The 72,089-nt window shown below is 36.6% G+C and overlaps 1 protein-coding gene across 2 annotated transcripts; it reads right to left on the bottom strand.

Moving 5' to 3' along the window:
* Positions 1-46,925: 46,925 nt before the first annotated feature.
* LOC135587747 (serine/threonine/tyrosine-protein kinase HT1-like) lies at positions 46,926-50,315 on the bottom strand. 2 transcript variants are annotated; one of them, XM_065079483.1, is made up of 3 exons: positions 49,129-50,315; positions 47,747-48,202; positions 46,926-47,439 (listed from the first exon to the last, which is right to left on the bottom strand). In XM_065079483.1, exons 1-3 carry the CDS (start codon positions 49,450-49,452, stop codon positions 47,203-47,205), a joined length of 1,017 nt encoding a protein of 338 aa, XP_064935555.1. In that variant the 5' UTR covers positions 49,453-50,315; the 3' UTR covers positions 46,926-47,202. The 2 variants fall into 2 exon arrangements, with proteins under 2 accessions (XP_064935555.1, XP_064935554.1); XM_065079482.1 differs by having other exon boundaries at positions 46,928-47,439; positions 49,087-50,315.
* Between the last annotated feature and the right edge of the window lie 21,774 nt (positions 50,316-72,089).

Here is a 72,089-nt window from a genome sequence, read left to right on the forward strand (position 1 = left end):
AAAAGTTTTTTGAACCTTGAACTTATGAACAAAATTTTACGATCTCTTTTTAAAACTTGGGATCCTAAAGTAACAGTCATTCAAGAGGCCAAAGATTTGAATAGTTTTTCGATCAAAGAACTTATTGGGTCTTTGATGACCTATGAAATGACTAATGTGACACATGACAAACTTAAGAATAACCTTCCAAAGAATAGGAAGGATTTTGCACTTAGAACAAAAAAAGACCACTCAAGCGAAAGCTCAAAGTGATAGTGAACTTGAACCTCTCAAAATAAAGATTAAAAAGTTTTTAAAACAAGAATAAAAAATTAAAACTAAACTTAAAGAGAATGCAACTATTTGCTATAAACACAAGAAGAAGAAAGCACTTTGGGACAAAATGAATACCTCTGAAGAAGAGGAGCAAACCGATGAAGACGAAATGACAAACTTCACTTTGGCGACTCTCGATAATGAGGTAAAATACTCGAACGAAACCTTCTTAGTTTATTTTGAAATTACTTGATGCATTTCATATGTTATTTTTAAATTAGTATATAAAATATAAAATATAAATAAATAAATAAAAGGGGATCATGCTTTTCTTTTCTAGCTAATTTTGTAAATGATAATGACAATTGCATGTTTTATGAAAATACAATAAAATGTTAATCTAATGCTTGTAGACCTAGTAAGATTAATCTTATGTATGTGTTTAAGAAGCATGAATGTGTATCATAATGATTTTTATTGATCTTAATGATTTCTATGATTTTTCTTGCTCTTTCGATTTTAAACTATGATATATGGTTTTCGTACGAAAAACTTGAGAATCCTAATATGAAATCAATCACACAAAATGAAACACATAAAAAGAAAATTGTATTATCATTGGAATCAAAATGATAAACCAAATCGTTTGTTTAAAGAAGCCTTTTGTTTAATGTGTTATATATTTGGTCATGATGAGAAAATTTATTTTTTGGTTTAAATGATGATATATGCTTCGATTTGGTATAAATGAAAAAGGCATGCTTCTATGAAACAAACAACTTAAAATGAAACAACTAAAAAGGAATGCATTTTGAAAATAAATGTTTGTATCATATTTGATGATTTTATATTTTTTAAACTATGCATGATGAGTTGAAGTAATAATGGTTTGAATGCATGAATCGACAATTTTTTTTTGTCACACGAATCATGACTCCTTCACTTGATACTCTAAATTTTTTTATGATTCATGAAAAATTGAGACATTATGCATGAATCAAGTTCTCGTGTGAATCTATCTATGTTGCCTTTATTGAATTTTCTGAAAAGTGATTTTGATGATCATTTTGATTATTTAAAAGGAGATTTGTCAAAATAATTCATGGAATTTTGGATTCATGACTTAATCTATCATTTGTTTATGAGATGGTTGAAATTTTTGTACCTTTGAATTCTTCCCTACTCCTTTCACTTTTTGAAATTATACATGTTATATGTTGAAGATTTAAAACCATGTTTTGATATCATGCATACCCAAGAAATGTTGATTTGAGAAATTGAATGAGTTAAAAATGAATGATGATTTTTCTCTTGATTATAACTTGTGATATTTCTTATATGAATCATCATCTTGATTTCTCGATATTTGATACTATCATAATGTGGAATATTTATGATTTTGAATGATGCATGTAATACTTATGATTTTATTATGATGATATGATGTATTGCATATGATGTGAATCATGATTAAAATTGTTTTGACTTGAATTAAATTTGAATTCAAGGTTTATCTCAATTGTGGCATATTGCAATAAGAATGACACTTTATCTTTGTTATAATTTAAAAATTGATATAAAGGAAAATAAATTACACCATTGTTTTATTATTTCCCTCTTTTTGCCAAGGACAAAGGGGGAGAAAGATTTGCTAGTGTGCACATCTTAAAAGAGAAAGATATGCTAGCTTGCACAATTCAAGAAGATGCAAAAATATGCTAGCTTGCTCATCTCAAAAGAAAATCAAAGATTGCTAACTTGTATATTTCAAGAAGCAAAAGTAATTTTTTTGAACATCTCAAATATTGCTAGCTTATATTTTTTTAATGATGTAAAAATTTGCTAGCTTGTATGATGTAGAACTTGCTATCTTGAACATCACTAAGAATTGCTAACTTGCAATCTCAAGAGAAGCAAAAGTGCTATCTTGCCTATCTCAAGAAGCAAAACATGTTAACTTGCACATCTAGCAAAATTTACAAACTTCCAAAACATAAAATTATTGCTTGCTTGTATGTTGTAAAATGATGTAAAATTTTGCTATCTTGTGCTTTGCAAAGGAAGCAAAAAATCCCACTTCGCAAAAGAGAAGAAAGAAAATTACTAGTTTGCATGCTGATAAAACTTGAGATTATATTTATAATGCAATGATTTGAAATTATATTTCAAAAATTAGCTAGATGCACTTCTCCTTTTTGTTGATGACAAACGGGGAGAAGTTATATTGATGATCATGCATGGAATGATGTATTGGATATTTTGATTATGCATGATTTTATGATACATGCAATAATGTGATAAATTAGTTATTTCAATACTCATGTTGCATGCAATGTTAAAATACTATGATTTCAAAGTTTCTATCAATATGACATATTGATAGGGCGAGTTAAGATTAACTCTATCATCAATTGGTTGTCATCATCAAAAAGGGGGAGATTGTTAAATCTTAGATTTTGATGATGAAACCAATTGATAGTGTTTGTGATCTAATGTGCGTTTAAGTGACGTAGGGCTAACATCAATAAGAAAATACGGATTGATTAAAGTAGGAGGAATTGGATATTGGGCTAGAGCAAACATGTTAGAAGGTTGGACGTTGGGCCGGAGGAACGGTCGACGTATTAGCATAAGGCTTCGAGCTGTGAATTCGGGTATATGGTCGAGAAGATCAGACATTATACCAAGAAGATAAGATGTTGTGAGAAGATAACATGCCAATTGGGCAATACACTGAAGGAGAGGACAATGCGCCGAAAGATTGGATGAAGCACCGGAAGAACCAATGATATGCCGGACAACATAGGATTCGCTTGCAATCAATTATGTCTAGATTGAGTTAGTTTAGAGTCTAATTGAGTCAATTTAAAATGTAATTAGACCAACTCAATTAGGGCCAACTAGGCCCAAAATAGGGCTGTTTTGGCCAAGAGAAAGGCCCATTCAGTGACTCAAGTTTGGGATGTGTTGGGCTAAGTGAAATGCTCAAAAAGTAACCAAACAGGTGAAACCGTCATAACATAGTCTCCGAGAGACTATTAGGTGGTGGTATTGTCAGACTAGGCGGTGGTACCGCCTAGTGTCAGGGTGTAAAGCAGTGGTACTGCCAGACTAGGCGGTGGTACCGCCTAGTGTCAGGGTGTCAAGCAGTGGTACCACCAGACTAGGCGGTGGTACCACCTATTGTTAGTGTTGTAGGCGATGGTACGACCTAGCATAGGCGGTGGTACCGCCCATACCCGGGAGGCCTGGGATGAGATATTTTTAGGCTCCAAGTTTGAATCAATTTGAGGCCTATAAATACCCCTCTCATCCCATGTTAATATACACAAGAATTCAGAGTGAAAAAAAAAGATAACACTATTGTAATCTTGTGTGAACTCCTCTCAAAGATCTAAGTGTTAGTATAGTTTGAGAGAGGAGTAAGTGGGGGTGTAAAGGTTCTCTTCTAAGCCTGCAAAAAGAGAATAGAGTTGTAAGAAGGAGGTTGATCTTCACATATTAAAGGAAGATCGTTAGTGGATGCCGGTGGCCTTGACGGAAGAGGATTTGATGGAGTGAATATAGGTCACGACGACCGAACCGCTATAACTCGGTTTGCATTTACTTCTTATAATTTACATTTACTATAAACTGCCCTTCTTATTACTTGTTATACTCTTCTGAACTCTTTCAATTTAAGCATCTTTACGAAACAGGATTTATCATATGAAGAAATTTCAAACCGACGTGACTTTACCTTTGCACTAATTCACCCCCCCCTCTTAGTGCCGACTCGTTCCTAACAAGAATTGCTAGAGTACACATCACTAAAAGAGGCAAACTTGCTAGCTTGCTTATCTCAAAAGAGAAGCAAGAAGTGCTATCTTGCAAATATCAAGAGAAGCAATGTTTGCTAAGTTACACATTTCAAGAAGATGCAAAAATAGTCTATCTTGCACATCTTAAAAGATGTAAAATTTTGCTAACTTTTATATGTATAAAATTGCTAGCTTGCATACTCTAAAATGATATAAATTTACTAGCTTGTATGTTATAAAATATTATAAAATTCACTAGCTTGCATGATGTAGAACTTGCTATCTTGAACATCACCAAGAAGTGCTATCTTGCCTATCTCAAGAAGTGAAACATGCTAACTTGCATATCTAGCAAAATTTACAAACTTGTAAAACTTAAAATTTTTGCTAACTTGCATGTAAAATTATGTAAAATTTTGCTAGCTTGCGCTTTGCCAAGGAAGCAAAAAATTATACTTCTCAAAAGAGAAGAAAGAAAATTACTTGCTTGCATGATGATAAAACTTGAGATTATATTTATAATGCAATGATTTGAAACTTGCTAAATGCACTTCTCCTTTTTGTTGATGACAAAGGGGGAGAAGTTATGATAATGATCATACATGGATGATGTATTAAATGATTTGATTATGTATGATTTTATGATGACGTGTTGTAAATACTCTTGATTAAATTTTCTTTAACTTGAATTCAACTTGAATTCAAGGTTCTATCAATGTGACACATTGATAGGGGGAGTTAAGGTCAACTCTGTAATCAATTAGTTGTCATCATAAAAAAGGAGAGATTATTGAATCTCATATTTTAATGATGGAACTAATTGATAGTGTTTATGATTTGATTTGCATTTTGAGTGACGTAGGAAGCTTCGATCAGGAAGAGACAATTAAAGCAAGAAGAATCATGTTGGGTTAGAGAGAAACATATCAGAATATTGTACGTCGAGCCGAAGGATCAGTCGATATATCGGTAGAAGGCTTTGGGCCATGAGTTCGGGCATCAGATTAAGAAGAGCAAGAAATCAGAGATGTAGAGGTCAACTGGTCAATTGGGCAATAGGCCGTAAGAGAGGATGATGCGCCGAAGAATCGGACGAAGCGTCGATGAACCAATGACATACTAGACAACATGATTCAAGCTTTGTAATAATTATCTAGATTGAAGTAGGTTTTATTTGTGTAGGATTAACTACGATAGTAATCAAGGTATAAAGCAAAATGAAGTCCCAGAGTCAAGAACGAGATTTCGTTGGGAGTTCGAGAGTTCGTCAGAAGTCCGAACGTTCGTTGGAAGTTCTGCCAGAATTGATCGAGAAGTCCAGGAGCTTGCCGAAGTAGCTCATCAGAACTCGCCAAGAAGATCGTCGTGAAGTCCAAGAGCTTGCCGGGAGTCCGCTAGAATATTGCTGAGAGATCGTCGAAAGTTCACCGGAAGATCGCTATAAGCTCGCCAAAAGAAATCAGAATTATTTACCTTAGTGTATGCCTTAGAATTTATAGTTAGCACATAATTGGGATTGGAATTGGAGCAACCCAATTAGGGGCCAGTTAGGCCCATATATGGGCTGTGTTGGGCCAAGTGAAAGGCCCAAATAGTGACCCAACAGGTGGAACTGTTGTGGCACAATCTCTGAGATTGTGTCAGGCGGTGGTATCGCCTAAACACAGTCTCCGAGAGATTGTCAGGCGATGGTACCACCCAGTGATAGGGTGTCAGGCTGTGGTACCACCCAGTGTTAGAAAGCACTAGCGGTGATACCACCAAGACCTAGGAAACCTGAGATAAGACCTTTTTAGGCTCTAAGTTTAAATCAAGTTGAGGCCTATAAATACCCCTCTCATCCCTGGTTAACATACAAAAGCATAAAGAGTTTAAAAGTGAGAAAATGTTGTAGTAATCACTTGAGAAATCCCCTCCTCTAAGTTCTAAGTTTAGAATTCTATTTAAAGAGGAGTGTGTACTTGTAAAGGTTGTCTCCTAAACCTATTAAAATAAGAAGAGAGGTGTAAAAGGGTAGTTGGTCTTTGCCCGTTGAAGGAAGACCATTAATGGATGCCGATGGCCTTGACGGAAGAGGAATCGGGAGTGGATGTAGGTCACGACAACCGAACTACTATAAACTTGATTTGCATTTCTTTTGAGCAATTTACTTTAATTGCAAACTTCCTTACTTGTTATACTCTTTCGTACACTTTCAATTTAAGCATCTTTATGAAACGGGTTTTTTATCGTATGAAGAATTTTGGACCAATGACTTTTATCCACTGCACTAATTCACACCCCCCCCCCTCTTAGTGCCGGCTCGTTCCTAGCAAAAGGAACCTTAAATGACTCAATGCAAAATGATAAGTTAGGTAGATCTATTTATGAGGAACCCAAGGTTAAATGAGTACCTAAAAGAAAATCACCTTTCTTGTAAACATCTCTACAATCGAAAGCTCAAAGCAAAAATAAAATTTTAATAAAATATACTCAAGGCTTATGACCGCATATCCAACACATTTCACAAAGCTCATTAGTCGAAAAAAATTAATTTTAATTGAGGATGCTTTATGAAATCATACTTAATGATATTATGTTAAGCATGAGGATTTGAAATAATGATGGTTTAAAATCTTATGGAATTATGTGTTATACTTTTGATCTTGATTATTATTGTGATAAATATTGTCCTTAGGTTTTAAATCATGATGCATGGTTTGTGTATGGAATGCTAGAGCATACTAAGTATAAAAATGAATTAAGCTAAAGAACTTTAGTTATTTTTAATCTTATAGGAAACTATCTCTTTCATTTGATTTCTCAAAAAGTTATTTTAATGGTGACTTTGGATTTGTCTTCATATGAGATGATATGTCGATGTTTATGACTTGAGATGTATTGTACATGGAATAATTTTCTTGATTCTCAAGAATATTTATCCAAAGAAATCTTGATTCTTTCACCTAATATTGTTTGAATTTATTTTTAAGTTTTTCATTAATCATTTTCCCCATGATTCTGCCCCTTATTGACTAAGGAAAGGATTTATCCAAATAAACCATGATATATCACCAAGACTTCTTCTTGATGCCTATGACTTGAATTGTATTATAAATTCTCTTATATTTATGATTTGTATATCTCTTGATATAATTGAATCATCAATGTATAAGGATAGAAAATTGGTAGCCTGCATATCTCAAAAGTGATGTGAAGCTTATACCTTCAATAAAGTGATGACTTGAATGCTAAATACAAGATTGGTACCATCCGCCTAAACGTTAGCTTGAACATTATTGCATACTGACTTGAATATTAAATATTAGCACTATTGGAATGTTAAATATGGGTGTTGGGAAGTTAAAAGTCAAATGTTGAAGCTTGAATGGTTGAAAGATAAAATTGCAGCTTGAAAAAAAATCGAAGGCAATGCACCAGCGGTAGCACCACTAGAGCACACTACCCATAGGTAGTAGCACCACCCAACTAGCGGTACCACCACCCAAAATCATGCCCTATAAAAGGGCTTTTAGGGTCGGTGGTAGAATTGCCCCCAAACCTTCCTCCACCTCTCTTCCACACCTCTAAACCCTTCTCTACTTCTCATTCTCCTTGCTCTTCCTCTAAAAACCCAAGAAAACCTTTCTCTTCTACAAATCTAAGGATCAATCTCAACTCTCCAAGAGATCATTATAAGGATAATCCTCAAAACCTTTCTCTCAATTCATTGATAGATCTTGCTTTTTATATATAGTTCTCTCATTGATAATATATATTGTCTTATGACATCTAGAAGATCCTCAAGGGACAAAGGAAAGAGAGGATTAGATGAAACCTATGATTCCATACTCTTTGATCCCCCTCAACATGCCCTTAAATTTTCAACCTTTGAGTCTAGAAGTGTACATAAGGGAAAATATATAGATCTAGAAGAATTGAGTAATTTAGAACCAACTCAATGGTTTGCCAACTTAGATGTCCTTCCAATTCTTCAAATAAGTGAACCCATTTATCCTAGACTTGTTCATTTGTTTTACAACAACTTGCATGTGGATGAAAATGATAGGGTGTCTACTTATTTTTTAGGGCATCATATACCTATATGGATAGTGTAATTTATAATTTTATAGGAATTCCTAGAAAAAAAAGAGGTTGCTACTTTAGAGGATAATGGGATATTGAATCAATTAGGGTTATATATTCTAAGGCAATAGATATTATCTTTGGTAACTAAATTTGTCTATTATTCTAAAAAGTTATGAACATTTGCTACCCTTCAGTACAAAATTGCTTCATCACACCATGATAAGTATTCTACTTCTAAAACAATACAATCATGATGAAGTTAGTCAAATGGAATTAGGAACAATGTATTAGATTATGATAGGACATAATAACTGTTTTAGATATATGATATGATAAAACATGATTAAACTCTCAACAAAAGATATAATGCTTCTATATGATGGTTTGATTACTATACTAATGCATGCACATGACATAGTCATTCCACCAAGCGAATAAACCTTAAAACTGGATCGATTTAATGTCATCAATAGAAACCTATTAAGGAGATTAAGATGTATAATAAGAAACAGTGTTTTGACTAGTTACCTAGGAGGACTGATCCTCCCCAACTTGAACTAGAATCAAAAACACCTATATATAGGGAAAGTCAATCACCTCCTACTAGTCCCTTTGAGGCAACACCTCCAACAGAGCCAACACCCTCCTCATCTACTAATTCTATAATGACTCGATTGGATCGAATTGAACTATGTAAAGATCAAATCTTAACTGAGATGCAATAAATTCATCGATAACTTGATACTCTATTTAGGCATTTTAGTTTCCCATCACCTAAATAGCTTGTATATTTCTCCTTTCTTTTTGTTAATGAAGGTGAAAACTCATCAGTATCCTGATATGCTGTACTCTTACACTCTATAATGTACTCTTTGATGTTATGTGCTTTTTAATATGCACTTCTTGATGATATTATGCAACACTCTAAGAATTAGGCATGCTAAACCTTCCAAATACATGAATTCCTTTATAAGTTTTTCAGATTTCTTAGTTTTTTGTAACTTGAGTTTTCTCCTTAAATCGAGATCGTTTCCATCATTTATTCTTCTTGCAATTCACCAAAGAAGAGATTTTATTTAGGGATTTTTGATCCTTCATGAAAGAAGAGATTTTATTAGACTTTTGGTATTTTTGATCTTTTATACAATAATCAATTCCATTGAATCTTTCTTCTTTCTATTTATAAGAAAAAGGATTTGATTCATGGATTTTTAGTATGCACATCTTGATCTTTCATGAGGAATCCTTTCTCTTTGCGATAGTCCAAGCTTGATTCAATGAAACTTATTTATCATGGATTTGATTTGGTTCAAATCCTTTCATGAATTTAGGTCTTGATTTTTTTTTATGAAGAATGAATTCCTCCCTAACTCTTATTCCTCTTCTCCTTATTCTTATGACAAAAGAAAGAAAGAAACTTGCACAAAAAATGCTTGCACATCCAAAGCTAAATTACTAGCTTGCCCATTTCAAGAAGCAAAAGTAGTTATCATGCAAAGTTTTTGCTTGACTTCTCATATCACAAAGTTGCTAGCTTGCATAAATTGGTATAAAATTTACTTGAATAGTTTAAAATATCTGCATAAATTATTGAATGATTCTCCTTTTTGTTGACGACAAAGGGGGAGAAATGATAAATGTTTGGTATCATGAAATAATGAATGGTATCATGATCAAAATGTTGATGCATGAAGTGATAAATGCTTAAAATTTTAATGCTTTAGTATCATGTATGTTATGTAACCGTTATTATTAAATATATAATTTAATAATAATATAATTATTCTCATTATGATTCATAATTCATTATCATGAATTTCTTCATTTATTATGATTTAAATGATTTCAGTTTTATTCTTTATACATGAAACCGTTATTATTAAATTAAATATTTAATATCATTAAAGTTCTTCATTATGGTCCAAACGTTACAAATTTGAATTAATTCTTGAACGTTATAAATTGGTGATAATGAATGTTCTTGATGGGAGAACATCTATATATATGAGGATTTTGGTCCCTGGGCTCAATTATCTCTTTGAAGCGAAAGGCTTTCCTACACCATCTAAAGCGAGAGTTCTGAGCCGAGAAGTACTAAAGTTCAAGAAGAAACCTCTGCAAAAATTCTTGGCGACAATGGTTGGAGGTACGCTATTTTGTTTCCGCATCAATTTTTATTGTGTTTCTATTATAATGATTTAGAAACAAAAGTTGGTTTCAGTAATTTCTTACATTTGGTATTAGAGTCTTTTGACCTCTGCCTTGATACGAAAGAGTTTTCATTTTTTATGTCATGAAAATGATTTGATTTTGGTTTCTTCTTGGAAACTTCTTGATATATTTTATTGAAAATCATGAGGAAATATCATTTTCAACATTTTAGTTAGTAAAATGCTCATATTATGTATGCATATTTAGTTATATAAAATTATGCTTATGAGCAAATTTTTTATGTTTAAAATGTCTAGTGATCCATATAATATTAATTAATTAAGAATTAGCCACAGCATCCTTAATTAATTAAAATTATATATAAAGTTAAAATAAGGATCACATAAGTAATTAGACATCATATTGTGACTAATTATATTTCATATAATAATTGTTATCCCACAGGATCTTTTATTATATTTAATATAATTAATCAGGATAAAATATCAAATTACTTTCATAATTTACCCACAGGTAATTTTTATCATAAAGACCATATGAATCTATTTGAATTAAGAATTTAGCCCACAGGTAATTTTTATGTCATGAGATTCATATTTTTGGCATGTTTCACATTGGTAAAATATGTAATTTAGTCTATTAAGCTTTAAATTTTGACATAAGCATGTTTGATTTTATACAGTTTTTCAAACTGTTAATTTCTCTGATATTCGATGTGATATTCTTGAACTTAATGGTGATAACTATAAGATATGGAAGGAGAGGGTTCTCCTCCGTTTAGGGTGGATGGATATCGATTATGCTATCAGGAAAGACGAACCACCTATAGTCACTAATACCAGCACTCCAACTGAGATCACGTTATATGAGCGATGGGAGCGATCCAATCGGCTCAGCGTGATGTTTATCAAAACTAAGATGACTGCTGGCATACGTGGTTCTGTTGACCAACATGAAAATATCTGAGACTTGCTAAAAGCTATTGATGAACAATTCGTCACTTCGAATAAGGCACTAGCAAGTACTCTTATTATGAAATTTTCATCCCTTAGACTCACCAACATAAAGGGTGTGCGTAAGCACATAATGCAAATGTGAGATATTGCGGCTCAACTTAAGAAACTTGAGATTAATATGTCAGAATCCTTCCTGGTGCACTATATTCTGAACACCCTTCCACCTCAATATAGCCCTTTTAAAATTTCATACAATACACATAAGGACAAATGGTCAATCAATGAATTAATGACCATGTGTGTTCAAGAAGAAGAGAGGCTAGTGATGGAATTGGGTGAGAATGCATTAGTAGTAACCACTCGAGGGAAAAACAAAACTGACAAACATTAAGCCAATTAGAAAGCTCATCAGCAGGGAAAAGGTAAAATACCACCCCAAGCTGATATCAAGAAAGAAGCAAGGTGTTTCTTTTGTGAAAGAAAGGGATACATGAAGAAGGAATGCACGAAATTCCAATAGTGGCTTGAAAAGAAAGGTAAACTAATCTCATATGTATGTTATGAATCTAATATGGTCAACGTTAATATTAACACCTAGTGGATTGACTCTGGATCAACAATCCATATTGCAAACTCTTTACAGGGTATGCAAAACCTAAGGAAGCCAGTGGGAAATGAGCAAAGCATCTTATCAAGAAATAAGATGGGCTCACATATGGAAGCAATTGGAACATGCATTTTAACTTTAAATAGTGGTTTTATTTTAAAATTGGAAAAGACCTTTTATGTACCAAGTTTCTCACGAAACTTAATTTCTGTTTCTAGACTCATACCATTTGGGTATTCCTTTAATTTTAAAGATACATCATTTCATTTATTACATAAATCTGATTGTGTTGGGAATGGTATTTTGTCTGATGGTCTTTACCGTATTTTATTACAAAATAATAATACTTAAAGTTCAATGCATGTTCATGCTGGCATTAAGAGGTATAATATTAATGATGACTCCTCTATATTATGGCATTAGAGATTAGGACATATCTCCATAGAGAGAATTAAGAGATTAGTTAAAGATGGGGTACTTAGTACTCTTGATTTTACTAATTTTAAGACTTGTGTGGACTGTATAAAGGGAAAGCAGACCAATAAGTCCAAAAATGGTGCTAATAAGAGTTCAGACTTATTAGAGATAATTCATACTGATATATGTTGTCCAGACATGGACATACATGGTCAGAAATACTTCATCTCTTTTATAGATGATTACTCACGATATATGTATATATATTTGCTTCATAACAAAAATGAAGCATTGGATGCCTTCAAAGTCTTTAAGGCTGAAGTTGAGAACCAACGTGGTAAGCAAATTAAAATTGTGAGATCATATAGGGGTGGAGAATATTATGGTAGATATACTAAAAATGGACAAGCACCTGGTCCTTTTGCTAAGTTTCTTCAAGAACATGGGATTATTGCCCAATACACTATGCCTGGTTCTCCAGACCAGAATGGTGTTGTAGAAAGAAGAAACTGAATATTATTAGACATGGTGCGGAGTATGCTTAGCAACTCCAGTCTTCCTAAGTTCTTGTAGACTGAAGCACTAAAGACGGCTGTGTATATATTAAACCGAGTTCCAACCAAGGCTATCCAAAAGACACTATTTGAATTATGGAAAGGTTGGAAACCGAGTTTGCGACATATGCGCATTTGGAGATGTCCGTCTGATGTCAGGATATATAATCCACAAGAGAAGAAACTGGACCCGAGGACTGTTAGTGGGTATTTCATTGGATATGCCGAAAAGTCCAAAGGTTACATGTTCTATTGTCCATCTCACACAACTAGAATTGTGGAATCAAGAAACACTAAATTTCTTGAGGATCATGTGATTAGTGGGAGCGATCATTTCAGGAACATAGTTTCCGCAAATGATCATATAAAATCTCAACCTTCCACATCAAATGATAGATTGGTTATAGTTCATAGAACTCCTCAAGTACAAACTAGTACTGAACAACCAATCATTGAAATTCCACAAGTTGTTGATAGTATTCTAATAGATCAAGCAGTTCAGGAATTACAATAAGCTCCTGAACAACTAATTGAACCACAAGTTCCTCAAGGAACCATTGGTACAACATTAAGAAGATCTACTAGAAATAAAAGATCAGCAATTCCTAATGATTATGTTATATATCTACAAGAATCTGATTATAATATTGGAGCCAAAAATGATCCTGAAACATTTTCACAAGCCATGAGTTGCAAAGAGTCAAATTTGTGGCACGATGCCATGAAAGAAGAGATGAATTCCATGATGAGCAATGGAGTTTGGGATCTTGTAGAGTTGCCTAATGAAGCAAAGGCTATTGGTTGCAAATGGGTCTTTAAAACTAAGAAAGATTCGTTAGGCAACATTGAGAGATACAAGGCAAGACTTGTTGCAAAGGGATTTACTCAAAAAGAGGGAATTGATTATACGGAGACGTTTTCTCCTGTATCTAAGAAAGATTCTCTATGTATAATTTTGGCATTAGTTGCTCATTTTGACCTTGAATTGCAACAAATGGATGTGAAAATGACATTTCTAAATGGAGATCTAGAAGGAAGAGGTTTATATGAAATAACCTGAAGGTTTCTCCTCTAGTGTTGGTGAACACTTGGTTTACAAACTTAGGAAGTCTATATACGGCTTAAAACAAGCCTCCCGCCAATGGTATTTTAAATTTCATGAAGTGATTTCTTCATTCGGATTTGTTGAAAATCCCATGGATCAATGCATATACCAGAAGGTTAGTGGGAGTAAAATATGTTTCCTTGTTTTATATGTAGATGATATTTTGCTTGTAACCAACGATAAGGGTTTGCTGTATGAGGTGAAACAATTCCTTTCTAAAAATTTTGACATGAAGGATATGGGTGAAGCATCTTATGTCATTGGCATTAAGATCCATAGAGATAGACCTTGAGGCATTTTAGGTCTATCACAAGAAACCTATATTGATAAACTTTTAGAAAGATTTCGGATGAAAGATTGTTCACCAAGTGTTGCTCCCATTGTGAAAGGTGATAGGTTCAATTTGAACCAATGCCCAAAGAACAACTTTGAAAGGGAATCAATGAAAAACATCCCATATGCTTCTGTCGTAGGAAGCCTTATGTATGCTCAGGTCTGTACAAGACCTGATATTGTATTTATTGTGGGGATGCTAGGTCGATATCAGAGTAATCTAGGTATGGACCACTAGAGAGCTGCAAAGAAAGTGATGAGGTATCTATAAGGAACCAAAGATTACATGCTTATATATAGACATACAGACAATCTAGATGTGATTAGCTACTCAGATTCAGACTTCGCCGATTGTGTTGATTCTCGTAAATCAATATCAGAATATATTTTTATGATGGCCGATGGAGCTATTTCTTGAAGAAGCGCTAAGCAGACCTTGATTGCTACTTCTACCATGGAAGTTGAGTTTGTCTCCTGTTTTGAGGCTACTTCACATGGTGTATGGATTAAGAGTTTCATTTCTGGGCTTAGAATCATAGATTCTATTTCTAAGCCATTAAGAATTTTTTGTGACAATTCAGCTGCTGTCTTTATGGCTAAAAACAATAAAAGTGGAAGTCGAAGTAAACACATCGACATTAAGTATCTAGCCATAAGAGGACGTGTAAAGGAAAAGAAAGTGGTCATTGAGCATATTAGCACTGAATTGATGATTGATGATCCTTTGACTAAAGGCATGTCACCTCTGAAATTCAAGGATCATGTAGAGAAAATGGGACTTGGTTCCACTTTGTAATGATATTGAAACTCTTATATATTATACAATTTTCTCATTAATGTGCACATTATTTTGAGAAAATATATTGTTACTGGACCAAGAATAAATATAAGATTTATTCATTAAGTAATATTGCCATATTAAGATTAAGAAACTAAATACATCGTGATACATGGATGATAATACTCGCTCATAGAAGACTTATCGCTATGATTCGTGTATTTATTTCTTAAGAAAGTTGTTCAAGAAAAAATAATTCAAATTATTAAGATAAACGTATGGACCAAGTGGGAGAATATAACCGTTATTATTAAATATCTAATTTAATAATAATATAACTGTTCTCATTATGATTCATAATTCATTATCATGAATTTCTTCATTTATTATGATTTAAATGATTTCAATTTTTTATTCTTTATACATGAAACCGTTATTATTAAATTAAATATTTAATATCATTAAAGTTCTTCATTATGGTCCAAACGTTACAAATTTGAATTAATTCTTGAACGTTATAAATTGGTGATAATGAATGTTCTTGATGGGAGAACATCTATATATATGAGGATTTTGGTCCTTGGGCTCAATTATCTCTTTGAAGCGAAAGGCTTTTCTATACCATCTAAAGCGAGAGTTCTGAGCCGAGAAGTACCAAAGTTCAAGAAGAAACCTCTGCAGAAATTCTTGGCGACAATGGCTGGAGGTACGCTATTTTGTTTCTGCATCAGTTTTTATTGTGTTTCTATTATAATGATTTAGAAACACAAGTTGGTTTCAGTGATTTCTTACATGTTATTCCCAAAATGATTTTGATTTATTTTTTATATCATGCATGAAGTGATGATGAAATGTAATGTTATGAAATTGTGCATGTTATAATAATGCATAACATATAAAATTTTGATATGGTATATTACATTTGATTATTATGATCCAAAGTGTTTAACTTGAATTCAAAGGTTATGATTCCTTTTGAATTCAAGTTTGCCTTATCTCAATATGACATATAGATAGGGGGATTATTGAATCTCGAATTTTGATGATGAAATCAATTGATAAATTAATAATCTAATCTATGTATTGAGATAAGTGATACAACACTAACTATGTGAAAAAAGGCAAGGTAGAATCGGATGTTCGACCGAAGTCAAAGATCAGACATCAGATTGGAAGAATCAAAGTATACACTGAGAATGGATGTTGTAGGAGTCAACATGCCGGAGGATTGAGCGATACACCAAATATCTAAACGATGTGTCAGAAGTTTACTGGAAGCTCATTAGGAGTTCACCGGAAGTGCGTCAAAAGTTTCGTCGGGAGTTCTGATGAACAATTGACATGTCGGACAACTAGATTGTTTGATTATAATTATTTTAGCCTTAATTAATGTAGTTAGGTCTTAATTTGAGTTAGGTTTGGAAGAAATCTTACTAACACAATTAGGGGCCAATTGGTCCCAAAATAGGGCTAAGTTGGGTTGGATGGATGACCCACTCAGCCACTTGGAGCCATGCCAGGCGATGGCACCGCTTAGGGTGGGCGGTGGAACCACTTGAGGCTCAGCCTCCTAAGTGGTCTGGACGGTGGTACTACCGACAGTTAATACTATCAGGAGGTGGTATCACCTTGTCAGACCGTGGTACCGCTAGAGCCCAATTGAAGTGTTAAGGTGTAAAAGTATTAGGACTCTAGCTAAGAGAGTCCTAATTGAGTTTAAGAGCATTCATGTAAACCTACCTAGCTGACCCCACCCGTATTAAAAAGTGAAGAGGTCAACTAAGGTTAGGATTAGTTTGGAGGTTGCTTCTTAGATAAGCATTAGGAGTTAGTTAGAAGTAGGAGTCTTGAGTAGGAGTCCTATTGGGAGTTGATTAGAAGTAGGAGTCTTGAGTAGTAGTCCTATTAGGAGTTGAGGTTTAGAAGCCCTATAAATATTCATGTATTCATCATCTTTTTTGAAGGAATAAATGAATTTTTTTAGCATCATTTGAGTAGCAACATGGAGGAAAGAACCCCTATAGAGTTCCAAGGAGGCCGATCCCCTAAAGAGATCAACCCCAAGCTTAGAATCTATAAGGGTTCTATCAAAAAGTGTTGTAAAAGTGATAAGTGTCAATCTCCTCCCTTTCTAAGTCTTGTGATCATTCAAGTGAGGTGTGAGGCTTGTAAGGGTTGTCTTCTAAACTCGTAAAAAGGAGAAAGCATTGTAAGAGGGTGGTTGGTCTTCGCCCATTAAAGGAAGACCATTAGTGGACGCCGGTGACTTCGATGGAGGACGAATCAGAAGTGAACGTAGGTCACAACGACTGAGCCACTATAAATTCGACATGTTCTTCTTTATTGCTTACTTTTATTACTTAGCTGCACTCTGCATTGTACATTTACTTCAAGTCGACATTTTCTCGATATGCTTTCTTCGTTATGTTTTTATTAACTTGGAAAGATTTGGAATCGCAACCATCATTTTTATCGCTGCACTAATTCACACCCCCCCCCTCTTAGTGTCATATTGATCTTAACATTAGATGGATGAGGGACTATAGATACACGATAATCGAGGATAGATAAGTCCAATGGATTGGATTTTCTTGTATCGTCTAGGGACTTCAACATAGTGGTACAGTACGTTTATAGTTGATGAGTCAAGTAGATTATTATGGAGATAATAATTCACTGAGCCAAAAGGAGTTCTGATAGGTATTACTAGTCATAGGTGCCCTACAAGCCAATTACGTAAGTGATGACACATATGACATAATACAGATTCTTTTTGCTTATTATATTTTGGCATTTTATCACTTTATATTGCTTGTTTCATATATCATATATATTGTGATGTCCATGGATCTGTTCAATGTGAATCAAATAGTGATGAGATCACGATAATGAGATCGATTCACCTTTAAACACAGACCTTAAATAATCTTGGTCATAGGTTACTCGAAAGGGACATTGAGATAATCGGACAGATTGGTGTGCTGTATACCCATCCATATAATGGGACAGTTAGTCTCATAGCTGCTCATGTGGGGACACTAGGGCTACAGTGCATATGCTCATTAGAGAATGAGTTCACTGATTGATCCGCTCATGAAATGCTGGATGGTTAATGATACTTTATTATCAGATAGTGATTCCGTTGTCTCAGTAGTATATCTGGTCCTTAGACTTAAGACACTAAGGATATTCTGTATGAGTATTCCACTCTTTAATAACAGACTTATAAGCCTAGAAGTTCCAAATCTAGCACAGTTAGTCATCAGGAGTGGCAGCCAATCTTACGAGAATTATTGAATGTCGATAGATGATCATCCATTCTCGATGTCATGAGAGGAATATCCCATGTGTTTTTGCTCAGACAAATCCATAGCCAAGGTCATTCGGATTGAGAGAGAAAGAGTTCTCCGGGAGAATGCAATTAGAGTAAGACTTGAGTAGAAATCGTATCGGTTTGACAGCATAATGCCCAGTATACAGTCTTTGGGATTTTAGATGGATGAGAGACTCTAGATACATGGTAACTGAGGACAGATAGGTTCAAAAGATTAGATTATTGAATCTCAGATTTTGATGATGAAATTAATTATAAATTATTCGATCTAATCTATATGTTGAGAAAAGTGTATAGGATTAACTATGATAGCAATAAGACATAAAGTAGGTGTTGTGCTAGAGTCAAGATCGAGATCTCGTTGGAAGTTCAAGAGTTCGTCGAAAGTTTGAATGTTCATTGAAAGTTTGAATGTTCATTGAAAGTTTTGCCAAAACCAACCAAGAAGTCTAGGAGCTTGCCAAAGAAGCTCGTCGAAACTCGCCAAGAAGATTGTCGTAAAGTCCGAGAGCTTGTTGGGAGCCCGCCGGAACATTGCCAAGAGTTCGTCGGAAGATCACCGAAAGCTCGCCGGAAGAGCAATTGATGTACCAGAACAAGAGTGCTTTGATTATGTCTTAGTTATTGTAGTTAGATAGTAGATTAAGTTAGAATTAGGAGGTAATCCCACTAACTTAATTAGAGGCCAACTGGGCCCTTAACAGGGCAGAATTGGGCCTGATTGAATAACCCATTTAGCCCCTGAAAACATGGCTGGCGGTGGCACCGCTTGGTGACCCAGTCCCCCAAGCGGTCTGGGTGGTGGTACCGCCCAGACTGGGTGGTGGTACCATCGGTAGTTAATACTACCAGTGGTGGTACCACCCTTATCAAGCGATGGTACCACTAGAGCTTGGTCTCCGAGCTCTATCAAGTAGTGGTACCACCCAGTAATGGCGGTGGTACTACCAGTACCCCAAAAATTTGGGATAAGACATTTTTTGGCTCCATTTTTGAAGCCATTGGGGCCTATAAATACCCCACTCTTTTCTACATGAAAGGGTAACAAAATGCTATTATATATGTGAAAAACTCTAAGTGTTTAGGGTGTGAAAAGTGTTGTAAAAGTGAGAAGAGTTCTCCACCTCCCTCTCTTAGACTTGTAACCATCCAAGAAAGAGGAGTGAGACTTGTAAGGGTTGTCTTCTAAACCCGACAATAGGAGAAAGAGTTATAAAAGGTTCTTCACCTATTGAAAGAAGGCCTTTAGTGGACACCGGTGACCTCGACGGATGAGAAATTGGAAGTAGATGTAGGTCTCATTGACCGAACCACCCTAAATTATGGTTTGCTTTTCTTTTTATGTAATTTATTTTACTGCAAATCTCCTTGAGCTTCTCCTTATATTCTTACGAAAGTTTTAAGTTCAGAGTCTTTCCAAAACGATTTAAATCGAGACGAACTTTATACAAAAATTAAGAAAGTTTTTTGCTACACTAATTCACGCCCCCCCCTTTTAGTGCACTCTTTATCCTAACAATTGGTATTAGATCATGATTCACTCTCATTTGGTATGAAACCCAAGAGAGATGACATTTGTTGGCAATCAAGAGGGTCATTCAATCACACGTCCGCCTATATTCAATGGAACGGATTACACATATTGGAAGACTAGAATGAGGATCTTCCTAATTTCAATGGATTTCAAATTATGGAATATTATAGAAAATGGGTTTCAAAAGTCTTCTATTCAAATGAACGATTGGAATGAGTTGGAGAAGAAGACTTTCACTTTAAACGCCAAAGCTATGAATTTCTTGTTTTGTACTTTAGATAAAAATAAACTCAATCAAGTATCTATTTGTGAAATGACTTTTGATATATGGCACACACTCGAAGTGGCTCATGAAGACACTAGTAGAATGAAGGAGTCAAAAATTAATCTTTTAGTGCATACTTATGAGTTGTTTCGGATAAAACCGAGTGAGACCATTGGAGACATGTACACCCGATTTACAGATGTCATCAATGGTCTAAAAGGACTTGGTAAAGGTTTCTTAGATTTTGAACTTATTAATAAAATTTTAAGATCCCTTCCAAAGAGTTAGGACCCTAAAATCACGGCCATTCAAGAGGCTAAAGATTTAAATAACTTTCCGCTTGAAGAACTAATTGAGTCACTAATGACCTATGAGATGACTTGTAATGCTCATGAAAAGCTTAAAAATAACCTTCTAAAGAACAGAAAAGATATGATACTAAGAACTCAAGAAGACCACTTGAAAGAAGATTCAAGTGATGAGGATTTTGATGAAGACTTGACACTCTTGACAAAAAAGTTCAAAAAATTCATAAAAAAAAAAAAATTTAAAAATATACTAAAAATAAAATTGAACCCAAGAAAGAACAAGTGATGTGCTATGAATACAAGAAGTCAGGATACTTCAAGAGTGAATGTTCCCAAGCAAAGAGAAAGCAACCAAAGAAGAAGAAGGCTCTTAAAGCAACATGGGATGACTCAAGTGCATCCTAAGAAGAGGAGCCAACCAACACCGAGCAAGTTGCTTACTAGGCACTAATGACTATTGGAGATGAGATAACAAGTTCATTAGATGTAAATTTATCATTTGATAAGCTTTTAAATGCTTTTCATGAATTATTTGATGAATGTAGAACCTTGAGTAAAAAGTATAACTATTTGAAAAAGGAATATGCTTCTCTTGTTAGCAATTTTGATAGACTAAAAATTGAGCATGATGACAGTTTAGCTCCCTACATAAAATGCCATGAAGTAAAAACACTTAGAAAGGATAAATTGCTACTCAAAGAAACCTTAGAAATGTTTGAGGTTAGTAGCAAGTCCTTAAATATGATCCTTGCCAACAAGGGTCACATTTATAGAAAAGGCGAATCATATTTGTGAGTAGCTCTTACCAAAATCCAACCACCTTTGTTAAAGGCCCTACTTTGCATGTTTCATCCCGAAATAAATGTAACTTTTATTATAAATTTGAGCATGTAGCTTATCATTGTCCATTAAAAAAAATGTAGTCTACATAAACTAATTTGGGTTCCTAAAGGAACTGTAAAGAACTTCATGCAAAATGATAAGTTAAGCCGATTGATTTTTAAGGCACTCAAGGTTAAATGGGTACTTAAAAATCATATTTTTTTATAGAAACGATTATCATCACAAGCTAGGAGCAAGAGATGGTACCTTGATAGTGATGCTCAATGCATATGACCAGAGATCCATCTCAATTCTTTAAGCTCACTAGCCTAGACGAAAGATATATTACCTTCAGAGACAACAATAAGGGTAAAATTATTGACAAAGGAACCATAGGTAACACATCCAACTTTTTTTATTGAACATGTGTTGTTAATTGATGGCTTAAAGCATAACCTCTTGAGCATTAGTCAAATGTATGATAAAGGATACATCATTAGATTTGAATCCAATGCTTGCATTATTAAAAAATCACACAAAAATACATCTATGATTGCCCTAAAATAAAATAATATATACACTATCGACATTGATGATGAAATGTGTTTTTTGGTTTTGAATGATGATGCTTGGCTTTGGCGTAGGAGATTAGGTCATGCCAGTATGAAACTAATATCTTAAATCTCATCCAAAGAACTTGTAAGAGAGATTCCTCACATTAAGTTCGTTAAAGACAATGTGTGTGATGCATGTCAACTAGGAAAAAAAATAAAATATAGTTTTAAACTAAAGAACCCAATAAGCACCTCTAGGCCATTGCAATTGATCCATATGGACTTGTTCGGATCAATTCTTATATCAAGCCTAGGAGATAGCAAATATGCATTTGTCATCGTGGATGATTATAGTAGATACACATGGACTTACTTTTAAGTACATAAAAATAATTGCTTTAGGTATTTTTCAAAGTTTTGTAAACTTGTTCAAAATGAAAAGGGTTTTATAATTACATCAACTTGAAGCGATCATGGTGGCAAATTTCAAAACCATGATTTCCAAGAATTTTGTGAATCCCATGGATACAACCACAATTTCTTTACTCCAAGAAATCCTTAACAAAATAGAGTAGTAGAAAGAAAGAATAGAAACTTACAAGAAATGACAAGAACCATATTAAACGAATATAACCTACCCAAATATTTTTGGACCGAAGTCATAAATATGGCATGCTATGTCATGAATAGGGTTCTAGTAAGACCATTACTCTCCAAAACTCCTTATGAGTTGTGGAACAATAAAAAACCCAATGTTTCATATTTTAAAGTTTTTGGATGTAAATGCTTTATCTTGAATGAAAAAGATGCCTTAGGTAAATTTGATGCAAAATTCGATGAAGGAATTTTTCTTGGCTATTCTTCTATCTCTAAGTCCTTTCGTATTTTTAACAAAAAAACTTTGGTTATAGAAGAGTCCATTCATGTTGTTTTTAATGAAGTTTCCGAAGTTAAGAAAAATGATCTTGATGATGATATTAATTTTGATGCTTTGAATTTAAATGAAACCCTTTCTCCATCTAGCAACTTGGATGCATCTTCTTCCGAAACATCCTTACCCAAAGAATGGAAGTATGTAGATGCTCATCCTAAGGAGCTAATTATAGGAAACACATCAAAAGGGATTCAAACTCGTTCTTCTCTTACGAATTTTTGTGCCAATGTCACTTTTCTCTCCCAAATTGAACCTAAATGTATTGATGAGGCCTTGAAAAATGATTCATGAGTTATCGCAATACAAGAAGAGTTGAACCAATTTGAGAGAAATAAGGTATGGAAACTTGTTCCAAGGCCAAATGACCATTTAGTTATTGGTACAAAATAAGTCTTTAGAAACAAGCAAGATGAATTTGGTATCGTGGTTAGAAACAAGGCTAGATTAGTGGCCAAGGGTTTCAACCAAGAAGAAGGTATCAATTACGAAGAAATCTTTGCTCTTGTGGCACGATTAGAAGCCATAAGGATGCTCATTGCCTATGCTAGCAGTAATAATTTTAAGTTATTTCAAATGAATATTAAAAGTACTTTTCTTAATAGTTTTATTTCTGAGGAAGTTTATGTTGAACAACCTTCTAGATTTGAGAATAATAATTTCCCTATTTAAATTGACTAAATCTCTCTATGGATTGAAACAAGCCCCAAGAGCTTGGTATGAGAGACTTAGCTCCTTTCTTATACTAAATAATTTTTCTAAAGGCAAGGTTAATACCACATTATTTATTAAAAATTTAAAAAATAATTTTCTTATTGTTCAAATTTATGTTGATGATATCATTTTTGGGTTTACTAATGAATCTTTATATGAATCATTTACAAAATGTATGAGTCTAGAATTTGAAATGAGTTTGAGGGGGGAACTAACCTTCTTTTTAGGCTTACAAATCAAATAACTTAGTAATGATACTTTTCTTAGTCAAATAAAATATATATTAAACTTGCTAAAACGGTTTAATATGGATAGCTCAACGGCTATTAATACTCTTATGAGTACCTCCACTAAGTTAGACATTAACGAAAGTGGAGAAAGCTTTGATCAAAAAGCTTATAAAGGTATGATAGGTAGTTTACTATACATCACCGCAACAAGACTGGATATCATGTTTAGCATAGGACTTTGTGCTAGGTTTCAATCCAATCCTAAGCTATCTCATCTTAAAACAATTAAAAGAATCTTTAGATATCTTAAAGGAACCACTAATGTAGGATTATGGTATCCAAAATCTGAAAATCTTGAGTTAATTGCTTATGTTGATGTCAATTTTGGTGGATGTAGATTAGATAGAAAAAGCACATCTGGAACATGTCAATTATTGGGTCATACACTTGTCTCTTGGTCTTCCAAGAAATAAAACTCGGTTGCACTATCTACAACCGAAGTCGAATACATAGCTGCGAGTACATATTATGCACAAGTTGTGTGGATGAAAAACACTTTAGAGGATTATAAGATTCACCTTAAGAACATTATCATAAAATGTGATAACACAAGTATAATATGTTTAACAAAAAATCTCATTCAACACTCTAGAACTAAACATATTGATATTATGCATCATTTTATACAAGATCATGTTAATAATCATGATGTAATTTTAGAATTCATTGATACAAAATATCAATTGACCGATATCTTTACAAAACCCTTAAATGAAGAACAATTTTATTTAATTAGAAGAGAAATATGCATGTTAAAATGTCCGAATGCATGAGTTGTTAACAAATGCATCTTTCATGGATTTCACTATTATGAATTCTTATTGAGAAACAGATTGTATTCATGGACCTCTTTTTTATCCTTTCTCATGAACTCTACCTTACTCCTCTCATGAAAGAAGGAAGAATTTTTATGAATTTTTAGTATGAGATGATAACTTGTAAGAGTAAGGATTTGATTTAACATGAATATCTTGATCCTTTTCATAAATTCCTTCTCTTTGTTGAATTGTTCTCCTTTTTGTTAATGACAAAGGGGGAGAAATATGGCAAATTGATGACAACTTGATATATTAAACAATGTGTAAAATGTATTGTATTGTAAATACTTGATAAATGTCCTTCATTATGTTAAGATATCATAAGTTCAACTTACAATTTACAATTGATATATTGCCATGGATTGATGAATTGTTATATTTTATCAAGAATTGTCATCTTGTTAAAATTCATATTCGAAATTCATAAATAATGATTGATTATCATTGGACTTGAAAATGAATATCATGTCTTGACATCATTTTCACAAATACGAAGCATCGTATTTTGAATTGGTAAATCATGATAAGTATCATGATATGCTTGTTGATAAGTTTAAATGAACTTAACTTATCAGTTTGATACTTGAATTCAAAGGCCTTGAATTCAAGAATGTATTTTCTCAAGTATGACATATAGATAGGGGAGTTAAGGTTAACTCCGTCATCAATTGATTATCATCATCAAAAAGGGGAAGATAGTTGAATCTCGGATTTTGATGATGAAATCAATTGTAAATTGTTTGATCTAATCTATATGTTGAGAAAAGTGTGCATGATTAACTACGATAGCGGTAAGACATAAAGCAGGTGTTGTGTCGGAGTCAAGATCGAGAACTCGTTGGAAGTTCAAGAGTTCGTCAAAAGTTCGGACGTTCATCGGAAGTTCTATCGAAACCAATTGAGAAGTCTAGGAGCTTGCCAAAGAAGCTCATCGAAACTCGCCAAGAAGATCATCATAAAGTTCGGGAGCTTGCCGGGAGTCCGCTAGAACATTGCCGAGAGTTCGTCGGAAGATCGCTGGAAGAGCAATTGATGTACCAAAATAAGAGTGCTTTAATTATGTCTTAGTTATTATAGTTAGATAGTAGATTGAGTTAGAATTAGGAGGTAATCCTACTAACTTAATTAGGGATCAATTGGGCCCTTAATAGGGCTAAATTGGGCTGGATTGAATAGCCCATTCAGCCCCTGAAAATATGGTCGACGGTGGCATCGCTTGGTGACCCAGTCCCCTAGGTGGTCTGGGCGGTGGTACCGCCCAGACTAGGAGATGGTACCACCGACAGTTAATGTTGCCAGCGGTGGTACCACCCTTGTCAGGCTGTGGTACTGCCAGAGCTCGATCTCTGAGCTCTGTCAAGCGATGGTACTGCCCAGTGTCAGGTGTCAGGCGATGGTACCACCAGTACCCAAAAATCGATGATGAGATACTTTTTGGCTTTATTGTTAAAGCCGTTGGGGCCTATAAATACCTTACCCTTTTCTGCATGAAAGGGTAACAAAGTGCTATTATATATGTGAAAAACTCTAAGTGTTTGGAGTGTGAAAAGTGTTGTAAAAGTGAGAAGAGTTCTCCTCCTCCCTCTCTTAGCCTTGTAACTATCCAAGAAATAGGAGTAAGACTTGTAAGGGTTATCTCTTAAACCCGACAAAAGGAGAAAGAGCTGTAAAAGGTGGTTGGCCTTCGCTTATTAAAGGAAGGCCTTTAGTGGACACCGGTGACCTCGACGGAGGAGGAATCCGAAGTGGATGTAGGTCTCATTGACTGAACCACTCTAAATTCTGATTTGTTTTCCTTTCTATGCAATTTACTTTACTACAAATCTCCTTGAGCTTCTCCTTACATTCTTACGAAAGTTTTAAGTTCAACATCTTTCTGAAACGATTTGAATTCAGATGAACTTTATATAAAAATCGAAAAAGTTTTTCACTGCACTAATTCACCCCCCCCCTCTTAGTGTGCTCTTGATCTTAACATGGATTTCCCTGTATCGTTTGGGGACTACGACATAGTGGCCTAGTATATCTGTAGGTGATAAGTCAAGTGAATTATTATGGAGATAATAATTCACTGAGCCAAAAGGAGTTCTGATAGGTATGACTCATGACCAACTCGATATTGGGCCTAGAGGGTCACACACATATGGTGGGCATTGTAACAAGTAGAGGTTCGGATATGAGATATCCGTCGAAGTCCCTATCTTCTTAGAAATCCAATAATCCCCTGAATTATTGGATCCTATGGATAAGATCCAATAACAACCACTAAGAGATTATTGGATAGCGATTCACTAATCTAAGAGGCTTGGGTAGTTGGATGGAGATCCAATACCCAATAGGGTAGGATCCATTAGGGTTAAGTTGACAAGGAGCCTCTATAAATAGGAGAGAACCAAACACACATAAGCCAGAGGTTTTTTAGTTGTCATCTCCTATTCTCCTCTCTCCTTTTCCTCTTTAGATAGCATGCATGGAGTTTTGGGTAGCGATTTGAGGAGCATCGTCATAGTCTTACTATGTGGATCACTACTAGAGAGGAGGACGCTTGACCTCCTTCATCCTCTCCTATAGATCTGTAGGGTTTCAGGGATATATGATCTCCATAGGTAAAATATAATCTTTCATATATGCAGTTTTCGGTTTTGTAGATTTTGCGCACCAATCTTCGCACGACGACGAACACCTTTTTGGAAAATCTGAAAATTTTATTTTCTATTCTTCTGTAGCGTATGTGATATCAGCCCTAGATTTTCCCATAGGTATGACTCACAACCAGCTCGATATTGGGCCTAGAGGGTCACACACATATGGTAGGTGTTACGACAAATAGAGGTTCAGATATGAGATATCCGTCGGAGCCCCTATCTTATCGGATATCCAATAAGCCCCTAAATTATTATATCCTATGGATGAGATCCAATAAGGGCTAATAAAAGATTATTAGATAGAGATCCACTAATCTAAGAGGTTTGGGTAGTTGGATGAAGATCCAATATCTAATAGGGCAGGATCCATTATGGTTAAGTTGATAGGGGGTCTCTATAAATTGGAGAGAACTAAACACCCATAGGCTAGGGGCTTCTTGGTTGCCACCTCCTATTCTCCTTAATCTTTCTCCTTAGATAGCAGGTGTGGAGATTTAAATAGTGATTCGAGGAGCGTCATCGCAACCTTATTGTGTGTATCATCACTAATGAGGAGGATGTTGACCTCCTTCATCCTATCATATAGATCTATAGGGATTTAAGGATATACGATCTCCCTAAATAACATAACTATCTCACGCATTGTTTTCAGTTTCATAAATTTTGCGCACCAATCTTCGCACGATGATGAACACCTTTTTGAGAAATTTGGGGTTTTTATTTTTTATTCTTCCATTGCGCATGTGATGTTGCCCCTATATTTCCTTATAATATCTATAAGAATCAAATTATGATATAGGAAGAAAAGTGACACTTGATCATTTTCATAAGTTACGAAAAATAATGATTCTAAAAAATGGTATGATATAATAAAAGAAAATTAAAATTAATGGACCAAAATAGTATCTCGAAACTCATTGAATTGCCCGATAACTATAAAATAGTTGCTTACAAATTGGTTTTTAAAATAAAAGATGACTCAAAGGATGACATCGAATAATATAAAACTAAATTTATGACCAAAGGTGTTTCTCATAAAGAATGCATAAACTATAATGAGATTTCTTTTTTAGTTTATAAAAAAGACTCATTAACGATCATCATGATATTAGTATCTTATTATGATCCTAAATTATATCATATAAATGTGAAAAATAATATTTTTAAATAAAGATTTATATAAAAAAATCTACATATACAACATGAAGGATTTGTAGATAAGAGAAAGGAAAGCTGGGTTTACAAACTTAGAAAATCCATTTATGATCTTAAATGAACTTCTAAACAATGATATATAAAATTTTATAATACAATTACTTCCTTCTTATTTAAGAAATTGCTATTAATCAATGTATATATTTGAAGGTCAATGAGAATAAGTTTATTATATTAGTCTTACATATAAATGATATTTTATTTATCAGTAATGATCTTGGTTTATTGCATGAAACTAGAATGTTTCTTATAAAAAATTTGAAGATAGTTGATATGAACAAAGTAACTTATATTATTGGCATTGAGATATTTAGGAATATATCTCAAGGACTACGAGGATTATTTTTGAAAATATATATTGATTGAGTATTGAAGAGATTTAATATATAATTTTACTCGTCTAATAATAAACTTATTACTAGAAGTGAGAGATTTAGTCAAAGCTACTATCCTAAGAATAACTTAGAAAGGAATTAAATAAATGATATTCCTTATGCATGTGCAATTTGAAGTCGTTCAAACAGAATTTAAATATCAATTTTACAGTTAAAATATTGGGTAGATACTAGAGCAACTTAATAATTGAACATTGAAAATTTGTAAAGAAAATGATGAGATATTTAAAGGGGATGAAAGAATATATGCTTACGTATAAGAGATTATATCAGCTTAAAGTGATAGGATATTCAGATAATGATTTTGTAAATTATCTCCACAGAATGAAGTCCACTTTAGGATTCATGTTCATATTAGTTGGAGGGACAATTTCTTGAAAAAGTATAAAGTAATTATTTATTATATTATCAATAATGGAAACTAAATTTGTGACATGCTTTGAGGCTACAATTAAGCTTTATTGTTGTAGAATTTTATCTCAAAACTTGATGTGAGTAACTTAATTATTAAGCTACTGAAGATATTTTGTGATAACATCATAGTAATTTTCTTTCTTAAAAATAATAAATACTCTAGTGGTTTCAGGCATATCATGATAAAGTACTTGCTGGTTAGGAAAAAGGTCTAGAAACAATAAGTGTTAATTGAGAATCTCAACATAATTTTAATGATTGCTAATTCATTTAATAAAGCTTTACAACTTAAAGTGTTTAAAAAATATATTCTTAGAATAGGGTTTACGAGTACCCATAAAAGATATGATGATATATATTTAAGTAGATATTGTTGAATCTTAAATTTTGATGATGAAACCAATTGATAATGTTATGATCTAATTTGTGTTTTGAGTGACGTAGGACTAACTTCGATCAAGTGAGGCAAATTGATTAAAGCATGAAGAATAAGAAGTTGGACTGAAGTTGAACATATCAGAAGATTAGATGTTAGATTAGAGGAATGGTCGACGTGTCGGTAGAAGGCTTCATGCCGTGAGTTCGGGCATCAGGCTGACGGATCATATATTACACCAAGGAGATCGGAAGTTGCAGGTGTTAACATGCCGACTGGGCAATACGCCGAAGGAAAGGACGATACATTGAAGTATCGGAGAAAGCGCCGAAAGAACCAATGATATGCCGGATAATAGATGATTCATGATTTGTAATAATTTATCTAAATCAAGTTAGTTTAGGTCGTAATTGAGTTGGTTTCAGGTGTAACCATTCCAACTCAATTAGAGGCCCATTGGGCTTGAGTTGGGACTAGTTTGGGCTAAGTGGAAGGCCCATTCAGATACCCAAGGTTAGGTGAAACCACCTATGAGCTGGAAAAGTCAAAAGCACACTTTTTCATGTTATCAGGTGATGGTATCGCCAGATTAGGCGGTGGTGCTATCTAGTGTCAGTATATCAGGCGGTGGTACTCCAAACTAGGCGGTGGTATCGCTCAGTGTCAGACTGGCAAGCGGTGGTACCGCCTAGTGCAGGCGTATGTATCGCCCGTACCTTGAAAACTTGGGGATTTGAATTTTGGCTCCAAGTTTTGAAGTCATTTGGGGTCTATAAATACTCCACAAATTCCTGCTTGGAATACACATGAAAAGAGAGCAAAAACTATGTGATTCCAAGGTTGTAAAACTCTTTTAAGTATTAAGTCCCTCCAAGAGCTTAGTGATAGTCCTAAGGGAGGTATGTGATGGAACACTTATAAAAGAAGGATATAAATGTTCTCTCTTGAACCTGTGAAAAGAAGAAAGAGTGTAAAGGTAGTTGATCTTCACCCATTGAAAAGAAGATCAATAGTGGAAGCCAGTGGCCTCAAGTGAAAAGGAATCGAGAGTGGACGTAGGTCACGACGATTAAACCATTATAAATCAGTTTGTATTTCTATTTTGCTATTTATCTTTATTGTAAATTACTTTACTTCCTCATTACTTTAGTTGAACACTCTTATGAACGTTTTCAAAGTTAAATACTCCTTAATACGATTTTATCGTACAAAGATTTCTAACTCGACGTAATTTTTACGTGCACACTAATTCACCCCTCCCTCTTACCCTCTTAGTGCCGATTTCAGTCCTAACAATTGATATCAGAGCTACAATTTTTTCATTTGGTTTAACACCAAAGAGAAATGACTTTTTTCAGCTTTCAAGATGGCCATTCTATCATTCGTCCTCCTATGTTCAATAGGACAGACTATACGTATTGAAAAACTCGAATGAGAGTTTTTTTGCTTTCTTTATATTTCAATTTATGGAATATCATTGAAAAGATATTTCAAAAGTCTTCTCTTCTAATGAATGAATGAAATGATTTGGAGAAGAAGACTTTCTCTTCGAATGCCAAAGCTATGAATGCATTGCTTTATGACTTGGATAAAAATGAATTCAATCAAGTTTCTATTTGTGAAACGACTTATGAGATTTGGCACACTATTGAAATCACACACGAAGTTACTAGTAGAGTTAAATATTCAAAAATTAATCTTTTGATATATGATTTTGAATTGTTTCGAATGAAGCTAAGCAAAACTCTCATTGACATGTACACTCATTTTACAGATGCCATCAATAGTTTAAAAGTTCTTGGCAAATGCTTTTCAAATTTTGAACTTGTTAATAAAGTTTTACGATCTCTTTCTAAAAATTGAGATTTAAAAGTAATTACAATACAAGAGGCAAAAGACTTAAACAAGTTTTTACTTGAATAACTTATCGGGTCTTTGATGACCTACGAAATGACTTATGTGACATATGACGAACTTGAGAATAACTTTCCAAAGAATAGAAAGGATTTGACATTTCAAATAATAGAAGACCACTTGAGTGATAACTCAAGTGATGATAATAATGACATAGAACTCCTCACTATAAAATTTAAAAAGTTCATGAAACAAGAATCAAAAAATAAAAACAAACTTAAAAAGAATACAACTACTTGCTATGAACACAAAAAGCTGGGGTACTCCAAATATAAGTATATAAAACTGAAGAAGAAGTTGCCAAAGAAGAAGGAAGCACTCAAGGATGAATCTAGTGCATCCAAAGACTAGGAGCAAACCAACAAAGGTGAGGTGGCCTTTCACAACGAGGTATATAACTCACCCGAAATGTATTTACCTTATCATGAAATTACTTAGTGCTTTCATGCTTTGTGAATTAGTTTTAAAAATATATATATCATGACAATTACATGTTTTATGATAAAGGAATAAAGATGTTAAAATTAAATGTGATGCTTGTACACCAAATAAGCTTAATTATATATATGTTTTAAGAAGCAATAATGTGTGTCTTGATGATTTTTATATTACTTTTCAATTTTAAATATGATACATGGTTTTAAAATAAAAACTTGGGCATGCTTATATGAAATCAATTGCATGAATTGAAACAACTAAAAAAGAAGAATTTTTTTTTTGAAAACTTCTAAATCTCTATCTTATTGAGTTTTCGTCATAGAGATCCTTAATGATGAATCTATTTTTGTTATTTATGAATCTATTAAAAGTAATTTTGATGATTTATTGATTTAAATTTGAATGAATTTAATCTAAATATTTCATTTGATATTTGAGTTTTTTTTATGAATCAAGATCTTTGTTCTCCTATGATTCTATTTGCTATGTATCAAAGAGAAGCTTTATTGAAATCATGATCTTAATTTTTCAAAATTGTAACTTGAAATTTTTTTAAAAAAAATTGAGATATTTGATCTCTTAAGAATTCTTTTCATTATTTACTAAAAAGGAGATTTGTTAAAGTGAATCATGTCTTTTGGTATTCACGAATTGATCTTTCTTGATCTTTTATATTAATATCTTTCATGACTCCTTTGTATCTATGTGTGTATATCTCTTGTTAAGATTAGAACATTGATATAAAAGAAAAATTTTGTATCATTATATTCTTTCCTTCTTTTTTACAATGACAAAGGGAGAGAAAGTATTGCTAGCTTGCACATTTTAAGGAGAAAAATTTACTATGAAGCAAAATTGCTAGCTTGCACTTCTTAAAAGAGAAGAAAGAATTTGCTATCTTGGACATCACCAAGAATTACTAGCTTACAATATCAAGAGAAGCAAAAGTGCTATCTTACCTATCTCAAGAAGCAAAACTTGCAAACTTGCATATCTAAAAAAAGAAGCTAAATTTGTAAATTTATACAACTAAAAATTATTGCTTGTATGTTATAAAACTTGCATATCTTAAAAACTTTCTAGATGCACTTCTCCTTTTATTGATGATAAAGGGGGAGAAATAATAATGATGATTTGAATCATGTGTGGTATGATATTTTTTATATTTTAAAATATTACATAATTTTCTGAATTTAAAGGTTATATCAATATGATATATTAATAGGGGGAGTTAAGGTTAACTCCGTCATCAATTGATTGGTATCATAAAAAAGGAGATTATTGAATCTCAGATTTTGATGATTAAACCAATTGATAATGTTATGAACTAATCTGCACTTTTAGTGACATAGAACTAGCTTCGATCAAGAAAGACATATTGATTAAAGCAGGAAGAATAAGAAGTTGGGCCAGAATTAAACATGTTAGTGTTAGGATCGGAGCGACACTAAGAAGGGGGGGGGGGGAGGGGTGAATTAGTGCAGCAGATTAAAACTTATAAATTTAAAAATGATTTCGTAAATGCATAGAGATTTCAATTCGTCAATGACTTGGAGAAAGTAGCTCGAGCAAAGTGAGAAGATGAAAACCGAAAGCTTGCTACTATGTAAATAACGGTTTCAGAAAAGTAAATACTCACACATTCAAGGAACACACCAATTTAAAGTGGTTCGGTCAAAATGACCTACATCCACTTGCGAAGCCTTCTTCAATGAGGCTCCCAACTTCCACTAGCAAATCACTTTGAAGGAGAAGAACAAATACCCCTCTTACAACCTTTTACAAGTGGTTCACACTCTTACAAATTTTCAAAGAGAAAGAGGGAGGTGAACACTCAAGCTATTGAAAATAAAACTTGCTAAAGACTTTGCTAAGGCTTTTATCTCAATCTCTTGCTTCTCAAAAGTTGTATTCTCTGCTGAGAATTGAGGGGTATTTATAGACCCCAAGAGGATTCAAATTTGGGCTCCAAATTTGAATTGCTTTTGGGTTTCCTGGTGCTGGCGGTGCCATCGCCTATCAGTGACGGTGCCACCGCCTATTAGTGTCTGACACTGACAGTGTATTGGCGGTGCCACCGTTAGACCTCTCGGGTTCTAGGCGGTGCCACCGCCTAGTCCAGCAGTTTGTTGGCGGTGCCATTGCCGGAACTCTCGGGTTCTAGGCGGTGCCACCGCCTAGTCCAGCAGTTTGCTGGCGGTGCCACTACCGGAACTCTTGGGTTCTGGGCGGTGCCACCGCCTAGACTATTTCAGCTCACTGGTTGGGCTCCAAATTTGGCTCAAACTAGTCCGAACTTCGGCCCAATTGGCCCCTAACCGGGTTATAGGATTAACCCTTAATTCTAACCCTAATTATATACAAACTAAGAAATTAAGCTATAGTCCTATGAAAGTTTTTAACCAGCAACGTCGAGTTTCCTTCCGGCAAGCTTTTCGGTGAACTTCCGGTGGACTTCCGATACACCCTCGGATTTCTTCCAATGGACTTCCAGCAGGCTCCCGATCTTGTGGCGAGTTCAGTAAGTCTTTGGCGAGTAGTCGAACCTCCGATAATCTCTCCGGCAGACTTCCGAAAACTTTAGCAAGTCCCCGATTTCTTCTCGGTTGGTTCCGGTAATACTTCCGACGAATCTTCGGACTCTCGATGGACTCTCGAACACCCATCGAACTTGACTTTGGTAGACTTGCTTTATGTCTTCAAGCTATCATAGTTAATCCTGTACACTTAACTCAATAATATGGATTAGATCAATTAACCCATCAATTGATTTCATCATCAAAATCCAAGATTCAACAATCTCCCCCTTTTTTATGATGACGGAGTTAAACATAACTCCCCCTATCTAAATGGCATATAATAAGAAGATAAAAACACTTGAATTCAATTTCTTTGAATTCAAGCCTAAACCAATAAGTTCTATTCGTTGAACTTATCATTATTCTCAATAAGCATGAGCAAATACGAAACTTTGTATTTCTCATAATTTCAAGCTATGAAAATTATTTTCAAGTCGAATGATAAAAGACAATTATGATTTTGACAAGTGATATGAACCATCAACAAAAATCTCATGATATAAATATAAGGCATGATTTCATATGATCATGAGATGAAATGACAACCAATCTACAAACCTTTCATATTACGATGTTCTCAAAAAGTTTTACGATGCATATAAGACATTTTTGCGATGCATATAAGACATTTGCATTACACAACATATTAGCTTTTGAAATTCATATAAGTCATGCTATCACATTTGTGATGCATATAAGACATTTGCATTACACAAGCTTTTGCAATTCATATAAGTCATGCTATCGTATTGACACAAGTTATTAATCTTTTGCTCATTCTTCTCCCCCTTTATCACCAATAAAAAGGAGATGAGATTTTAAGCGTATAATTTGTGATCATAAAATCATTAGAAAAGGAGTTCAACAAAAAGATCGATCATTCAACATTCATAAGATTATACAAAATTCATCTTATAACAAGTTCAGCATTCGTCCAAAATTCATATTATTTGAAAGAAAATCAGCATTCATCCAAAATTCATCTAAAAAAGAATCAGCATGGCTTTCATACAAAAAGAATAAAGATGGCAAAGCTTTAACTTGGCATTAAGAGTAAGTATACAAGGATCACATGTCAAGGTAACAGAATAAGAAGGCATATCGATTAATCCTTAGGAGGAAATCCATAGTTCTTATACATGACATATATCTTTTGATTCATTTGTCGTAGTTCCCTTAACATTTCAACTTGTTGAGATTGAATTTGCTCTTGCTGTGATTTGAGTTGCTCTTGTTGTGATTTGATTTGATGCAATTCTGCCATAATGAGATCTTCAAAGGATGAAACAGGAGCAGATTTTGAAGGTTCTGTACCAAAGGGACTAGGAGGAGGAGATTCATTTCCCCTAAAAATTGGTGTTTTAGGGAGTTCGACTAGTGAGGAAACTGTATTAGTCCTTCTAGGTTGCCTAACCCAAATATCATTGCTAAAGGTGCACCTAAGTCTTTTGAGCAGGTTTCTATTGATATTGGTAAATCGATCAACTTGAATTATTTTTTCATCGGGTGAGACACAAATATTATGGGCAAGTATTAATCGAGTGACTAACCCCCCATATGGTAACATTGTGTCTTTAGCTATTATGTCCTACATATGTTGTCGGATTAAGTATCCAAAATAATTATGTTGGCTGGTCATTATCCAATATATAGTGCTAAGCTCTATTTGACTAATTTCATCATGATGAAATTGTTTGGGAAGTAGTATGCTATTCATGATGTGATGAAGAAATTTAGAGTTAAAGGGCAATAAGTGCTCGTAACTTTTGGGAATCATGCCTAGGTTTGGATTTGCAAAAATAGTTTCTAAGGCTTCGGAGTAGGTTGCTCCTATTGTATTAATTATCCCATTTATTTCTAAAATAGTGCTATCAAAAATTTTAATTTGTGTTCCTAAGAGGTAGGTAGTTAAGCTATCATTGTCCACACATAAGTTTAAGTAAAATAACCTAACTAACCTAGGATAAATTGGTTCATTGATTTGTAGGATAGGTAAGGCATCTAAATATGCAAACCATCTAATGGGTTCTAGGTTTCCAAGTTCATCTAGATCAACATGTTTGCCCTTATGTATAGTTCTTGTTTCGAAATTAAGAAACCTAAGAGCTATTTCATTAGATCTAAAAAGGTTTTGGTCATAGGAATCTCCTTCTACCCTCTTCCCTTTTGTTCTTATTGATCTCTCAGGAGCCATGTCTAAACAAGATGATAAATCAAGGAAAAACCTATAAAGAGTAGGCAAAATAATGAGAGGAAGAAGGAAAGATTTCAGATTTTACCTTATGGAGAATTCCTTAGAAGACAGAGAGCTTGATCAAACAAGAATCTCTCTCTTAGGCTTCTAAAGGTTAGAATGAGGGTGAGAGAGGTTTAGAGAGTTTTGTGGGAGTTCTAAGGAGAGTTCTCACGGGTTGGGGGAGGTTCCACTACCGGCCCTAACTCTTCCACTTATGTGGATTCTTGGGCGGTGCCACCGCCAATCCGAGTAGTGCCATCACCTGGGGACTGAGCGCCCAAGCGGTGCTACCGCCGGTTCTGGCGGTGCCACCATTGGCGTGCAAAAAATTTTCTTTCCCTCCCCTCTTTTTTTTTTTTTTTTTTCAGAGGTATTTGATTCAAGATAGAATAGGATCATGGATTGCTCTTTAAGATGTCATTTAGAATCGAAAAACAAAGAAGAAGTCAAATCCACGAAAACCAAAAAGAGGATGAAAAATTTCAGAAAATACATACAATCAAGCTCATTCACAAGGACAATTTAACATGCCTAGTTCCCTTCTACTAAAGTCAAATTGATCTTCATTTAAGGCTTTTGTAAAAATGTCTGCTAATTGATGGTTTATATCAATAAACTCTAGAATGACATTATTGTTAAGGACATGATCGCATATAAAATGATGCATAATGTTGATATGCTTAGTTCTAGAGTATTGAATTGGATTTTTGGTAAGATAAATGGTACTTGTATTATCACATTTTATAGGAATACTCTTTAAGTAAATTTCATAGTCTTCCAATGTATTCTTCATCCAAACAACTTGTACGCAGCATGTACTTGCAGCTATGTATTGGGCTTCCGCCGTAAATAGTGCAACCAAATTTTATTTCTTGGAAATCTAAGAAACAAGTACATGTCCTAAAAATTGGTATGTTCCGAATGTACTTTTTCTATCTATCCTGCATCCACCAAAATCGGCATCTGCATAGGCTATTAAATCGAATTTATCGGATTTCGAATACCACAATCCTAAATTGGGAGTTCCTTTAAGATATCTAAAAATTCTTTTAATAATTTTAAGATGAGATAATTTAGGATTAGATTGAAACCGAGTGTAAAGTCCTACACTAAATATGATATTTGGTCTAGTCACGGTGAGGTAAAGTAGACTACCTACCATTCCCCTATACGTTTTTTGATCAAAGTTTTCACCATTTTCATCCATATCTAACTTAGTAGAAGTACTCATAGGAGTGTTTATCGCTTTTGAATCATCCATGTTGAATCATTTTAACAATTCTAATGTATATTTAGATTGATTAAGAAATATACCATCACTAAGTTGTTTAATTTGCAATCCTAAAAAGAAGGTTAATTCACCCATTAGGCTCATTTCAAATTCATGACTCATACATTTGGTAAATGATTCACATAGTTATTCATTCGAAAAATCAAAAATAATATCATCAACATAAATTTGAATAATAAAAAAATTATTTTTAAAATATTTGATAAACAATGTAGTATGAACCTTGCCTTTTGTAAAATTGTTTAAAATAAGAAAGGAACTAAGCTTTTCATACCAAGCTCTAGGAGCTTGTTTTGAGCCATAGAGAGCCATAGTCAATTTAAATACATGATTAGGAAGAAAAAAAATTTCAAATCTGGGAGGTTGTTCAACATACATTTCTTCAAAAATAAAATCATTCAAGAAAGCACTTTTGACATTCATTTGAAATAGTTTAAAATCATTACTACTAGCATAGGCAAGGAGTATCCTAATGACTTCTAATCTTGCCACATGAGTAAAGATCTTTTCGTAGTCGATACCTTCTTCTTGGTTGAAACCTTTGGCCGATAGTCTAGTCTTGTTTCTAACCACGATACTGTATTCATTTTGCTTGTTTCTAAAGACCCATTTAGTACCAATGACTAAATGGTCACCAGGTCTAGGAACAAGCTTCCATACCTCATTCCTCTCAAATTGGTTCAATTTCTCTTGTTTGTAATAACCCATGAATCATCTTTCAAGGCTTCGTCAATGCATTTAGGTTCAATATAAGAAAGGAAGGCGACGTTAGCACAAAAATTCTTGAAGGAATAATGAGTTTAAACTCCTTTTGATGTATCTCCTATAATTAGCTCCTTTGGATGAGCATCTACATACTTCCATTCCTTGGGTAAGGAAATTTCGGAAGAAGATACATCCAAGTTGCTATTTTGAGGAGGGGGATCATTTAAATTCAAATTATTAAAACCAAGATCATCATCAAAATTATTTTTCTTTAACTCAAAAATTTCATTAAAAACTACATGAATAGACTCTTTTATAACTAAGGTTCTTTTGTTAAAAACACGAAAAGCCTTAGAAACGAAAGAGTAACCAAGAAAGATGCCTTCTCGGATTTAGCATCAAATTTTCCTAAGGCATCATTTTCATTCAAAATAAAGCATTTGCAACGGAAAACTTTAAAATAAGAAACATTTGGTTTTTTTTTATTCCATAATTCATAGGAAATTTTTGATAGAGATGGTCTTATTAGAACCATATTCATGACATAGCAAGCCGTATTAACGGTTTCGGCCCAAAAATACTTAGGTAGACTATGTTCATTTAATATGATTATTGTCATTTCTTGTAAATTTCTATTTTTTCTTTCAACTACCCCATTTTGTTGAGGATTTTTCGGAGTGGAGAAGTTATGATTATATCCATTGGATTCATAAAAACTTTGGAAGTCAGGTTTTGAAATTCGGCACTGTGATCACTCCGAATTGATAAAATTATGAAGTCTTTTTCATTTTGAGTAAGTTTACAAAATTTAGAGAAACATTTGAGGCAATCACTTTTGTGAGCCAAGAAATAGGTCCAAGTGTATCTACTATAGCCATCGACAATTACGAAAGCATATTTGCTTCCTCCTAGACTCGTTGTGTCAATTGGTCCAAATAAGTCTAAATGGATCAATTGTAATTGTCTAGTGGTGCTAATTTAATTTTTTGGTTTGAAACTAGTTTTTATTTGTTTACCTAGTTGACATATATTACATACTTTGTTCTTAACAAACTTCATATTGGGAATCCCTCGTACTAACTCTCTAGATGAGATCTTAGCTATTAGTTTCATACTTGCATGGCCTAATCTCCTATGCAAAGCTAAGCATCATCATTTAAAGAGAAGAAGCACATTTCATTACTCAATTCGTCAAGGTTGATGGTGTAGACATTATTTTGTTTTAAACTAATTATTAACATGTTATTGTTTGGTTTTTCAATAATGCATACATTAAATTCAAATCTAACGATGTAACCTTTATCGCATAATTGACTAATACTTAAGAGATTATGTTTTAATCCATCAACTAGCAATACATCATCAATTGAAAATTTTAATTTGTTACCTATAGTTCCCTGGCCAATGATTTTGCCTTTGTTGTTGTCTCCGAAGGTGACGTACCCTTCTTCTTTGCTAGTGAGCATAGAGAAATGAGATGGATCTCTAGTCATGTGTCTTGAGCATCCATTATCAAGATATCATCTCTTGCTCCTAGCTTATGGGTTTGTCTACAAAAGAGGATGGTTTTTAGGTATCCATTTGATTTTGATTGTCTCAAAAATTGATCTACCAATTTTGTTATTCATCATTGAACTATTTATAGTTCCTTTAGGAACCCATATCAACTTATGTGGACTAATTTTCCTAAATGGACATTTATAAGCAACATATCTGGATTTACAACACTTCAAATGAGGTGAAACATGTAATGTGGGTCCTTTAATGAAAGTGGTAGGATTTTGGTGAGATCCTCTCACAAAACCAATTCCACTTCTATTTGCAACGTGACCTTTATTTGCAAGGATCATGTCCAATCCCTTGCTACCGATCTTAAACTTGTTTAAGGTCTCTTTAAGTAACAAATTTTTATTTTTTATTGCTTCTAAGTGTTCACACTTAGAGCATGGAGGAGTTTGAAGACTATCAAGCTTATTTTGTAGTAAGACATGCTCTTTCTTTAATAGATTAAACTCCATACTAATAGTTCTATACTCATCAAATAATTCATGAAAGACGATAGAAAGTTCATCGAAAGATAAATTTTCATTAATTAAATCACATACCTCTTCTCCTAAAGCCATTAGCGTAAAGTTTGTCTCCTCTTTGTTGCTAGCTTCTTCACTTTTGGAATCACTTGAATCGTCCCAAGTCACTTTTAAAGCTTTCTTCTTCTTCGGTTGCTTCTTATTGGCTTGGGGGCATTTATTTTTGAAGTGCCCCGTCTTCTTGCATTCGTAGCATATTACTTGGTCCTTTTTATGTTCAAGTTTATTTTTAGTATTATTTTTAAATTTATTCTTTCTTATAAATTTTTTAAATTTTTGAGTTAAAAGTGCAATGTCATCGTCATTGTCCTCATCACTTGATGTTCCTTTCAAATGGTCTTCTTGTGATGTAAGTAACATATCCTTCCTATTCTTTGGAAGGGGGTTCTCGAGCTCTTCATGAGCATGGCACATCATTTCGTAGGTCATTAGAGACCTAATAAGTTCTTTAAGAGGAAATGTTTTAAGGTTCTTGGCCTCTTGAATGGCTATAACTTTTGGATTCCAACTCTTTGGAAGGGACCTTAAAATTTTAGTTACTAGTTCAAAGTTAGAAAAACTTTTACCAAGAGCGTTGAGTCCATTGATGACATCCGTAAAATGGGTGTACATGTCTCCGATGGACTCACTTGGTTTCATTCGAAAAAATTCGTAAGAGTGCACAAGAATGTTAATTTTGAATTATTTCACTCGGCTAGTGCCTTCATGAGTGACCTCAAGAGTTCTCCAAATATCAAAAGTCGAATCATAAATTGAAACACAATTAAATTCATTCTTGTCCAATGCACAAAACAAGGCATTCATAACCTTTGCGTTTAAAGCAAAAACCTTCTTCTTCAATTTATCCCATTCGTTCATCGGAAGAGAATATTTTTGAAATTCATTTTTGACAATAGTCCAAAGCTCGAAATCCATGGAAATGAGGAAAATCCTTATTCGAGTTTTCTAATACATGTAATCCGACCCATTAAACATAGGCGGACGTGTAATTGAATGACCCTCATGTATGCCGGAGTAAGCTATCTCTCTTGGGTATTAAACCAAATATGAGAGTGAGCCTAGCTCTAATACTAATTGTTAGGATCGGAGAGGCACTTAGAGGGGGGGGGGGGGGGGGGGGTGAATTACTACAGCAGATTAAAACTTGTAAATTTGAAAACGATTTCGTAAATGCGTAGAGATTTCAATTCGTCAATGTCTCGGAGAAAGTAGCTCGAGCAAAGTGAGAAGATGAAAACCGAAGGCTTGCTGCTATATAAATAACAGTTTCAGAAAAGTAAATACTCACACATTCAAGAAACACAGCAATTTAAAGTGGTTCGGTCAAAATGACCTACATTCACTTGTGAAGCCTTCTTCAATGAGACTCCTGACTTCCACTAGCAAATCACTTTGAAGGGGAAGGACAAATACCCCTCTTACAATCTTTTACAAGTGGTTCACACTCTTACAAATTTTCAAATAGAAAGAGGGAGGTGAACACTCAAGCTATTGAAAACAAAACTTGCTAAAGACTTTGCTAAGGCTTTTATCTCAATCTCTTGCTTCTCAAAAGTTGTATTCTATACTGAGAATTGAGGGGTATTTATAGACCTCAAGAGGATTCAAATTTGGGCTCCAAATTTAAATTGCTTTTGGGTTTCCCGGTGCTAGCGGTGCCATCGCCTATCAGTGGCGGTGCCACCGCCTATCAGTGTCTGACACTAACAGTGTATTAGCGGTGCCACCGCTAGACCTCTCGGGTTTTGGGCGGTGCCACCACCTAGTCCAGTAGTTTGCTGGCGATGCCACCGTCGGAACTCTCAAGTTTTGGGCAGTGCCACCACCCAATCCAGTAGTTTGCTAGCGATGCCACCACCGAAACTCTCAGGTTCTGGGCGATGCCACTGCCCAGTCTGGCGGTGCCACCGCCTAGACTATTTCGGTTCATTGGTTGGGCTTCAAACTTGGCCCAAACTAGTCCGAACTTGGGCCCAATTGGCCCCTAATTGGGTTATTAGATTAACCCTTAATTCTAACCCTAATTACATGCAAACTACAAAATTAAGACATAGTCCTAAGCAAGTTTTTAACCGGCAACGTCGAGTTTCCTTCCGATGAGCTTTTCGACGAACTTCCGACGGATTTTCGATACACCCTCGGATTTCTTCCAGCGGACTCCCAATAGGCTCCCAGTCTTATGGCTAGTTCAGTGAGTCTTTGGCAAGTAGCCGAACCTTCTCAGTGATCTCTGTAAACCTCCGACGATCTCTCCAGCGGACTTCTAAAAACTTTGGCAAGTCCTTGATTTCTTCTCGGTTAGTTCCAGCAGCACTTCCGACGAATCTTCGGACTCTCGACAGACTCTCGAACACCCATCGAACTTGACTCTGGTAGACTTGCTTTATGTCTTCAAGCTATCGTAGTTAATCCTGCACACTTAACTCAATAATATGGATTAGATCAATTAACCTATAAATTGATTTCATCATCAAAATCCGAGACTCAATAGTTAGAAGATTGAATGTCAGACCGAAGGAATGGTCGACGTGTCGGCATAAAGCTTCATGCCGTGAGTTTGGACATCGGACTGAAGGATCGGACATTGCGCTAAGGAGATCAGAAGTTGCGGGTGTCAACATGCCGATTGGGCAATACACTAAAGGAGAGGACAATGCACCAAAGAATCGGACGAAGAACTAAAAGAACCAATGATATACTGGACAACAAATGATTCATGCTTTGTAATAATTTGTCATAACATATATTATTATTGATGTTTTTTATTTATTAAAGTTATTTATTTCTATTATCTTGTTTATATTTATGTTTATGTATATTATAGTTGAATGTGATAACATGATTATCTTGATAAGATAAATTACATGAGTCATTGTAGATTATATTAGGAAAAACTAATAATGTTATGGTATATAAAATAAAATATGACATTGACGACATATAACCGTTATGATTCATATTGATAGTTAGACTTAATATAGTATTAGTGTACTTATTTAACTTTTTTCCAAAAAAATTATGGCTATGTATATAATATATTTTTTTAGAATCAATTAGTTAATTTTTTAAAATAAAATTTCACTTTATTTATTTTAATTTTAAAATTTTTATATTTTACCAATTAATGAGTTAAGTGAGAGAATATTATATTATATAACTCTATTTAGTTAGGTAAGATATATTATAAATCTGATTTGATTTTGATTAGGTATATCGATCAACAAAAATGAAGTTTAATTATAATAGGATTCTTCAATAGATGACCTTAATATAAGGGACTTTCCTAATAGAAGTCCCTAAGGGACTTCTTAGGGACGAAACACTAGAAATTGAAATAGGAGATCTATTCTCAATCTCATTAAATTCCTATTCTATCACTTATAATAGTCATAAAAAGATAAAAAGAGAAAAGACAATTCTCGTTCTCCTTGCGGATTAGAATCACTATGTCGCTTATGATCTGAAGACGATAAATAAAGATTTTTTAAATAACATCGAAAGATACATGTAATTATGATGTTGATCAATCGTTATTTAATTTTAATTCTAACATTACATAAAATTTTCATACTTAATATATATATATATATATATATATATATATATATATATATATATATATATATAATCATAATCTTTCGATTCTCTATCTTTCCTGTTTTTTCTTTTCTAAAGGAGGACAAGTCTATTTTCATGTATTTCCAGTAAATCCTCAATTCCCTGTCGGATAAAAACGTCCTAAAAAATGGCATTAAACCTTCTAATATCAAAGAAAAAAATATTTCTCATTTAGTTTTTGACAACTTACCATAAGAACCACTCCTAAATCCTTCGGTACTTTCATAAAAAACTTTTAATATTTACATCAATATCATTGACCTTTATATAAATAAAAATAAATTAGTCATCTTCTTTCCAAATCATTATTCATTAGAAATCAAGGATACAATTCGTCGATATTTTGGAATGATCGGAGGGTCATGTCATATTCAGTACGAATAAACCTATTTTTCTCACGGAAGAGATTTGGTATCTATTCAAAATAAGATGATTGATATCTTCTATCTTTCACAAAATTAATTTTTTTCGTTGTTCATATTAATTCAGTTAATAATTTTATCCCTCTTCATCTTTAGTCTATAGTTACTGCACCACTGGTTAATTTGTCAATAATATTCTCAAACATAGGATGCTTTCTTTTGAAGAGAGTATAAGAGTAAAATTTTGCCCCTAAAAATGCTAAGGTCTAAGAATCAAAGATATTGCCTTTGCTATATATTTGGTCTAACATTAGATGCATCCTTCCCATCCTTTGTAGATTCGATGTCGGTAGTCTAAAATCCTCGACTCCTAATATATTTGAAAGTACATTTGCCACACCATCTAATAGACTAGGATTGGCTTGAGGAAACTATGGGTTCTGGCCATAATATTCTTTTTTCACATAAATATGATTATCTAATCTTCTCTTAAATTAATTGTCCACATTCTTTACTTTTCAGGACATTGATAACTATCATTATGTTATAAGTAATATAACATAAGTAATAGGTGTTGGAAGTTTGATGCCATTAACAAAATATTTTATCCTTACTTTGTCGATAACATTAAAAGTATTTATCTTTTACTTGGATCTGATGATCGATGACAGGTGGGCTTAAAAGTTTGCACCCTTCAAGGGCTTAAAAGTTGGCACATCTGTCTCCTTCCCAAACTATTATGTTAATCATTATCCCTCCTATTTAATTCCTAACTCCCTATTTAATTTTACCACACTGTAACATGTTTTCATTCTAATCGGATGTTAGCACCCTCTAATCGTTTCAGTAAAGAGCTAAACAGTAACGGACACGGAAGGAAAGCGGCAAAAAACGAGAGAATCTATGAGCCATCTCAAGCACTTGAGAAGGAAAAGGAGGGGAAAGGCTTAGAGACAATAGCTTTAACGGTTTCGAAGGATTAGTTCTGCACAACCAGGCTGTAGACGCATGGTCTCCTCCATTCAACAAGCAAATTGTTATCATACTTGATAAAATCTTTAGAGGCATCTCTGTCTGATTTTTCATAAATTGAGGAGGAGAAGAATCATCTGTAGCCATGGTTGTACATCATCTATAACCATGTTTTGCTGCTTTGTCTTCGAGTAACGGTTAATAGAAGAAGACCGGGGAGGACCGGAGTACTTTTTGCTAGAGTTGGGACCGAATAGTGAGCAATAAATTATTAAAAACATTTATATGTACGAAATAAATAAATAAATAAAAAAAGAGTAGTTCTGCATCACTAAGAATTAATAGAGTTATATCACATATACTGAGTCTGACTCATAACATAAAAGCTTAAAATTGATGGCAAATATGACATATATTTACTCTAATCAGCTTTACTCAACTCATATTTATTTGATTTTTAACATAGTATCAAAACCACCTGAACAAATCTGATCTGTATAAGTAAAAAAGAAAAAGATTAATAGATGTATATGAGGAAATATGTTATAGAGTTAGAAAAAAATATAGTAAAGTTTTATAGAGAAAGATGTAGAAAATATTTATAAGCTTAAGATGAAAGAAGAAAGATGACTGAAAGGATAGTCTCAAATTGCCAAGAATTTAAATAATCAAATTACATTAATTAATTTTAGTCGACAAATTATATTGGATCGAATTCATATCATGATGATCAGTTTTATTCAGACTCATGTTTTGTTAGAAATATCTTTATTAGATTTCTAATAAATGACCTCAGTTTAAACTTCCCGAGTTTTTTTTTATCCATCGTGCCGTGACGACACTTGTCTCACTTCACCATAACGTGAACTCACAAGTTGACGTCCAACACTGAAAGCAAAACGGTGTTTTTTTTTTTTTTTTTTTTTTTTTTTTTTTGTGTGTGAAAGCATAAGGTTGTTAATTAATGTAAAGATCTTAAAAAGATTTAAAAAAAAAAAAAAAGACTTTAGCACCCAACTGCAGGACAATTCTATATAAAATATTTCTCATATATCCTGACATAAACAGTACCATGTTTATATCAACCAACAAATGCTTTAATATTTTAATGAATCCCATGCCATCTTCAGTGGGAAAACCACTCACAAAAACCCCTCCTTGCATCATGTTTCAACAAGCTATACATCATTTGCAATTGACACCGATGAAGACGCTCCTTTATACATAGTTTCTCAAGCCGAGAGGGAAAGAGGAGGATGACAGAAGCAACAGAAAAGAATATATATATATATATATATATATATATATATATATATATATATATATATATATATATTTATTTATTTATTTATATGATACGGTTTACACCCAACAAAGCAATTTAGTAGATTCTTCTGCTGCACAGGCTTGAAGGATAAGAAAAATGTTGGATCCACCTCAAGAGACTCTTGGTAGCTTTCAAGCATAGCAACAATTTCATAAAATTGCAGCCTTTTATCTGGGTTGGTAGCCCAACACCTACTCATGAGATGGCTGAACGCCAAAGGGCATGAAGCCGGCAAGGCCGGTCTAGCATTCTGCAGCAACCAAGTACTTGTAAGGTGTAACAGAGCCAAGTAATCAAATTTGGGGATAGGAGTTCAAGTTTCCAGCATCCCTTCTAACAAATCGTGCATGAAAAAAATTGCTGTTTATTTTATCTTGGTTGTCATCTTTTGATGGTAGAATGAAGTTATGGATCTCACTAATTGGCCTGTGTGTCAAATCATGTGGTGTGATGAACAATCAGTAGAAGAACTACTTTGGCTTTTTCGATTCTTCCAATTAGAAAGAGAATTTAAGTCAACAAGCCAAAAAAAACAAGCAGTGTCGTCGATCATGTACCTTGTGCGCGACGGCATAAGCAGCTTGTTCAGGAGTCATGTCGTGGAACGGGATCAGTGCTGTTAGTAGTTCCCATAGAACAATGCCAAAGCTGTACACATCAACTTTTCTCGTATGAATCTTTTCCTTGATCATTTCAGGAGCCATCCATCGATGTGTGCTCGTGAAACCCTTTCCACTGCCGCACTGAGATTCCAAGCATGAGATTCCGAAATCTGCAACCTTCACTGATAGATCTTCTCCAACAAGGATGTTTTCCGACTTAAGATCACGATGAATGATTCCCTGGGAGTGAAGGTAACTCATGCCACGAGCAATATCGAGAGCTAGTTTGAGGACCAGACTGTAAGGAAGCGAGTGAGGCTCATGATTGTGTAGGTATTTTCTAAGAGAGCCACCTGCCATGTACTCGGTGATGATGCAGAAGACGGGAGGTTTCTTGCATGCTGCGACTAACTGCACATCAAAATCCGGATGATGGATTTGAGTTAGCACATGCACAAGTCTCATCATGAGCAACTTGGACAACAAAAGAATGAAGCTTTCGGTAAAAAATTCAGCAGAAAAGTTTTAATCTTCTTAACTTAGTTTGAAAGAAACACTAGAAAGTTGTGTATTGCTGCCAGTAAAATTACATTTCTTCCATTCGAATCAAGTTACTCTCACTCATCCTTCTACACTTTCTCGGAATGCTTTTATCCTCTATGTTGCAGCTATGATTGAATTAAATCGAATAACGAGTCTTCTTCGGAGGCATAACAAAGTGCAGACTCTGTATTTAAGGCCTAACTTATGGAACAAGAGGCTAGCAACTAATTCCCAAAGCATTGAAATCTCTGTTATAGCGCACACACTCCTCAAGATTGACTAATTCTTGTGAGAAACTCGTACAAAAATGCTAGAAATCAATACATTATATCATGCACAAGATCATGAATGCTGTAAAAGAAGTTGATTCAAGAAATAAATCGTGGTATACCACAATGCAAAGACATATAAGCATGTTGGTAAAACCTTAATGAAACATTGTTAAAAGAAGAAGTCGGCTAGTGACATGTGGACGCTTGCATGGTTGAAGAACAATTTATGGTGGTTTTAGAAAGGGATTTTAGATGCTTGCATCAACAAAGAAGTAAACTTTTCATCGACACCATGGCATTCATTGCAATACCGAACAAGGGACTACTACTATATGAGTAATTGATCTGTGGAAATCTTGAGAAACACAACAGGACTTGGTAGAGGCTGTAGAGAATCATGAAATCTAACAATGAAGCAGCTCAAATATAAACCAATCATGGCTAAGTTACTGAGAAGCGACCAGGAAATCAAGTAGATACCGTGATGATATTAGGATGATGGAGGCGAAAGAGTAGAGCAACCTCTGAGGTGAACTGCTGCTCCAGAGCAGCGGCCAGGGCGGGATCCTCCTCCGGCTGGCTCATGAGCTTAATGGCGACTTCTCTCCCCTTGTATCGCCCGTGATAGATCCGGCTATGTCGCCCCGTGGCGAACTTACTCCCGATGAGCAATTGGGACATGTCGGCGCTCCATCGCTCCTCACTGCCCACCTTAATCTCGCCGCCGGAGGACACCAAGTACTTGGACCACGACACAGCCCCCCTGTACTCGCTGAGAGAGAGCTTCCTCTGCCTTCTGATCGTCGCCCCAGTCGATTTCTCCTTAAAGCAATCAAAGATCTTCATCTGGTTCAACAGTGTCGCCGATCATTTATTCCCACCACTAATGAGTAACTCCAGGCACAATTCCCGTCCTCGATCAGCTAATTTAGCTCAAAGATCTCAACTTTACTGTGTGAAAAGGTTGAATCAAGTTTAGAAATCAAGCAAATCAAGAATACTGCTCGAATCCACAATTAATGCTCTCCATTCGCCTGCATTTCGTAGATTCTGTTCCCTTGTACTGGGAGCTTCGAGGAGCTATGTGCAATTGCACCACAAAAACATTCAGATCAAGAAGGCGCCTCTGCACCAGCACATATTCTCGCTTCTACGTGTGCATCCAAAGGAACCCTTTTCTCTCTTTCAAAGATGCTTGTACTTCTTTTTTGCCTGTTCCTTTGAACTCGAACGGAAGACGGAAACGATTGGATCAAGATGTCACCTTTACAGAAGAAGACCAATCAAGCATGTTCACTCTAGTACGTGGTGGATCCAAGGAACCACCTTTTCTCCTATAAAGCTGCTTACACTTCCGCTTCTCTTCTTCTTAGCTCAAACGGAACCAGGAAAATAATCAAATCAAAATGGCACCTTGACACCGAAACCGAGAACACAACCCTGGAAAAAAAAAGATATCCACACTAGTACGTGCGGATCCACAGGGAAATCTTTTATCTCCTACAAAGCTGCTTACACTTCCTCTTTCCTTCTTCCTCTGAGCTCAAATGGGAGCGAGAGAAGAAGGTTGGAAGCTTGACGACGAGCTCTCTTCTTTATGATCCTGAGGAGGTGGGAATGGAGGAGAAGGGAAGAGAAGGAGATAGAGGAGGAGGAGCAGCTCAAGGAGAAGAGGTGTGTTTGGGCTTGATGGTGAAGAAGAGAGTGGGAGTAACGGGGTAGGATGTCCGGCTCGGCAGATGAAATCAATGTTCTTTTGCTCCAGGAACGGGACCAAACTCCCCACCTTCCCTCCAGGAACCTGCCCCTAATAGTTTCCTTATATTTCGCAATTGCCATTCCTTTGTTGGTATTGCATGATGGTGGAAATCATATTAGCTACCTTTTAATACATTATATGATTTTGGTAAATTTCGAGCTTATGCTGGAATTAAGGATAACAAAAAATTTTATTTCTTTGCTATATATTATTATTAGGCCAAAGACGTAGGTGGCAATTACGTTATTCTTGCAAATTGCGAGAGGGTTTCTCTTACATTGGGGAGATGCTTCGGTTTTGTGGCCCCCGCGTGAGACAGGAGCTGTACGATGAGGTTCGACTTCTATGACTGGGTCGATGCAACAACTGCGGAGGAGCGATGTGTACATTGGTTCCTTGTACCATCTCAGATGTCGCGTCCAACATCTGCTCCAATGGGAGGCAACTCATTCCCTGATGGGTGACTCGGCCTAAGGATGAAAGATTCACCGTTTAAGGACGACATGTAGGACTAGCCGTATCACTCCCTCCATATACGGCCTCATTACCATCCTCACCCTCTCGCTCTCACCTCAACCGTTACCCGCTTAAATGAGACCAAATAAGGAGTGCATGCGCAGGACAAGGGTGGGAGGGTTGGTAGGCCCCACTTAGCCCTTAATCCCTAACCTTAATATGAGGCCATTAAATATATCAAATACATGGGGATGTTCCTTTTGATGCACACCATTATATTGCTCGAGGGGAGTGAATAAGATCGTCTTAGGATTGCATGTGATACGTACAGACAAAGTACATGGACTTGTCACCATATCATGCCAAGACCATGTTATGGGCACGTGGACGTGTCGCCAAACTCCACAAATCTTAATTCTTCTCGCCTGCCAACTACTACTACTGGTGGCATTTTTTCCAATACCAAAATAATAATTCATAAATCAAAAATTAAATATAAATTAAAACATAATCAAAATATAATTTATATGATTCGATACTTTTATTTGTGTCCATGAAAAATATGAATTTTTTTTACTTTATAAATTTTATCTCATATAAATTTTAAAACAATATTTATTTATTTTTATCCTTTTCATATTTATTATAGAGAAACTCTTAGAGAGATATAAGTGTGTTTATTTATAAACGTAACCAAACTCTAATTCTTAAATTTTTTTATTTCTACGTAAAAGATCTTTGTATAGTTGGATTCTTTATCCTTTGGTTTTTTTTTTTCTTCACATAAAAAATCTTCCTATACTTATTATGTTGATAACTGGACGATGGATAAAGTTTGTGTGTGTGTAAAATAGTAAATTTAGGCTGCAGAAAGTGAAAAAAAAATATATAAAGAAGGTGCGATGGCTCAGCTGAGATGTGGGTTTGATGAGAGTAAATGTTCAAGTCCCACCAATCACATAAGTCCAAAGGTTGCCACAAGCCCAGGTCATATGCTCTGTTTTGAGGTCAAACGTCAGTCATGCACTGAAATCTAGATCATCGTACCGTCTCTCTATAAAAATTGAGGGTATTTTTATTTTTTTCTTCATAATCTTACTATTATATCTATTAAATTTTTTTTACTATATAAATATCCTAGTTATTCCTGGATAGAGTAGCAAGAAAGATTGGGCAAAACTCTTTTGTAAACCCTATTATATACTTGAGTTTTCTTCTCCTAAAACTTAGAAAGAGTTTTAAGGGAGTTGTGTGAGGGATGCTTTGCAAAAGAATGTTGTAAAAGATTTTCTTCTAAACTTATGAAAAGGAGAAGAGGGGTGTAAAAGGGTAGTTGGTCTTTGCCTTTTGAAGGAAGATTGATAGTGGATGCCAATGGCTTCGATGGAAAAGGAATCGGGAGTGAATATACGTCACGACGACCGAACCACTATAAAATTTGGTTTGTATTTCTTTTGAGCAATTTACTTTAACTATAAACTGCCTTCTTATTGCTTTCACTACGCTCCCTTACGCTTCCAAGTTAACATCTTCTGAGATTAATTTTCAATGTACGAAAGATTTACAAAACCGCTACACTAATTCACCCCCCCCCCCCCCCCCCCTCCTCTTAGTGCCGACTTGTTCCTAACAGAGTAGAGTCATCTATTTACTATACGTAGCAAGCAATCTCATCCTTGCTTGCCCCTTCCTTAGGTGTGGGCATTACTATATCAAGGACATACGCGATTTTCTTTGCCATGAGAACAATTCTAAAGTTGCGAAGCCAATCCATATAATTCAGACCAATGAGGCAGTTAACATCAAGTATGTCATGTGAGGGATTTGAAAGTGATATTTTCTGAAAATAAAGATGTAGTAGAAATAAATAACATGCAGATTTTGCATCGTTATAAGATGAGTCTGATTCGATGATATACCCTCGAGAGACTCGACCAAGCATACCTTGTCCTCAGGTCACCGATGACATCTATATGTCGTAGGCAAGATAGCAAATTGTGATATAGGTAAGTCTCAAGGGACTCAACCAACTCAACATACATCGAGAATCGATCCCTACCTATAACGATGAAAGGTCACATGGGTTAATCTAACTGCCTCACGTTTACCGACTTAATATTATCAAGAGAGGGAATTTTAATTTGATGTTCTAATATGACATAACACACACATACATATTTAATATATATCTACATCACATGCAAATATATATACACATATCTAGTAGGTGTACAAGCAATCACACATCACATGAGTAATCACACCAGATGATCATGGACCATAGCCTAATATGATCAAGCTCGATCCAATAGGGCTAATCACTCACATCAAGATCTATATGTACAGCGGTGCATCTACATGCCCTATGATCATCCATCTCATCCTCGTCGATTATGTTGGCATCTTGACGCATCTCCCTACATCACGATCGTCTGTCTCGTGGGTTCTGCTATCGCTTCCATGCTCCCGCTACGCCTACTTGTGTGATTACAACTAAATCATAGGCACGTAGGCCCGATAATAAACAAGAAAAATAGAGACACGTAGGCCTCAATAATAATAATAATTACATCACATGTGCACACATCATACGATACATGTTCATCTGTCCATATTATACATCAGATGTACACATCATCATTACATAGGACTACTAGATAATAATAATAGTTAATTAAACCTTTTAATTAACTAATTTTTTTTCTAAAATTAGGGACATGTAGGAAATTTTCTAAATTATGAGAGATATTTTTATAATTTGGACAAAAAGACAGAATTTAAAATTTCTAAAATTCCGAGGGGTAAAACTATCTTTTGCCCCAAAAAAACCCTATCCCCTTCCCTATAGTTGCATTGTGGTTGTTGCAACCCTACCAGCATCGGCCACTGCGCGGGGAGGAGGCGCCGCCCCCCGTAGGCGGGCGCCACTGCAAGTGAGAGCCCCTATGGGTAGGTCGCCTGCGAGCAAGCGCCACAACCCGCAGGCGGCTCACCCTTTAGCGATGCCCCCTTTTCGGGCAAGTGCTGCTCGCACTTGCGGGCAAGTCGCTCGTAGGCGCCGCACCCAAGCACTACCCATCTTTGCGGGCAGGTGGCTCATAGGCGTCACCTGCCATTGCAGGCACCACTGCAAGTGGCCTGCCTACTGCAGGCGGCCTGCTTACAGTAAGCCGCCAACAACAAGCCATCGACACAAAGACGGGCAACGTTGTAAGTAGTGTTTGGCCACTTCTGCGAGGCCAACAACAGTTGCTACCCTTTCTCATCTTTTATGTCAATGATTTTGACATCAAAAGTCTTCCTAAAACATAATGCACGTAGTTTAAAATCAATCTTTTGCACGAACAACTTAGCTCTGATACCACTGTAGGAAAATCTATGGGTGACATCACATGCACAGTAGAAGAATAAAAAATAAAAAACCCAAATTTCCCAAAAAGGTGTTTATCGTTCTACGAAGATTAGTGCTCAAAATTCGTAAAATTAAAAATCACGCGTGAGATAGTTGTATTATCGAGGATATCCTTGAATCCCTGTAGATCTATAGAAGAGGATGAAGGAGATCAAGCATCCTCATCTCCAACGGTGATCCACACAATATGTCTACGACAATGCTCATTGAATCGCTGTCCAAATCTCCACACCTGCTACCTGAGGAGGAGAAGGAGAGAGGAGAATAGGAGGTGGCAACTAAGAAACCTCTAGCTTATGGGTGTTTAGTTCCCTCCTATTTATATAGGCTCCCTACCAACTTAGCCCTAATGGACCCTACCCTATTGGGTATTAGATCTCCATCCAACTACCCAAGTCTCTTAGATTAGTGGATCTCTATCCAATAATCTCTTATTAGCTCTTATTAGATCTCTTCCATAGGATCCAATAATTCATGGGCTTATTGGTTATCCAATAAGATAGGGGCTCTAGCAGATATCTCATATCTGAACCTTTACTTGTCGCAATGCCTACCATATATATATGACCCTTTAGGCCCAATATCGAGCTGGCTATGAGCCATACCTATCAAAACTCCTTCTGGTTTAGTGAATTATTACCTCCATAATAATTCACTTGATTCATCGTTTGCGAACATACTAGGCCACTATGTCGTAACCATAGATGATACAAGGGAATCCAATCCTTTTGACCTATCTATCCTCAATTATCATGTACCTATAGTCTCTCATCCATCTAATACCTCAGAGATCATATATCGGGTATGGTACTATTAGGCCCATACAGTTTCTACTCGAATCTCGCTCTAATTGGATTCGTCCAAAGAACTCTTTCTCTCTCAATCTGAATGACCCTAGCTAGAGATTTGTTTAAGCAAGAACACATGGGATATTCTTCTCATGATACCGAGAGTGCATGATCCTCTATCGATACTCAATAGTCTTCGTAAAGTTTGTTGCCACTCCCAATAATCGGTTGTGCTAGATCTGAAACTTCCAAGCTTATAAGTCTGGTATCAAAGAGTGGAGTACTCATACAGGACATCCTTGGTATCTCAAGTCTAAGGACTAGGTATACCACTGGGATAATAGAATCGTTGTTTGATAATGACATATTATTAACCATCTAACATTCCGTGAGCGGATCATTAGTGAACTCATTCTCCAATGAGCACCTATACTATAGCCCTAATGTTCCCACATGAGTAGCTATGAGACCAACTACCTCCATCATATGGATGGGTATATAGCACACCAATATATTCAGTTATCTCGATGTCCCTTTCGAGTAACCTTTGATCAAGATTATTTAGAATCTGTGTTTAAAGGCGAATCAGTCTCATTATCGTGATCTAATCACGATCTTATTCCTATTGTACAAATCCATGGACATTACAATATATATGCATATATATAATAAATAATATAAAGTGGTAAAATATTATAATATAATAAGTAAAAAAAATATGTATAATGTCACATGTGCCATCACTCACGTGATTGGCTTATAGGGCACCTATGACTAGCAGTTTTTACTAGTTCCTTTTAGATATAGCTTTTCCGTTTACATGGTACTTAGTTGAATATGAGCATTGCTTATCATCCATAAACAAATGGACAAAATGAAGTGATAAACAGGTGCTTAGAAAATTACCTCAAATGCTTTACTAGTGACAAGCTGAAGGAATAGATTAAATGACTTTCTTGGGCTGAGTGGTGGTATAATACCTCTTACCATTCTTGTATTAAAATGACTCCCTTTGAAGTAGTTTATGGTCGAACCTCACATACAATTACAAAATATATACCTAGTTCTTCTAAAGTAAATCAAGTAGATATAGAATTACTTGATAGAAATAAGATTATTCAACTTTTAAAGGATAACCTTGTTAGGATCAAGTCGGCACTAAGAGGGGGTTGAATTAGTGCTTTTGATAAAAACAACGTCGATTCAAAGATTTATTCGATAAAGCTTGTATCCAAAAAAATATTTAAACATTCGTAAGTGATTGAGGGTAGTGAGAAAGTAAATCAGTGAGTGATGAGAATGAAAAGCATAAAATAAATGACACATAAAGAAAGCACACTGGATTTATAGTGGTTCGGTTGTCGTGACCGATATCCACTTTTGATTCCTCCTCCGTTGCGGCCACCGGCATCCACTAACAATCTTCCTTCAATGGGTGAAGACCAACCACCCTCTTACAACTCTTTCTTATTTTTATAGGTTTAAGAGATAACATTTTACAAGCCTCATACCTCTCTTTTTCAACACTTTTACAACCAAAATCTTATACTTTTGTTCACACTTTTTGTACTCTTTCATGAGGAAAGAGTGGGGTATTTGCTAGTCATAGGTGCCCAGTAAGCCAATCACGTGAGTGATGGCACGTGTGACTTGATACAGAATCTTTTTGCTTATTATATTTTGGCGTATATCACTTTATAACTATTGCATAAATGCATATATATATTGTGATGTCTTTGGATTTGTGCAATGGGAATCGGATCGTGATGAGATCACAATAATGAGATCGATTCACCTTTAAACACATATCCTAAATAATCCTGGTCATAGGTTACTCGAGAGGGACATCGTGATAACCGGACAGACTGGTGTGCTGTTGTTAGGACTCTAGCTTGGAGAGTCCTAATTGAGAGGGATATTTATGTAAAACTGTTTGGACTCTAGCTAGGAGAGTCCTAATTGAGAGAGACATTCTGTTAGGACTCTAGCTACGAGAGTCCTAATTAAGAGGGGCATTCATGTAGGAGGTGTTTTCTTAGAGAAGAATTAGGAGTTGTAAGGGAATAGGAGTCTTGACTAGGAGTCCTATTAGGAGTTGGTTAGAAGTAAGAGTCTTAAGTAGGAGTCCTATTAGGAGTTAGGGTTTAGAAACCCTATAAATAGCCATGTATTCCTTCTCTTTTCATAAGCAATAGATGAATCTTTTCTGCAGCCTTTGAGCAGCAACTTGGAGGGAGGAACCCCTATAGAGTTCCAAGGAGGCCGATCCCCTAAAGAGATCAACCCCAAGTTTAGAATCTGCAAGGGTTCTAACACCTGGTATCAGAGCAGTGTTCTTGGCATCTCGCTGCCCTTCCACAACCATCCATCAACCCTCCACAACCATCCAAAGCAACTCCCACAATTGCTTAAACGATCGTCGCCGAATTCCGCCATCATCTCCACCACCGCAGATCATCCTTTGATCTCCTCATGAATTGCAACAGGTTCTGGTTTCCTACCTTACTGTTGCTGCAATTTAGTTATCCTTATTCGAAAATCCAAAAAAAAAAAAAATTGTTCCTATATTGCTGCACAAACCTTTCGTCACAAAGTTTTCATCTCTACGACGAAAGATACATTGCAGAATTCCAGCCGCATAGTACCATCTGTTTGATCTTGCTACTATGCGTTTTCTATCCAAATTTCTATGAAATTTTTATGACATCTTTGACACTTCCTAACAGCAGATTTCCCTTTGGATTTTTCAAAAAATTCTCAATATAAACCATTGATCTTTTACGTCAAATCTGCTATACTTGAAAATCTGCACGGTAAAATTTCAGCTGCATAGTACCATCTGTTTGATCTTTCTACTGTGCTTTTTCTATCCAAATTTCTATGAAATTTTTATGACATCTTTGACACTTCCTAATAACAGATTTCCCTTTGGTTTTTTCAAAAAATTCTCAATATAAACCATTGATCTTTTACGTCAAATCTGCTATACTTGAAAATCTGCACTGTAAAATTTCAGCCGCATAGCACTGTTTGTTTGATCTTGATACTACATTTTTTTCTATCCAAATCTCTACGAAATTTTTATGATAGCTTTGACACTTACTAACAGTAGATTTCCCTTTGGTTTCATCAAAATATTCTCAATATAAACCATTGATCTTTTACGTCCAATCTGCTATACCTAAAAATTTATGCTGTAGAAAATTTCAGCCGCATATTGTTGCCTTAACCCATCTATTTGTAATCTTTTTTTAATAAAATTTCTTATACACTTCATAGATCATCTTGGCTTTCATCTAAGATTGATCTATTAAGAAATTCATCTCTAAAAATGATTTTATGTTGCTGCAAATTTTCGTCGTAACCCGCTGAAATTTTTCGACGATAATTCTGCTATCACAACTTGCACCAATTTTCTTGTTGTTATACTGCCGAAATTCTCTTGATTAAATTAGACATCCTTGCTGTCATATAATCTGTGATTTTGCTATCAATTCCCTCCTCAATTCTCTTAAGTTTTTGGTAGAAATTACATTGAGAAACCATTGTTTCTTCAACGACAATTCTACTCTTACAAGATAGCACATACTTGCTGCAACTTCCACTGATTTCTATCAAACCTTTGCTGTCATCTACCATAGATCCAAAACTTTCATCCACAACCCTAAAACTCCACTAAACCACACCCTCAAACTACACCCAAAACTGCCACAAAACAAGCCTAAATCGTAGCCTACATCCACCGATCCACCAACCCTTTCGACCATCACTTCTCTCAACCTATACATGCCTTTAACCTAACAACAAAAGAGAGATCTTAACATCATAGATTTGGAGGCATATACCATGGCATCTAAGGAGGCAATCAATGCTAAATTCAAAGCCTTGGAGGCACGAATGGAGGATAAGATTCGGACGCTCTTTACCGAACTCAGATTGGGCCGACCACTAAGCCCGAAGAAATCACATCAAGAGTTTTGCCCAATCACACCAAGCCCAAAGATATGACTTCCAAGAGAGGGGAAGCTTTATGACCAACCCCAACTATCCATGCATGAGAGTGGACTTCCCTAGATGGGAAGAAGGAGACCTAATTGGTTGGATCTCGCGCGCGGAGCGATATTTTCGGTACCATAAAATCACGGATGCATCTATGGTGAAAATTGCAGCTATATATCTTGAAGGGGATGTTATACAGTGGTTTGACTGGTTTGAACATACTTATGGAGTCCTTTCATGGCGACAATTCAAAGAAGGACTGCTGATCCGCTTCAGACCAACCGATTACGAGAATATTGACGGACAACTAGCAAAGATCCGACAAACCTCTACCATTCAAAAATACCGAACCAGGTTTGAAAGGTTATCTAATCAAACTCATGATTGGTCTCAAAAATAGCTATTGAGGACCTTCATTGAGGGCTTGAAGCCAGAGATCCGAGGAGAAGTTAAAGCGCGACAACCGTATACGCTTATGGCAGCCATCTCTTTCGCACGACATCAAGAGGAGCAATTGAACCATGAAGCTCGGAGGACTAGGATCGCTCCTCAATCAGTAATATTGAAGCCCTTAGCCCCCCCTACTGTCGACCAAGTCCCTACACCAAAGAGGTTAACAAGAGAAGAACTTCGGGAGCGATATGCGAAGGGGTTATGTTGGCATTGTGACGAGCCGTGGAGCCGTGAGCATCGCTGTAGTAAAGGGGGACTTCTTATGATTGAACCGATAAAAGAAGAGGTCATTGAACATCCAAAAGAGAGCCTTGAACATGAAGAAGAAGATGCAGAAGAAGAGCCACAACCGACCAAAGTTACGGTACATACACTAGTTGGCTACTCAATCCCACAAACGATGAAAGTTGGAGGCCTTCTCAAACAACAACCGATCACTATTCTCATCGACACGGGCATCACTAATAACTTCCTAAATAGTAAGGTTGCTGTCTATATGAAATTACCTATTGAGAATTGCAGCAGGTTTGTCGTTAAGGTCGCCAACGGACGGATTTTGAAGTGTGATCATAGGTGCCCGCAAGTGAAACTGTTGTTGCAGGACCAAGAGATAATTGCAGATTTCTTCCTCCTCCCTCTTGATGATCATGAGGCCATACTCAGAATTAAATGGTTGATGACATTAGGTGATATTTCTTGGAATTTTATGCAACTAATTATAAAATTTTACAGTAAGGAGAAACAGGTGATACTGCACGGGAAACGTGAGGGCGACGTAATGACGATTTGCACACAACAAATGGAGAAGGTTTTGCATAAAGCATGCAGCGGCTTTTTGGTACAACTTGAGCAACAAACTAAGGGAGAGCCAACAAAATTTGAAGATCCAAATCTACTTCCTTTACTTGCTGAATTTTCAGATATATTTGACGAACCGCGCAACCTACCTCTTACCCGTCGGCATGATCATTGTATAATGATTCTTCCAAGCAAATCTCCAGCAAATGCTCAGCCATATCAATATCCACATCTCCAGAAGGATGAAATAGAAAGGATTGTAAAAGAGATGCTCAAAACAGGAGTTATTCGGCCAAGTTACAGCCCCTACTCTTCACCGGTGCTCCTCATACGAAAGAAGGATGGAATATGGCGATTATGTGTTGATTACCGAGCTCTCAATGGCATAACCATCAAGGATAAATACCCTATTCCAGTAGTAGATGAGTTGCTAAGGGAGCACAAATCTTTACAAAGCTGGACCTTCGATCCGGGTATCATCAAATACGAGTATGCGAAGAAGACAAACCGAAAACCACCTTTTGAACACACAACAACCACTATGAATTTTTGCTTTCTTCATAAGAAGGTGGAATATCTTGGGCATATCATATCAGAGGAAGGTGTGGCAGTCGACCCCTTCAAAATTGGAGCAATGCAAAACTGGCTGATCCCGTGGAATATAAAATTGCTATATGGCTTTCTGGGTTTAACAGGCTACAACTGTAAGTTCGTGAAAAACTATGGAGAGATCAGTGCACCACTTACTTTCTTACTGAAAAAAGATGTCTTCCAATGGTCGGACAGAGCCTCCGCTGCCTTCGACAAACTTAAGGCAGCCATGACGACGATGCTGGTGCTAACACTACCAGATTTCAACCGACCCTTCATTATTGAGGCCGACGCATCTGGAGTCAGAATTGGAGCCATTCTCATGCATGATGGTCGACCACTCATATACACTAGCAAGACATTATCTCCCTTCCATCAAAATAAGTCAACATATGATAAGGAGATGCTCGCCATTGTGCGCGCTGCAACGAGGTGAAGACCCTACTTGATTGGCCGACGATTTCAAATTAAAACTGACCATAAAAGCCTCAAGTACTTTTTGGAGCGAAAAATATCATCCCCTGAGCAACAAAAAAGGGTAATAAAATTTCTTGGATTTGATTATGAAATAACTTACAAAATGAGGAAAGAGAATGTTCTTGTAGATGCGCTTTCGCAGCTACCCAAGCAAGTTGAAGTTTCGGTCGTTTCACTTCCGACCAGTGACTTTCTTAAGGATATTAAGATAGAATGGCAGGAATATTCGGAGACCAATAAGATAAAAAAAAATTATTAGAGGAAGCACCAAGCTCCGTGGCTCATTACAATCGGGACTCAAAAGAATTATGCTATAAGGGGCGCATTGTGCTTGTGACAAATTCTACTTGTATCTTCAAGAGCAGATTTTGGACAAAGTTATTCCATATGCAGGGTACTAAATTGAAAAGGAGTATGACATATCACCCACAAACTGACAGCCAGACGGAAGTTTTAAATAGGTGCTTGGAGACAGCCCAAAGCCACCCACCAAATATGACTATCCAAAGAGAACTCCAGACCCAGCCAAGTGCCATTATTGATCGACGGATCGTGACTCGACGACGACGACCCAATAATGAAGTGCTAATACAATGGGCGAACCTACCAATAGAAGATGCCACTTGGGAGAACTATGACGACTTAAAGATCAAATTCCCAGAATTCACGAATCATCAGCCTCGAGGACAAGGCTGATTTGAAGAGGGCGGGTCTGTTAGGACTCTAGCTTGGAAAGTCCTAATTGAGAGGGACATTCATGTAAAACTGTTTGGACTCTAGCTAGGAGAGTCCTAATTGAGAGGGACATTCTGTTAGGACTCTAGCTAGGAGAGTCCTAATTAAGAGGGGCATTCATGTAGGAGGTGTTTTCTTAGAGAAGAATTAGGAGTTGTAAGGGAATAGGAGTCTTGACTATGAGTCCTATTAGGAGTTGGTTAGAAGTAAGAGTCTTAAGTAGGAGTACTATTAGGAGTTAGGGTTTAGAAGCCCTATAAATAGCCATGTATTCCTTCTCTTTTCATAAGCAATAGATGAATCTTTTCTGCAGCCTTTGAGCAGCAACTTGGAGGGAGGAACCCCTATAGAGTTCCAAGGAGGCTGATCCCCTAAAGAGATCAACCCCAAGTTTAGAATCTGCAAGGGTTCTAACAGCTGTATACCCGTCCATATGATGGATACAGCTGGTCTCATAGCTGCTCGTGTAGGGACACTAGGGATACAGTACAGGTGCTCATTGGAGAATGAGTTCACTGATTGATCCGCTTACGGAATGCTGGATGGTTGATGATGCCTAATTGTCAAACAGCGATTCCGTAGTCCTAGTGGTGTATCTGGTCCTTAGACTTGAGACACCAAGGATGTCCTGTATGAGTGCTCCACTCTTTGATACCAGACTTATAGGTTTGGCTGTCCCAGATCTAGTACAACTGGTCATTGGGAGTGGTAGTCGACCTTACGAGGGCTATTGAGTATCGATAGAGGATCATCCACTCTCGGCGTCATGAGAGGAATATCCCATGTGTTCTTGCTTAGACAAATCCCTGGCCAGGGTCATTCGGGTTGAGAAAGAAAGAGTTCTCCGGGAGAATCCGATTAGAGCGAGACTCGAGTAGAAACCGTATGGGTCTGACAATACCATGCTCGATATACGGTCTCTGGGATATTAGATGGATGAGGGACTATAGGTACACGGTAACTGAGGACAGACAGGTCCAATGGATTGGATTCCCCTGTATCGTCTGGGGACTACGGCGTAGTGGCCTAGTACGTCTGTAGTCGATGAGTCGAGTGAATTATTACAGAGATAATAATTCACTGAGTTAGAAGGAGTTCTGACGGGTATGACTCACGGCCAGCTCGATATTGGGCCTAGAGGGTCACATACACATATGGTAGCATTGCGATGAGTAGAGGTTCGGATATGAGATATCCGACGGAGCCCTTGTCTTATTGGATGCAGATCCAATACCCACTAGGGGAGGACCCAATAGGGTTTGATAGGGGACCTCTATAAATAGGAGGGATTCAGAGCCTCATAGGCTAGAGCCTTTGCTTGCCTTTCCTATTCTCCTCTTCCTCTCCACCTCAGAGCAGGCCTGGAGTTTTGAGGAGCGTCGATGTAACCCTGCTGTGTGGATCACCGTTAGAAAGGAGGACGCTTGACCTCCTTCACCCTCTCCTAAGGATCTGCAAGGAAACAGGGATATACGATCTCCCTAGATAACACAACCTACTCTATACGTAGTTTTAAGTTTCACGGATTTTGCGTACCAATCTTCGCACAACGACGAACATCTCTTTGGGAATCGGAGATTTTATTTTCTTGTTCTTCCGTAGCGCATATGATGTCGCCCCCATGATTTCCCAACAGTGGTATCAGAGCCAGGTTATTCGTGCGAATGATTGGTTTTGAACTGTGTGTGTTGTGTTTAAGAAGAATTTGGACGTCAAAATCATTGACACAAAAAACAAGGGCAGCAACAGTTGCTGCCCTTGATCTGCATGCCTGCAGCGGCAGCCGCAACCGCAGCCAGGCAGCACAGCGCCGGCGCATGCGCAAGCGCTGTGCCTGCAGCAGCCGGCCGGCGGTCTGCTTGCAGCAGGCTTGCGGCCGGCGGGGCTGGCAGCCCGCTGGTAGAGGCGCCTGCGGCCGCTGAGCCCGCGGGCAGAGGCGCCGCGGGGCAGCAGCGCGGGCTGAGGCACCGCAGGGCAGTGGCGCCTGTGGCCGCTGCTCCCACGGGCAAAAACCCCGCAGGGGCGGCCGCCAGCGAGGCAGCACCGCCAGCGGGCGTTGCCTCGCGGGCAGAACCGCCCGCGGAGGCGGCGGCGCCCGCAGGGGCGCCAACCTGCATGGGCAGCACCACCTGCGGGCGTTGCCCCGCCGGCAGAACTGCCCGCGGAGGCGGCGACGCCCGCAGGGGCGCCCACCCACAGCGGTAGCGCCCTGCCCCTCGCCGCACAGGCCGCCGCCAGCACGGTGGCGGCGGCGGCGGCAGCAGCAAAGGGTAGCAGGGCATTAGGGTTTTCTGGGCAAAAGACAGTTTTGCCCCTCGGAATTTGAGAAATTCCAGTTTCTGTCTTTTGTCTAAATTACGCAAATACCCCTATAAATTCAGAAATTCCCTATATGTCCCTGATTTCAGAAAATATTAATTAATTAAAAGGTTTAGTTGATTATTATTTTTATTATTATCTAGTAGTCCTACATGATGATGATTATTTATACATGTGATGTATGATGTGTGGACGAATGATCATGGACCGTGTGATGTGTGTACTTGTGATTATTATTATTGAGGTATGTAAGCCTCCATTATATTTCTCGTTTATTGTTGGGCCTGCGTGCCTATGATTAAGTTGTAATCACATGAGGAGGCGCAACGAGAGCGTGGATGCGATAGCGGGACCCACGAGACGGACGATCGTGATGCATGAAGATGTATCAAGATGTCGACGGAACTGACGAGGACGAGATGGACGATCACAGGGCATGGAGATGCACCGTTGCACACATAGATCTTGATGTGAGTGATTAGGCCTACTAGCTCGGGCCTAATCATATTAGGTTGTGGTCCATGATCATCTGGTGTGATTGCTTATACATATACTAGATATGTATATATATTTGCATGCGATGTAGATATATATTAAATATGTATATGTGTGACAAGTCATATTAGGAGACCAAATCTAGAAACATCTCTCGATAATATTAAGTCGGTAAACGTGAGGCAATTAGATTGATCCACGTGGCCTTCCATCGTTATGAGTAGGAACCGATTCCAGGTGTAGGTTGAGTTGGTCGAGTCCTTCGAGACTCACCTATATCACGATTCGCTATCTTGCTTACGACATAGAGATGTCACCGGTGACCTGAGGGCATGGTATGCTTGGTCGAGTCCCTCGAGGATATATCATCAAATCAAACTCATCTTGTAACGAAGGTGTTGACTTAACCGAGCATCATGGTTGGTCGAGTCCCTCGAGGCCATGGTAATTCGGAGGCCGAACAAGACGGGAATCACAAGGAGTTGTGATCGGCAAGAGTTGCCTACCTTTTAGGCTTAGTGTGATTGGTCGAGTCCCTCGAGGTTACACTAAGACGCTGATTGGATCCTGATCCCCACTAGAAGTCTGCCGGAGCCTTTCGTTTCACGTGCTGAGGGTGTCACGTGACTCGTTAGTAAAATAGTGGGAGCATATTAAGATAGAAGTCCATATCTTGATAGTTTATTTCTTGCAAAATCTGCATGTTATTCATTTCTGCTGCATCTTTATTTTCAGAAAATATCGCTTTCAAATCCCTTACGTGGCATACTTGATGTCAACCGCCTCACTGGTCCAAATTATACGGATTGGCTCCGTAACTTAGAATTGTTTTCACAGCGGAGAAAATCGTGTACGTCCTTGATACAGTGATGCCTACGCCCGAAGAAGGGGCAAAACGAGGATGAGATCGCTCGCTACGTGAAGTAACATTGATGACTCCACTCTTGTTCAATGCTATATGTTGGGCTCTATGACTCTTGAGTTATAGAGACAACATGAAAAGATGGATGCCAGATCCATTCTCCTACATGTCCGCAAATTATTTGAGGAACATGGAAGGACTCAGTGATATGAGATATCAAAGAGCCTCTTCCGCACTAGGATGACTGAGGGGATACCGGTTCAGAACCATATCCTAAAGATGATTGAGTGGATAGAGAAACTCACAGGTCTAGGAATGGTAATAGAGGATAACTTGTGTGTGGACATTGTGCTTCAGTCCCTACCAGATTCCTTTTCATAGTTCATAATGAATTTTAATATGAACAAGCTTGAGGTGACTCTCCCAGAGCTCCTCAATATGTTGAGAGAGGCAGAGAGTACTATTAAGAAAGAGAAGCCAGTTCTCTATACTGGTGAGACCAAAAAGAAAAGGAAAGCAGAAAGGTCCCTTAAGAAGGGAAAGGGTAAGGGCAAACCAAGTAAAGCAAAGGTTGCTAAGAAAGACCCAGCAAAGGACAAAGGCCAGTGCTTCCACTATGGTAAAGATGGGCACTGGAAGAGGAACTACAAAGAGTACCTTGTAGAAAGGGCGAAATAGAAGCTTGGAGAAGCTTCAGGTACATTCATGATCAATCTCCAATTGTCAGATTTTTGTGATAGTGCATTGGTATTGGATACCAGTATTGCTTATCACATCTACAATTTATTGTAAATTCTAGCAAAATGATGGGGAGATTGACGAGAGGAATATTGCATAAAGGTTTGTTTATGCAAGACACTACTCCACATATCATGAATGTAAGTGTCTAAGAGGAAACGAGATGAGGTGAACAGTGCATACCTATGACATTATAGGCTAGGTCATATCCATGAGGGAATGATTCAAAAGTTGCTAAATGATGGATATCTAGATCCATTCGACTATGTGTCATATGCAACTTGCGAGCCTTGCATTCGTGGAAAACTGACCAACTCTCCATTTAGTGGAATTGGAGAGAGAGCCACTGAGTTGTTGGAACTCATACATAGTGATGTATGTGGACTTATGTCAACTCATGCCATTGGAGGTTACTCCTACTTCATTACATTTACTGATGATTTCTCAAGGTATGGATATGTGTACTTAATGAAGTACAAGTCTGAGGCCTTTGAGAAATTCAGAGAGTATAAGAATGAGGTGGAGAACCAGACTGGAAAGAGTATTAAAACTCTTCGATCAGATCGAGGAGGTAAGTACTTAAGTACAGAGTTTACTCAGTTCCTCAAGGACCATGGGATATTATCCCAATGGACACCTCCTTATACACCTCAGCTCAATGGTGTCTCTGAAAGGAGAAATCGTACGCTATTAGATATGGTACGGTCCATGATGAGTTTCGTTGACTTACCCATCTTATTCTAGGGATATGCCCTAGAAACCGCAGCTTACATTCTGAACAGAGTTCCAACTAAGTCAGTAGTGTCTACACCATATGAGATATGGAAAGGGAAGAAGCTTGATCTTTAGGTTGTTAAGATTTGGGGCTGCCCTGCCCATGTTAACAGACACAACCCCGATAAGTTAGAATCAAGGACAGAGCGATGCAAATTTATGGGATACCCCAAGGAAAATTGTGGGTATTATTTCTATCATCTCGAGGACCAAAAGGTCTTTATAGCTAAGAGAGCAATGTTCCTTGAGAAGGAACACATTCTTGGTGGAGATAGTGGGAGAATGATAGAGTTGAGCGAGGTTGGAGAACCAAGCTCAAGCACCACTCTACAGCCCGAGTTTGTTTAGGTACCTAATACACAAGTTTCAACTTTACGTAGGTCTGATAGAGTATCCCATCCTCCTGAGAGATATGTGGGACATATTAGAGGAGAGGATGTTGAGGATATTGATCCTCAAACCTACGAGGAGGCTATTATGAGTATAGACTCCGGGAAGTGGCAAGAAGCCATGAATTCTGAGATGGATTCTATGTACTCCAATAAGGTTTGGAACCTAGTTGATGTGCCCGAAGGTATTGTACCCATCGGTTGCAAGTGGATCTTTAAGAAAAAGATCGAAGTAGATGGAAAGGTAGAGACCTATAAAGCAAGGCTAGTGACTAAGGGGTATCGTCAAAGGCAAGGTGTTGACTACGACGAAACCTTCTCACCCGTAGCAATGCTGAAATCCATCAGAATTCTATTGGCTATTGCATCACACTATGATTATGAGATCTGACAGATGGATGTGAAAACCGCATTCCTCAATGGGAACCTCGAGGAGGAGGTGTATATGATGCAACCTAAGGGATTCGTGTCCAAGAACTGCCCAGATAAGGTGTGTAGGTTGCTTATATCCATTTATGGACTAAAGCAAGCTTCCCGAAGTTGGAACATAAGATTTGATGAGGCAATCGGATCTTATGACTTCGTTAAGAACGAAGATGAGCCTTGTGTGTACAGGAAGGTAAGTGGGAGTGCTATTACTTTTTTTTGGTGTTATATGTGGATGACATCCTCATCATTGGGAACGATGTAGGAATGCTATCCACAGTAAAGGCTTGGTTATCTAGACACTTCTCCATGAAGGACTTAGGGGAAGCATCCTATATCTTGGGGATTAGAATCTATAGAGATAGATCCAAGAGGATGCTTGGCTTGTCCCAGTCCAGGTACATAGAAATCATTGTCAAAAGGTTTGGCATGGAAAATTCCAAGAGAGGTCTCATACCGATGAGACATGGGATATCGCTTTCTACAAGTATGTCCCCAAAGACTCCAGAAGAAAGGGCGAACATGAATATGATACCTTATGCCTCAGCAATAGGGTTTATCATGTATGTCATGCTATGTACTAGGCCTGATATAGCGCATGCTCTGAGTGTCATGAGCAGGTATCAGGCAGATCTAGGCTTGGAGCACTGGAAAGCAGTAAAGTGTATCCTTAAGTACTTGAGAAGGACTAAGGATCTTTTACTAGTATATGGAGGTAATAGCCTTAAGGTTAAAGGCTACACAAACTCAAGTTTTCAGTCTGATGTCGATGATAGCAAGTTGAATTCAGGGTATGTGTACACCTTGAATGGAGGAGCAGTGTGCTGGAAGAATTCCAAGCAAGACACCACTACTGACTCGACCATAAAGGCGGAGTACATTGCTGCATCAGATGCAGCAAAGGAGGGAGTCTGGTTGAAGATGCTCATCACAGATTTGGGAGTCGTTCCGGATAGCGAGAAGTCGACTTCCTTATATTGCGACAACTATGAGGCGATTACTCAAATAAGGGAACCCGGGTCTCATCAGAAGTTTTCTGAGGAGGTTCCAGCTTATCAGAGAGATCGTAATCCGAGGAGATGTAGCAGTAGAAAGAGTTCCATCCGAAGATCACATTGTAGATCCACTGACAAAGTCGTTGTCTCAGATTGTCTTTGAGCGTCACAGGGGTCTGATGGGGATCAGACACATAGGTGATTGGCTTTAGGTCAAGTGGGAGATTGCTAGTCATAGGTGCCCAGCAAGCCAATCACGTGAGTGATGGCACGTGTGACTTGATACAGAATCTTTTTGCTTATTATATTTTGGCATATATCATTTTATAACTATTGCATAAATGCATATATATATTGTGATGTCCTTGGATTTGTGCAATGGGAATCGGATCGTGATGAGATCACGATAATGAGATCGATTCACCTTTAAACACATCCTAAATAATCCTTGTCATAGGTTACTCGAGAGGGACATCGTGATAACCGGACAAACTGGTGTGCTGTATACCCGTCCATATGATGGATGGAACTGGTCTCATAGCTGCTCGTGTAGGGACACTAGGGATACAGTATAGGTGCTCATTGGAGAATGAGTTCACTGATTGATCTGCTTACGGAATGCTGGATGGTTGATGATGCCTAATTGTCAGACAGCGATTTCATAGTCCTAGTGGTGTATCTGGTCCTTAGACTTGAGACACTAAGGATGTCCTGTATGAGTGCTCCACTCTTTGATACTAGACTTATAGGTTTGGCTGTCCCAGATCTAGTACAGCTGGCCATTGGGAGTGGTAGTCGACCTTACGAGGGCTATTGAGTGTCGATAGAGGATCATCCACTCTCGGCGTCATGAGAGGAATATCCCATGTGTTCTTGCTCAGACAAATCCCTGGCCAAGGTCATTCGGGTTGAGAGAGAAAGAGTTCTCCGGGAGAATCTGATTAGAGCGAGACTCGAGTAGAAACCGTATGGGTCTGACAACACCATGCTCAATATACGGTCTCTGGGATATTAGATGGATGAGGGACTATAGGTACATGGTAACTGAGGACAAACAGGTCCAATGGATTAGATTCCCCTGTATCGTTTGGGGACTACGGCGTAGTAGCCTAGTACGTCCGTAGTCGATGAGTCGAGTGAATTATTACAGAGATAATAATTCACTGAGTTAGAAGGAGTTCTGACGGGTATGACTCACGGCCAGCTCGATATTGGGCCTAGAGGGTCACACACATATGGTAGGCATTGCGATGAGTAGATGTTCGATATGAGATATCCGACGGAGCCCTTGTCTTATTGGATGCAGATCTAATACCCACTAGGGGAGGACCCATTAGGGTTTGACAGGGGACCTCTATAAATAGGAGGGATTTAGAGCTTCATAAGCTAGAGCCTTTGCTTGCCTTTCCTATTCTCCTCTTCCTCTCCACCTCAGAGCAGGCCTGGAGTTTTAAGGAGCGTCGTCGCAACCCTGCTGTGTGGATCACCGCTAGAGAGGAGGACGCTTGACCTCCTTCACCCTCTCCCAAGGATTTGCAAGGAAATAGGGATATACGATCTCCCTAGGTAACACAACCTACTCTATACGCAGTTTTAAGTTTCATGGATTTTGTGCACCAATCTTCGCATGACGACGAACATCTCTTTGGGAATCGGGGATTTTGTTTTCTTGTTCTTCCGCTACGCATGTGATGTCACCCCCATGATTTCCCAATAGTATTTATAGTCCCCAATGGCTTCAAAAAATGGAGCCAAAAAGTGTCTAATCCTTGGTTACTGGGATACTTATGATACCACCACCAATACTAGGCGGTACCATCACCTAGTCTGGGCAATACGACCGCTTGATAGAGCCTTAAAAATCGAGCTCTGGTAGTACCATCGCCTGACAAGGTGGTACCACCGCTTGGCAACATTAACTGTCGATAGTACCACCACCCAAACAACCTAGGAGGATGAGCTTCAAGCAGTACCATCGCCTAGTCTGGGCGGTGCCATCGCTTGACGTGGCTCCAAGTGGTTGAATGAGCCATCCAACTGGCCTAATTCAACCCTATTAAAGGCCCAATTAGCCTATAATTGAGTTAGTAGAATTTTTTCCAAAACTAACTCAAATTAAAGTCCTAACTATGATAGTTAAGGGTAAAAATAATTACGATACACGTAATCTAAGTTGTCTGGTATGTCAATTGTTCAACCAGACTCTTAGTGAACTTCTGGTGAACTCCCGGCGATCATCCAGCAAGCTTTCGGCGAACTTCCGGTGAACTTTGAGTGAGCTTTTGGTGAACTCCCAGTGAGCTTTTACTACATCGTCCAATCCTTCGGTGTATCCCCGATTCATTTGGCTCGTTGCTCGATTATTGACTCTGGCCCAACTTCGATTCTTCTTTAATTGTTTTGCCTTTCTCACGATCATAGTTAGTCCTACATCACTTATCTCAATACATGGATTAGATTATTAATTCACTAATTGATTTCACTATCAAAATCTGAGATTCAATAATCTCCCCCTTTTTTATGATGATAACCAATTGATGACGGAGTTAACCTTAACTCTCCCTATTTATATGCCATATTGGGATAAGGCAAACTTAAATTCAAAAGGAATCATAACCATTGAATTCAAGTGAAATAATTTCGATCATAGTGATCAAATACAATATATCAAAATTTCATATATTGTGCATCATCAAAGTTTCAAGTCATCAAAGTATAACATGCACAATTTCATCACTTCATAACAAATCAACATTACTTTCGGCATAACCAACATGATACTAAAGCATTTATCACTTCATACATGATACCAAAATTAACATCATTTTGGGCATAACATTCATGATACCAAGGCATTCATATACCAAAATTAACATTATTTTGGGCATAACATTCATGATTCTAAATTATTTTTTAACCATTTATCACTTCATGCTTAATACCAAATACAACATTATGATTCCAAACATTCATCATATCTTTTCCTTTGTCATCAACAAAAAGGAGAACCATTTAAT

This window comes from Musa acuminata, chromosome BXJ1-8 (assembly GCF_036884655.1).
Source record: "Musa acuminata AAA Group cultivar baxijiao chromosome BXJ1-8, Cavendish_Baxijiao_AAA, whole genome shotgun sequence".
Classification (NCBI taxonomy): domain Eukaryota; kingdom Viridiplantae; phylum Streptophyta; class Magnoliopsida; order Zingiberales; family Musaceae; genus Musa; species Musa acuminata.

Excerpts from the sequence above, each read along its gene's own strand:
- LOC135587747 (XM_065079482.1), bottom strand. The coding sequence starts at position 49,452 with ATGAAGATCTTTGATTGCTTTAAGGAGAAATCGACTGGGGCGACGATC. Across the intron at positions 48,203-49,086 it reads ATCATCCTAATATCATCACG|TTAGTCGCAGCATGCAAGAA; the intron begins GTATCTACTTGA and ends TTTGATGTGCAG. Across the intron at positions 47,440-47,746 it reads CTTATGCCGTCGCGCACAAG|AATGCTAGACCGGCCTTGCC; the intron begins GTACATGATCGA and ends TGGTTGCTGCAG.